At 42.8% G+C, this 72,089-nt stretch overlaps 1 long non-coding RNA gene across 2 annotated transcripts; it reads left to right on the top strand.

Annotated features, from left to right (window-relative positions):
- The first annotated feature begins 20,295 nt into the window (after positions 1–20,295).
- LOC311596138 lies at positions 20,296–44,088 on the top strand. 2 transcript variants are annotated; one of them, XR_014778728.1, is made up of 5 exons: positions 20,296–20,429; positions 23,596–23,642; positions 39,875–39,947; positions 42,999–43,109; positions 43,731–44,088. It is a non-coding gene; the product is annotated as an uncharacterized lncRNA (long non-coding RNA). The 2 variants fall into 2 exon arrangements; XR_014778727.1 differs by lacking the exon at positions 23,596–23,642.
- Positions 44,089–72,089: the final 28,001 nt, after the last annotated feature.

Genomic DNA, 72,089 nt, shown 5'->3' with positions numbered 1-72,089 from the left:
TATTCATAGAACAGTCTTGAAACTTAAAACAATTAAATATGCAATGTACTACGTGATTTCTTCAAAAACTACTAAGCCAATTTTCTTTTTGGCACAGGATACCCTACTATAGCAGTTAAGATTAAACGTCCAATTGCTTTGGGTTTTCTGCTCAGCTGCAATTAACAATGAGACTCATTCTCACAGGAGATGTTTTTCTCAAATCCTTCAGACACCGACTAAGCACAGAAGCAGCATTATCCATTTCTGAGGTCATCTAAGACACTAGCTTTCTTTGTGAGAATTAAATACATTCATTAGCAGACATCACCTTTAAAATATGGGGGAGACTTTGGTTGTGGTGGCACACATCTTGAATTCAGCACTCAGGGAGGCAGAAACAAGAAGATCTCTGTGAGTTTGAGGCTAGTCTGGTCTACAAAATGAGTCCAGGACAACCAAGGCTACACAGAAACACCTTCTCTCAAAAAACAAAAACAACAGCAACAACAAAAAGAATATGGGGGAGAAAGATAAGACAGGAAACACCCAACATTCATTTCCAAGTTCTTCTATTGTATTTAGGAGAAAATACCCAACTCACTTTCTTTTAAAAGATGACGCCAGCAACTCGTAAAACATATCAGTAAACAACACTGCAGGAAATAAGCTGTGTCTTTATCTAAGGAACTTGCACTGTGTGACTGAGATACTCAGCTATTGCTGAAGGTGATTTTCAAAGTCAGGCTCTAAGCATCCACAAGGTACCAATACGTCCAGAGGAATCCTAGGAGCCAGGCTCCTAAGAAAATGCAACTGCAAGCTGTCTGCCTTTACTAAAACATGGTAGCTCAGCAATCACACAGACTTAACCCCTGTTAAAAGTACACACACCTAAAGGATGAGAAGCATGCAAGCTTTATGCAAGGGGTCCCTAGAACCAAACAACTACTATGTGGTTACCATCTTTCTCTTTGGGTCTCACAGAGCCATTGGTGGAAATATGGTACCTATTTAAAGGACAAGAAAAAGATAAACCAGGTGTGGTGGATGCACACCTTTAATCCCAGCACTCAGGAGGCAGAGACTGGAGGATCTCTGTGAGTTCAAGACCAGCCTGTTCTACAGAGTGAGTTCCAGGACAGTCAGGGCTACACAGAGAAACCTTGTCTTGAAAAAACAAAGAAGAGGAAGAGGAAGAAGAAGGAAGAGGAGGAAGGGAGGGGGGCGAGGGAGAGGAAGAGAGGAGGGAGGAGGGGGAGGAGGGGAAAGGGAGGGGGAGGGGAAGGGGAGGGAAAGGAGAGAGGGAGGAGGGAGGGGGTTGGGAGAAAAGAAAAGAAAAAAAGATGACCTGTACCTGGGCTACTCAGGGGAGTCTTTCAGTTTGAGGTCCATCTTATTTTGTTCCTGCTGCTACAACATAATACTCTGAGCGATAGGAATTTGCTACCCATAGGTCCTGAGGCTAGAGACTCCAGACTCAAGACACCAGGAGATTTTTGTATCTGGTGAGAGCCTGTTTTCTGCTTCAAAGCTGGCACCTTATTTCTGTGGCTTTATATTGTCAAAGAGACAAATAATTTCCCTTGAAGGATTTTTTGTTTTTGTTTTTGTTTTGTTTTGTTTTGTTTTTCTTATATGAGTACCAATCCCATTCGTGAGCTCATGACCCAGTCATCTCCTCATAGCCAGCCTCCTATCTTAAGTGTACTGCACTAGGGGTTGGATTTCAACATCCGAGTTTGGGAACACCAAGATTACAGCCATAGAAACCTCCCAGGATTACAGGTGGAAATGATGCTGTAATCATGGATTGGAAGGTAGGTTATTTTTGGTGGACAAGGACGAATTATCCACAGTAGCGGCAATGAGAGGAACTAAAAGGTAAATAGAGAAAAATCATTAGTATATAGAAGACTTGAAGGCCAACTCCAAAGTAAACAACAGGATTACATAAAAAAGAAAGAATATGATCAAAAATGGCATTGCATACAAAAGAGCTGTACCAAAATAAAAAAAATGATGCCTTGTTTCTCAGATGTCTTTTTTATCTTGTGTTTCCATCCATGAATAATAACGATACATTTTCTTTCTTTCTTTCTTTCTTTCTTTCTTTTTTTTTTTTTTTTTTTTTTTTTTTTTTTTTTTGTATACTTTGGAACCCAAAGCTAAATCATCTTAGTTCCTTATTTTAAGTCCTGCTCCACCTTTAAACCCTCATTGTCAGCATTTTCGCACCGTGTTCAACATAATTTCTTAGCGTCTGTTGAATGAGTAAGAGGGTGGGTGGTCTCTCTCATCTCCTTCTCCTCCTTTGCTTGTCCCTTCTGCTCGCCCTGTTCTGCCCTTCTATTTTATCTTCTGTACTATTTTCTCTTCCCTCCAACCCATCCTTCAGAAGGCAACCAGCGCCACTGTCCTCAAGCACAGTGCCAATCACGCCATCACTTGGCAAATTAAAACTCAGAAGTCCATGAGTTCTTACAGAAACATGTGGGCGACCAGCTAGAGAGATGGCTCAGTAGCTACAAGGGCGTACAGCTCTTACAGAGGGCTCGGTTCCCAGCACCCACATCAGGGGGCTTACCATTACCTGTAACTCCAGCTCCAGAGGACCCAACACCCTCTTCTGGCTTCTGCTGGCACCTGCATGCACGCATACAGATTTTTTTTTTTTATTATATAAAAGTCTTATTTAGCAGAACTTTTCTGGGATGTGGCTCTAGTTCACCTTTGCACCTTGACTTCTTCAAGCTTCCTTCTACCTCTGTTGACATGCCCAATCTAACTAGCATCCTCTCTCGTTACATTTGAAGTTTTGCCATTTATTAAGAAAATCAAATACATGGAAGCATACATAGTTATATTAGCCCCTATTGAATGACATTTTCCATTTTCCTATCTGCATTTTCCTTTCTTTCTTTTCTTTTCTTCCTTCCGTCCTTTCTTTCTTTCCTTCTTTCTAGACAATATGTTAATAGGTTGCTCAAGCCTGCCTAAAGCTCACCATGTAGCCAGGCTGGGCTCAAATTCATGATCCCCCTGCCTCTGTTCCTAAGTGTGCAACTCTGTCTGCTTTTCTAGGAGCCCTTACCCCCCTCCCATTCCTTATCCCCTTATCTCCATCTGACAAAATTCCCCACCTTTGGTAAGGCCCATTCCAAAGCCCCCCTTAAAGCCTAAGGTCAGAGTTTCTCTAGTCTCCATCTGCGCATACTTCTGTGTGTCTCGTATAGCATAGTAAATGGTTTATTGGACAGTGTCAGGATGGACACACACACACACACACACACACACACACACACACACACACACACACACCATCACATGCAAAATGTCTATGGGGCACTGTTGGGGATCATGAGATATGTTTGTGGATAAAACCACCATTTCTAGCCACAGAGACCAGCTTTATAATGCGAACAGTGAAGAATAAGACCTGCAGAAGCCTATGAGAAAGGGAAAACCTGTGTGCAGCCTCGTATGGAAGGAGGTGCTCACTTCCAAGGAGGTGGGCTGACTCCCCTGGAGTTCCCCCCAGTCAGGCACACCTAAGGGAAAGGTGTACCTTCCCCCCCCCCCTCACTAAGTCTCTGGTCACCACCAATTTCTGAAGTTGACAGAAGCTAGTTAGAGCCAACTAGCCCAAACCTGAAGTCTGAAGTTATGTAAAAACAAAAGAAAGGACACATTTGTCCCTGGCGATTAAAGAGAAAGAAGAGAAGGAACAAGGGAAGTGTTAGATGAAATCTCCATTTCAAGTTCCGATCTGCACCCTGTAAAGTGAAGTTTCCAGAAAAAGGGGGCCGGGCACATATATGTTATAGATTCCACAAAGCCAATTAGCTGATTAAAACCTCCGTGGCTGTGAATGGAGAGTTGGAATATTGCAGATGCAGAGTCGAATTATCTTAGGCTCTTTTTAGCTCCCCTTGTAGCCATCCCTTGGCCCGCTCTGTGTTTGATTTCGCATCCCTGCAATTAACAGGCAAATCCTGGAATATATTAAAAGACCATTAGCTTCCATCCACCCAAAGGCCAACTAAAAACACCCGCAGGAAACATCTGAAACCGCTAGCAGATGTGCCTCTGCTTTGCCTCGATCCACCTACTGATATTTCCACCACAGTATTTGAAAAGCACCTTGATTCATAACGTTTTCATTCCATAGCTATGAGAACTTCGTGCAACCATCACCACGTTGGAACGCGATATTTGGGTAACCCGAACCTGTATCCCTGGACCCTGGCATTTGACTCCAGCATGAACTCCCTCGGGTGCGAGAGCTGGTTTGGGGTCTGCAGTTTGCTCCGTGAGGCTTTCTCATCCTAAAGTAAATGAACCACACACAGTTCCCTTCAGTACGCTTAGTGTGTGGTCCACAGCCCCCAAGCCCTGACTAGGCCACAGGTCACCTGTACAAGTGGACCCAGGCAGCCCACACGACCCGCCCAGTTATGAACGTCCAGGAGGATCCAAGTGCCACGGAAAAGGCCCACAGAACAGCTAGGATGAGGTGCCTCCTTTTCGGGGGGTGGGGGCTTCCCTGGAAGGGATGGCAGAAAACCCTAATGAAAGAAGGAAATCTTTTTTATCTTTGTATGATATTGGGTCTCAAGGCCTTTCCCTGTGTCTTTGTCCCTAAACTAACTTAAAAGAGGCCCCTAGGAGACAGAGTGACAGAGAGGTGGGTGTGGTGGCTTTGAGCTTGCCATGCACCCGACCCTCAGGATTTGTGGCATATTTGAGGCCACAGAGCTACTGTTAGGAGTCAGCAGCGCTTGCTTGTTAAGGGGAAAAAAAGGAAAAAAAAAAAAAAAGCACCGCCTTGAGCTTTGCAAGTGGCTTGTCTCCACTCTCCAGTTCACCTTCAAACTTCAACAGGGAAAGGAATGTCTTTGCGGATTTCCTGCAAGATGTATAGCAACGCCACATTCCTCTGCAGTCTCCTCACTTTCTTGACTTGGGGGAAATGGAACCGTCACCTAAAGAAACAGAATCAACTGCCATCAACTAAAAACTGCTCTGAAGGGGTGCCAACTCCCCCTTAGAATTCACTTCCAGGCTTTCTCTTTTGTGGCCAAGGGCGAGCCTGAAATGGAAGCAGACAGGGAAGTCCTCCTGGTCCTTTATCAGTGTGAGCATCCCTTGAAGACCAGATCGAGTTTCCTCCTGTGCCAGGAAGTCTGTGTGCTTAACAAATGCTGACCGCTTAGTTGGCTGCTGAGAGGTTCTAAGACATTTGTCAGGCACAGATGGCCTTTCATGCAGTCAGGTACTTACTTGCTGATGTCATCTGACTTCAAAGGCCAGAGGAGGTGAGGCAGGAAAGGTTTGATAATTATCAGTTGGTAAGTATGAGACTCTTTTAGCTCCCGAATTACCTCCCCTTGATCTCTCACAGCTTCAGTGCAAACATTGTTCATGCCATTGTGCTCTGTGTGTGTGTGTGTGTGTGTGTGTGTGTGTGTGTGTGTGTGTGTGTGACAGCAGTGCTGGGCCTTGGGCTGGAGCATGGCAGGCCAGCACTGTACTGCTGAGCTACATCGATAGACTTTTTCCTGTTTGTGTAAAAGGTTTGCCCTGGAAAGTTGAGACTTCCCTCACAGATAGTGACTGAACTCAATGTCATTAATAAGAATGTATGTATCTCCTAGGTGAAAAGCACATGAAAGGTCTTGGGGGTAAGAGCATCTCCTACATGCCTTGAGTTGATAACCTAAGAGCCCAAGACTTGGTGGTCTGTATCCTGGCCCTGCAGCTTCCCAGCTGTGTGACTTAAGGCAGGTTAGTGAACTTCTCTGGGTTTGTCACCCCACAAGCAAAACAAAGAAAACTACCACTCCTGAGACTCCCATGTGAACTAATTGAATCCTACCTGAATTTTGCACAGACTTTCACACACACTCAAGCCACCACCACCGTCATCATCATCATCATTATTACTACTGTTTTCACTTTTCTGGTTTTTGCTTATGTTATTGTTACTATAATGACCTTTGAAAAAGATTTCCTGAGATATTAGTAATGGCTGACCCCCTGGGTTAAATTGCTTTCACAGAATAGCTGATCCATCATCTATCTGGGCTCTGAGGGACAAAAGACAGAATTTTGTTTTGCACTTGATGGAAAATTCTGGTGAAGGATCATGGGACCTGAGCATTAGGAAGGTTCTGAGGGCAAAGGCTGAGTAGAAGGTACCGGATGGAGGCCACAGGCAGAGCTAATAGCTGCAAACCTTTGCTTACATCCACAAAGTATGTTATAAACCAGTGTTGCCATGAGCAGGCAACCCGCCTTCTGAGTCCCTGATGTTAGCTGAGGAGTGGAGTGAGCAGCCTGGTATCCTTTCTGCTGCCGTCTCCTTCCCTTTTTCTTATTTAGAAGCAGCTGTGTAGAAGTATAGTTTGAGGCCAATACACGCGCGCATTTAAGACGTTGCTTTTCTGCAAATCCTTAAACAAATATTAACTTGTCCATCATCTCCCTACATCTGAGAGTCAGGAGGCCCAGCCTGAATAGAGGTTGGAATGCCATAATCCCATCTGTAAATTGCAGCGCCACCTTCCTTTAGGAGCAGACAGGCTAAGACTTCAGGAAGCTAAACACTCAATCTCCACCACAGGATTTACTCCAAAGGTGTTTGCAAAGAATGGGGAAACTACCGTTAGTGCTGCACTGCTGCGAGCCAGATGGCCATTTCATGCATGAAAAGATAATTGCAAGGAGGAAGAGAGAGGGAGGAAGCTGGGGAGGGGGGGTGCAGGGGGGAGGAGGAGGGAGCAGAGAGAAGGAAGAAGAGAGGAGAAAAAACGAGGAAGGCAGGAGAATGAGGAGAATTCCCTTTTCGGATTTATTAGGAGCTACTGCTTACACATTTTAAGTGGAGGAAATGCTCGTCAGCCACAAACATTTGAAAGCAAAATTCCAAAGATGTCTACTGTGTCTGGTTGAATCAAAGCGTGCACAGAAAGTTGTGCAACTGAAAATCCTCCTGAACCAAGTGGAAACAGAAGGTTGGCTAACCCCTGTGCAGGACGGCCTGCCCGCCTGAGACCACATTTACAACTTGCTGCGAAAAGGATCCTCTGCCAACATGAGAAAGAAAAGCCAAATATCTGAGAAAATCTTTGGTTCCTTAGCCAGGAAGCCATAGATAGGTCCTCTGCCCCAAGCAGGTGTCCTTCTCTTTCCATGAAGCACATAGGCCCCCCCCCCCCGCTCTGCCCCCCTCCGTGACCTCCTGCCCTTTAGACCTTTACTTCATGATTTTCCTGTTGTCCTAGACTGGTTGGAAATAAATGAGGCTCCCCAAACTCCTCCTTTGTTTCTGTCCATTCTGTCCCTCTTTCCTCAAGCCCGAGCCTCTGTGCCTTTTAGGATAATTACTGAGTTAACTGGAGAAAAATAGTCTCACAAACATGAGGGATACGTACTTAAGATAAAGCCTAAAGTCACGTGTTCCCTCGCTGCTTCTGAGAAGGAGTCTTCTACTAGTTGCAAGGTCAGGGATAAGCTTTCTGTTTCTGCTGGAATCCGATAAGTTACCTTTCACCCTGTCCTGGGTAGATCTGAGTCTGGAAATTTCTCCTCTTCTTTGGGTGTGGAAGTGTGCATGTGCTTGTGCGTATAAGTGCATGTGTATGTGTATGTAATTCTCTTCTTTTTTGGGTGTGTGTGTGCCTGTGCACATGTGCTTGTATGTACATATATGTGTTCATCCTTTTGTGTGTGCGTGTGTGTGTGCATGTGTGTGTGTGTGTGTGTGTGTATTAATGTTGGGTTTGTTTTTGTTTTTGTTTTTTTGTTTGTTGAGAAAGAGTCTTGCCATCTAGCATTTGCTGCCCTTAAGTTTGAGTTTTTCCTGCCTTAGACTCTGGAGTGCGGTAGTCACAGATACAAGCTACCATGTCTGGCTAGTAACAGGAAACTCTGCTGTCCCTAATCATAATTGCCTATAATAGCCTTACTTTTTTTTAAAAAAAGATTCTTTTTTATTTTACTTTGTGTGTATGTGTATGAGTGCATATCTGTGTATCACACATTTACAGGTTCCAACAGAGACCAGAAGAGGGTATAGATCCCCTGAAACTGGACTTTCAGGAAAATGTCAGCTGTCCAATGTGGGTGCTCAGACTGAACTTGGGTGTTCTGCAAAAGCAGCCACATACTGCTGGGCCATCGCTCTAACCCCTGACCATAATTTTCTGATCAAAAGAAACCAGACAGATGATTCAAATTACTATGGCCCTTTGACTACTAGGAAAGTCACCTTAGTCTAGAAATGATGTTGATGTTGATGAGATGATGATGATGATGATGATGATGATGATGATGTTGTTGTTCTTGTTGATGATGATGGTGATGATGATGGTGATGAATTCTAAATAAGTGTCTTCCCTCTTGAGCTCTTCTCTCTCCACGGGAGTATCAGCAGGCTGTTTGCTTTGCTCTCTTTTTCCAGTAGATTTCATGCTGTTCTTTGCCTCACAAAGGTAATACTTTCCAATTTCATTTTATGGGTGGGAATAAGTCTCCCAAAACCATCTGTGGCTAGCCCTTTCATGCTGCCCTCTAACAGATGCACCAGAATCTGACCAGGTTTCTAACAGTCAAGAAATGATTCCTTTGATGGTTGATCTTCATTGTCAGCTTGGCTGGATTTAGAGTCACCTGGAAGACATATCTCAGAGCGAGTCTTCTGAGGGTGTTTCTACAGAGGTTTATCTGAGGAGAGGAGACTCACCTGAACATGGGTGGCACCATCCCATGGGTGGTAGGCTCCTGGGTTGAATGAAAAGACAAAAGATGAAAGCTGATCAACAACATCCGTTTCTCTCTTTCCTATGGACACAATGTCATCAGCTGCCTCGTGTTTCTGCCTTGGTGCCTTCCAGACATGATGGACTATATCCCTTCTCAAACTAGGAGCCAAGATAAACCCTTCCTCCATTAGGATGTTTCTGTCAGATATTCTATCATAGCAATTAAAAAGTAATTGATGTAATTCCGAAACCATCAAGGACAAGAGAGGTGACACTCCTGTCAATTAAAAAAAAAAAAAGAGTCCCCACACAGTTCCCAAGTCCTCTACATCCATCCTCTCTTCCCATATCATCTTAACCTCTCCACGGTGTTTAGTGTTTCTGATTTTATCCGTCTTCCTCTGCCTGTCCACTTGATACCTATTTTCATCCTTACTGCAAATCCTGGAGGCTCTGACTGAAAGCTAATAGCTTTCAAGTCTGTTCCCACACAGAGGAAGGAGATGGGATTGGAATTTTCCCACTATACTTAAAACCATTCAGTTTTCAACCATCATTTCCTGTTGAAGACGGTCCCATCAAATCCATCAGAAAATGCATAGCCCCAGCAGCATGACATTGAACATGCTGTAAAGAAGTGTCATTCTGAACTTACTCGTGGCTTGAGTTTTCTAATAAGGTTTCTTAACAATCATGAAAAAACAAATAATGTTAGCCTAAGCCACATTTCTTTCATTCAAAGGCTCCCTCATTTGACACTAATTATTCCCATTGGTTAGCCACAATTATAAGAATGAGAGAAAATATGTCTAGCTATGGCCCATTCCTCACAAACACTTCCCAAGGATGACATCCTCATTTCTGGAGAAGAACACTGAACTCAGAGAAATTAACTCACTTGTTCAAAATTTCCCTACCTTCTAGATTGGACCTGGTTAGATTCTATACCCATTTAATTATGTTCCAGGGCAATGTGGAAACACTACTCGGTCATGTCCCATGGCATGTCCCAAACACTACTCATCCCGTCATGCCTGAAAGATGCACTGACAGTTGCTAATGACACCTCTGTGGAGCTAATGTTACTTCACCTCCCAATTCCTTCCCAGCAGCTACTGTCATGGCATGTCCCAAACACTACTCATCCCGTCATGCCTGAAAGATGCACTGACAGTTGCTAATGACACCTCTGTGGAGCTAATGCTACTTCACCTCCCGATTCCTTCCCAGCAGCTACTGTGAGTCAGTCAGAGCCATCACTCTGAGTTGTTTGCCACCTTTATCTCAGGCCAGTCCTTAAGCACATCAGCCCAGTCTCTATAGCACATCTTATCTCCCAATAAAGATACATTATTACAGAGAAGCCGTCACATGTATCAGAGAGAATAGATGGGTACCACCATGGAAGCTGAAAAGAGCACTTGCCGGTGTCATAGAGCAAGCCTTGGCTCCCTCCTTCAGGAACAGCAACAAGGCATTTCTCCCAAAGAGATAGAAATTGTCATTTGTAGGAGTTCAATTGTTTTTGGTCACATAAGTGTCTGTCTCTCTGTCTCTCTGTCTCTCTGTCTCTCTGTCTCTCTGTCTCTGTCTCTCTCTGTCTCTGTCTCTGTCTCTCTCTCTCTCTCTCTCTCTCTCTGTGTGTGTGTGTGTGTGTGTGTGTGTCTCTCTCTCTCTCTCTCTCTCTCTGTCTGTCTGTCTTTCTCTGTCTCTGTTTCTCTGTGTGTGTGTGTGTTTCGTTCTGTCTTATTCCTGCTTCTATTCAAACTTTGCACATGATGTTCAAAGTGTGAGAAAGTCACACCACTCTTTTTAAAAATCTACTGCATGCTGAGCATCATTACATCTACGGTGGCCTTGGTGAAGACAGCGAATGTCAGGCCCCATTAGTCTGCCCTTCAGAGCCACCACTGGAAGTCATGACAGAGTTCACAGTAAAATTTAAGATTGCGACCACTGAGTCTCTTTCTTCTTACGTGAAACTCTCCCACCCTGGACGTTGAGAAGAAGTAATAATTTACCTATTTTTTTCCCAGAAAATATGAGTACTCAATATTCTTGTTGGTAAGACAATGTTAGGCAGGGTTTCTCTTCTTCTGAATTGGAAACTACCATAGGAGAAACAAGTCAAATATCCAGGACTTTGTGGTCTTGGACACAGAGGCAGGGATCTTCTAATAAATTCCATATAGTTCTAATTCATGTATTTTTCAATTTTCACGAAAATGCTGTTAGATAATTATTTTGATTTTTGAGGGAAGTTTGAGATTTTTTTAAAAAATCACTTACTGAGTTACCTGGCGTAGTAGCACACACGTTTAATCATAGCAGTCAGGAGGCAGAGGCAGGTGGATCTTTGTGAACTTGAGGCCAACCTGGTCTACATAGTGAGTTCCAGGACAGCCAGGGCTATGTAGAGAGGCTCTGTCTCAAAATGAATAAATAAATAAGTTACTGAGGACTTTTCTCTTGAAAATAGGAAGGAGATTAGAGAGATGGCTCCGCAGTGGAGAACACTGGTTGCTCTTCTAGAGGATCTGAGTTCAAGTCACAGCACCTGCATGGTGCCTCATAACTATAACTCCAATCCCAGGTGATCTGACACCTTCTTCTGGCCTCTGTGGACACAGCAAACATGTAGTGCATCAACATACTGAAACATTCATACACATAAAAATAATTAATTAATTAATTAAAATCTCAAAAATAAAAAATAAATAGAAAGAAAGAAAGAAGGCCAGTTTGGCTAGGAGTAAGTGTCCTTGGATACCAAAAGCCTGAGTAGCCTCATGCCTGTGGCAAATAAGGTTGCAGTATGGCCCAAATGACTGTTTCCACTGTGTTCCAGCTGCCGCAGTACACTACTTCATCTCTGCCCACCCACCCCCACTTCTTCAGGGTGGTGAGGATGGGAAGACGCTGATGTCATGCATCCACTAAGCGTGTTACTTACTCATGAGTGTCCTCTCAGTTCCCACACGCTCTCATACTTTCTGTGAAATAATACATTATGTGTACTATTTTAGCCAACACCCAAATGCTGCTAGTAATACTAAGCAATGGCTTCCCAGGGGCCAAAGGACCCACGGAATGCTCTCAGAAGACCAAGACGTTAGACACAAAGAGAAAAATAAAAATGATCTCCAAAGCAGATGACACTACAACCATTTCATATGCAGAGTCCTTCCTTAGCCTTGGAAAACATCCTCGGCACTGACTTGGGAAGGAGCCCCTTCCTTGGGTAAGAATAAAGCCTACAAATACAACATTTTTGATACCCTTGCTGATGGGACATCAGCCCAGATCTCAATCAGAACCTGACCCCAGAGCTGCCAAATCTATTCTAAAGCTTGCACTCATTTCACTTCTGGGGTAGATAAGGTTGCATTGAGAGATAATTTGGCCCATTTAAAAATAACAATTTTATGGTGCTTTCGTATAAGTCTAGACTAGCAAATTGACCAGTTCTCCAAGAAAAAAGAAAGATTTTTATGCCTTAAGAGATATTTTATCTATATTAAATATACACAGTTTCCTTGTTTGGCATCATGACTATTTTTAAAGATAATCATATGTGCCCACTGCCAGATGGCTGCCCAGTTCTGTTCCCTCTGTATTTTTTAAAAGAACTTGATTTTAAAAAGAAAGCTAAGAGGTCCGGGGAGAGACAGAGTAGCTCATGACTTCTCTCCCACTCCTCTGCTGGCTGTGAGAAAACTGTGGGCCTGGGAACTTCCACTTTGTTTTCTGTAATTCCATCAAGTTTGAAACCAAAAAAGGCTGTATTTCAGGGGAACAGACCACAACATGAAAGGGAAAGTGGCTGAGGGGGTGAGGGCTTGAAAAATCCAGTAGGTCAGCATTTGGCTCCAAAGGAGCTGAAGGAATGGAGGAGCCTACTTCATGGCTCTTCTCTTTCAAGTCTTACTTTTGTTCCCTGGCATCAGGAAACACAGTAGACATTTGTCACCAGCAGTTGTTTGGAGCCTCTAATGCTCCTTCCTCCCAGGGTCTGAAAGGGGACTTTGAACATATAAGAATCAGATTTTTTTTCCAAACTGCAGAATTTTTGTGCAGTGTTTATCAGTCAGGCAAGAAGTTGTGAAGGCAGACTTTGGGAAACAGTTCCAACAGTTCATAAATCAGACCTAAAAAAATAGATGGGCTCCTCTTTCTGACAGCCCCCCAAACCTCTCCTTTATAATCTCTTGACTGGGTCAGAATGTTATGTGCACAAGAACTGGGGGGGGGGCCCTAATGGAGTCAGGATGCTTTTGGGTCACTCAGTGTAATTTGTTTTTTTCTGGCCACATCATGAAAAGAAAATTGCATTCTGCTCTCTGTTACATTTATACGATACCATCTCTTTTGATATTGTCAAGGGTTTTATGCCAGGCTGCATAGCATTGCTGATAACAAAATTCTTTGGGGGAAAAAAATCTAGTTTTTTTTTTAAAACCATTTTTCACACATCAAATAACAGCAGCTGAAATCAGCTGGAGTTTGTTCTTGACTGGCCAGAACATAAAATGTGCTTTTCATATGCAATTTCTAGGAAGCCTCAGAAACATAATACAAAGCACTCCAGCCCCTTTTTGCTTTGAAACTGACAGAATCAACATGACTCTTTCTAAAAGTTATGTTTGCCACACTAACCAGAGAACGGTGTCACACAAAGACTCCACGGGGTGAACTAAGGTTTTGCTTTTGACTTAAGATACTATCAGTTCCCAGAGAACAGTGAGTGGGTCTCAGGGAAGGAAAGGGGCTGGTTGATTGGCTTGTTTGTTTTTGTTGTTTGGTTTGCCTTGGCTTTGATTTTTCAAGACAGGATTTCTCTGTGTAGCCCTGGCTGTCCTAGAACTCACTCTGTAAACCAGGCTGACCTGGAACTCACAGAGATCCTCCTGCCTCTGCTTCCTGAGCGCTGGGGTTAAGGGCCTGCGCCAGTGTTCTTAAACCTAGGGAGGACATAAAATTAGAAGCTTAGAAGGACCTAGCACAATCTCGAGTTACAATCAGGCAAACACCACAGAAGCATTCACAGCCACGTTCTGAAATGCAACCATCTCCCCTGTGCCAACTAGGAGAATTGGTCTTTCTTGGCTGCACCAGCACAGAAAAGTCACACCAAAGCCCAGATCTTAGGGTCCTGATCTAAGCTCTTAACTAACGTTGGTCAGTGTTAACTTGTCATTGAGCTTGCAGTCACATCACTCCCTTAAGAAACAAGCAGCAGAGCATCCCCCACTACACAGTGAGCCCTGCTATCCCAGGACAACGGACAATGAACTATCTGGTATTATAAGGAAGATCTGAACTGACGTCGCCATGCTATAGGTGCTTACTAAGAAGAGATGGCTGCAGCCGGGCGTGGTGGCGCACACCTTTAATCCCAGCACTCAGGAGGCAGAGGCGGGCGGATCGCTGTGAGTTCAAGGCCAGCCTGGTCTACAAAGTGAGACTAGGACAGCCAAGGCTAACACAGACAAATCTTATCTCGGAAAAAAAAAAAAAAAAAAAAAAAAACAGAAAAAAAAAAAAAGAGATGGCTGCACCATAGACTCTCCAGGTTGCCACGTCACCACTCTTTATATAATCTGGATTTACTATAGACCAAGATGTTTTGTGTTGGTCTATGTTGTCAAGAGATTCAAGCCCAATTTAGCTACATGTTGTACCAGTGACCAAGACCCGTGCTTCCTGGCAGAGAAAACCCTGCTTCTCCTAATGACTCCAGGTATATTTTTCTGGAATCTTACTCCCACAGACTTCATCTCCTCTCATCTGAGGAAGCTTCACAATGCTCTTGGCCCATGGGGTTATAAAACAGAATCATCTGTTCGCATTATATTTTAAGGCAAATTCAGTGTCTTGGAGCCTTGTTGTGTGATTTATTTGGCCCTTAGGGGGCTTCTCCTAAAAGTGCTGAAATGCCACACTGACATTTCACTTCAGACTTAGAGCCGGTGCCACTTCCAGTAGGATTTATTTATGACTGGAGGGTTTCTCTCATTACAACTCAGTGTGTGACGCCTCCACCTACTGTGGACTCTATCTGCTAAGAGGGAGAGGAGAGCTACAGAGAAGGGAGGACAGGAAGGAACAGCCGAGCCATGTCACACACTGGAGGAGGCAAATCAGACGAGTGAAGACTTTCAGATGAAGTCATCTACTTTAGCTTGTCTACTAGGAATCGTCCTCAGAAGAGAAATTCAAACAGGAGAACCACACATGCGGGTTCACAGAAGAGGTCTGTAAAGAAATAGCTGGAAACATTTCGTAACAGTTCAAGGGCTACCCTTACAGGTGCAAGGTGGCTACTCTTGCTTCCAATTGTCACTATCAAATAACACAATGTCTGAAGGCTTTCAAAGCTCTCCAATGGAAGAACAAAGAACAAGTAAGGCTCAAGACTATCTTTTATTCCATCCACAAATGTGATAAAATGGGAGATGTTGATATATTCATAGTGCCATTAGTATGCAATTGGATTGGTGGTGGTGATGGTGGTGGTGTTTTCCCTACATGTACATCATGGCTAACATGATGTGAGCACTCATTCACAACAAAGCCGTTCAGTTCTGCAGGTCCTTGTCCTAACAAGATGCCAGACTCCAAAGGTATATGGTGACTGCTTCTGAAGTTGCCACTAAGTAGACAAAGGGCTTCTATCTCCTCTTCTTCCTTTTCCTTCCTCCTTCCTCTTTTTCTACTTCTTTTCTTCCACTACTTCATATCCCAAAGACCAGGCCTCTGGAGACTCAGCCTGCATCCCAGACCTGTCCTAGCTCTGACAAAGCAAAATTGCAGCAAAGCAAGATGGAGACTCTGCCTTGCTGATCTATGAGTTAGCAGGGCACAGGGCCCACATTGCGGAGGAAAGTGGGGCCCAGTCAGGAAAGGTCAATCACAAGGACAAGGTGGACAAAGAGTCACTGGGCACAAGGTTGCCCTGAAGATAGATTTCTGCAGTGCTAAGCATCCAGCTTTGGTCACAGCTGACGGAATTCTTACCAGGAACACAGTAGTTCTTGGCTCCTTCGTTCTTATCAATACATACATAAAATTAAGCAGAAAGCATCCATGATTAAGAAACAGTGACAGGCATTCTCTATTTACAATTTTTATTACTAAGGCAAATGATTTAGCAATTTAAAAACCAAAAATGTACTCAGTAAATTAGACACTGGAGTAGACTCCAGCGAGTAAGAGCGATGATCATTATGAGAGCCAAGCTGCTAGCATGGTAAATAACACTTCCTGTTGGGACTCCAAACACTCCATCAGAAGACACCGTGACTGTTGACTTAGAGTAAGGTTTTTAAAACACCCATAATATCTGAGTGGGTTTCCCTTAAAACCTGAAACTTTATCAGTACTGGTGCAATGTCTCGCATGCTCTTGCAGGGGACCCATTTTGAGACTCCTGAAGTCCTCCTCAGCCTTACATGGTACGCTGAGTCAGCAGAGGAGGAAGAGGAAAACTGCCTGTAACTTCTCAAGGCAGCATTTTAAACCATCTGCCAAACCCCCGGGGTTGCCAGCTGGCAAGGAGCAGTCCTCTTCCATCCAGCAAAGAATCGCGTACGTGTTGCTGAAGATAGACATAAGTTGTTCCGTTTTTAACCTGAATCATCCGCCTGAATAAACAGAGTGTATTCCCCCGGTAAGGTGGCTGGCGTGTGGTATGAGCCACAAGGTAAATTATGAAGGATTAACTTCCCACTTTGTCCTCCTACCAAGGACACAGTGTCCAGCGCGCTGTTCCCAAAGCTTCTTAGACGCTGACCACCACCCCCCTCTTGTCCCTGTTGTTACCCCAATACACACCCTATTCCCCTAGGGCCTGGACTGACCTCCTTCTTTTGAAAATAAGCATGTGCTTCAAACAAATGATTCGTACACTTGACTCATTTAACTTCGATGTTCACAACTTTTGCCCATAACACATCTCCTAAGGCTTCTCAAGCTTCCTAGCACTGTGTATGGTAATAAAAGTCCAATAAAACTTCTCACAACTAGACAGTGTATATAAATCTACTAAAAGTGATGTCTTGCCACCTAGCTGGGGCTTCTTGTATGCTCCAAAGGACTGAAAGAGAATGGCAAGGGACATCTCTTATCTTGTGTGAATTAATCTTATGTAATAGCAGCTCATCTGCAGTTAACGCCTCTCAGGAGCATGCAGTGTACTAGGTACAGCTGTTCTGTAAAGCCTGCTCTGTGGGAAACAGGATTTAGCAGGGTTTCTCACAGTGTGGTTCTGGACAGTCTCTGTGTCTAACACATTCCCAGGCTCTGCTCCCAGTTATCTCAGAAAGGGCTTAGGGATCTGCTCTTTTCTTTTCTTGACACAAGGTCTTGCTTATAGCCCAGGCTGGCCTCAAATTTGTGATCCCTCTTTGTCAGCTTCCCAAGTCTTGAGATACTACCACACTCAACTAGAATCTTCTTCTTCTTCTTCTTCTTCTTCTTCTTCTTCTTCTTCTCCTTCTTCTTCTTCTTCTTTTCTTCTCCTCCTCCTCTTCTTTATCTTCCTCTTCTTCCTTTTCTTCCTCCTCCTCCTTCTCTTCTTCTTCATTTTCTCCTCCTCCCCTTTCCCCTACCTCTTCCTCCCATCCTTCCTTTCTCTTTCCTCCTCCTCATTGCCATTGTTGTTGCTGCCGTTGGCAGGGTTTCTCTGTCTAACAGCCCTGGCTGTCCTGGAACTTGCTTTGCAGATCAAGTTGGCCTTGAACTCACAGAGATATGCCTTCCTCTGACTTCTTAGTGCTGGGGTTAAATGCATGCTCTGCCCACTTTTCTGGGTGTTTATGGTTTGTTGTTGCTGCTTTTGTTCTTTATGTATTTCTATACTTTAATCCTCTGTCAGATGTACAGCTGCCAGATTCTCCCCCCCCCCCCCAATTCTGTGGGCTGCCTCTTCAGTTTATTAACTGTTTCCTTGACAACACAGAACTGCTTTAATTTCATGAAGGTCCACCTGTTGGTTAGTTGCCTTACTTCCTGAATGACGTCACAGAGTCCTTACCTGAGCCTGTATCTTGAGGTACACTCCCCCTCCTTTCTTCTAGGGGTTTCTCATTTTCAGGTAAAAGATTTTTTGATCCAATTGATGTGTGTTCTGGGTGAGAGAAGAATCCAGTTTCATTCTTCTCCCTACAGACACCCAGTTTCCCAAGCACTATTTATTAAAAATGGTTTTTCTCCAACATGAATGTCTGACATCTTTATCAAGACTCAGTTGGATGTAAGTATGTGGACTTAGGTCTGGACCCTCAAGGAATCTTTATTCTAAAAAAAAAAGCTTTGCCCATGATACATACAAAAGAAGTTGAAAATCACTTATCTAGATTTGTTTTATTATTTATTTATTTATTTACTTTTGCCAAGGCATCAACAAATCAACATATACAGCAGCTAAGAATAAGCTTTTCATGGAGGAAAAGCTCATGAGGCTCCACCCCTGCCTAGCGGAGGAACTATTGGCAGCTGAAGGCTGATGAGGGAGGCAGCTGTCTTCAGAAGTGTGTGGCCCATAGTGAGTTACCCATGTTTCAGAGGATGGCTCTGAACCCATGTATTTAGGGGCTATAGCTTGCCCTCACCTCATCCTCTCTATCTGCTCCGGGTCACCGTGAGGCAAGTAGCCATGCTCTACCACACACTCTGCTAAGGTGTTCTACAGTTAAGAGCAATAGCGCCTGCTAAGAATAGATTAAAACCTTGTACCCAAAATAAGTATTTCCTATTAGGGTGGGAGTTTTTGTGTGAGTCCTTTGTCACTGCAATGGAACACCAGCTAACAGCTCTGTTCTGGACATAGTTAAAAGTATTTCCTCCTTTAGTGAAATGCTTTACTCCTTATGAATCCATTAGGCAGAAAGAAGCTGAAGTTCAGGGGGTGATTTATGCATAGCTCTAGAATAAGTCAGTAGTGAAAGTTGCCCAACATTGTAAATGTGCTTGGTGCTACTGAATTACATGCTTTTAAGCAGGATGGTATGCTTGATATTGTATTTTTATTGAGTTGGAAAAAAGATTTATTCACAAAAATATTCATGTCATCATTATTTATGGAAATGGAAGCTTTAAAATGCTGAAGCTCATCATGAGAGACACTGCCACAGTACAGTGCCATGGGAAATGCTCTGAAAGACGCAGAAGAGAAAAACAAAAAGAAGGAGGAAATCTGTGTGGTTGGCTCGTTGTGCATAGGGTTCAGAGCTGTGATTCCAAACAACTTCAGATTGAAAATACAATTCCGGCCAGTGGCACACGCCTTTAATGCCAGCACTCAGGAGGCAGAGGCAGGCAGATCTCTGAGTTCAAGGCCTGCCTTGTCTACAAAAGAAGTTCCAGGACACCCAGGGCTATGCAGAGAAACCCTATCTTGAAACAAAATTAGAGAGAGAGAGAGAGAGAGAGAGAGAGAGAGAGAGAGAGAGAGAGAAAACAGTTCTGCTTACTGCATAATTCAACTTGTGCTATGGTACTTATCCCTGTAGTAGATTTGAACAAAATTGTTTCTTGGCCTTATCCCCAAACACTACAGAATAGCAGCAACTTAAATCACAGTTATATTGTCACAGGTGTGATAAATAACCTGTAGATTATTTAAAGAAGTGGTTCTCAACCTGTGGGGCACATCCCCTTTGGGTTGAAAGACCCTTTCACAGGAGCTGGAGAGATGGCTCAGGGGTTAAGAGCACTGGCTGCTCTTCCAGAGGTTCTGAGTTCAGTTCCCAGCAACCACAATGGTGGCTCACAATCACCTATAACGAGATCTGGTGCCCTCCTCTGTCATGAAGGTGTACATGCAGACACAACATTGTATACATAATAAATAAATAAATCTAAAAAAGAAAGGAAGAAAGACAGACCCTTTCACAGAGGTTGCATGTCAGATATTTACATTACAATTCATAACCGTAGCAAAATCACAGTTATGAAGTAGCAATGAAAATAATTTTATGACTGGGAGTCACCACAATGTGAGGAACTGTATTAAAGGGCTGCAGCATTAAGAAGGTTGAGAGCCTCTGCTCTAGAGTACAGAGAAGGGTATGTGTAGGTACCATGTAAACATTGCACCATTTAATAGGAGGGACTTGAGCATCTAAAGACTATGAACTGGCTATGAACTGAAGCCAGCTTGAGCTATGTAATAAGCTCCAAGCCAGGATGATCTGTATAATGAGACTATGTTTTCAAACACACAAACAAATAACAAAGACCCACCGTGTTGTCTTTCAATTCTAGTTCTCAGAAATCTGAAATTACCTACAGGGCCATGTTCCCTCTTTTTGAAGATTCTAGGATACGGCCCTTCCCTGTGGCTTTCCAAACATATAAAAGCTACACGGCATGTTTGTTAACTTGCATCCTCCTCCACCTTCAGTCCACATGTCTTCTCTCCCCAATCCCCTGCTTCTGTCCTCCTTCACTCTATTTCCTGACCTCCCAGCCTCCTCGCGTCACAGTCATGTGACTCCGTCAGCCAATCTAGCAGTCTGGAACAGTCGGGCTACATCCTCAGCATCCCCACCCCAACACCGTGGAAAAGCATTAGGGCATGGACATCGTTGGGAACGGTAACTCGGTTTACCACAAGTAGGATATAAAACTTCAGCCAGTAGAGCGAATAATGAAATCCGTCTAAACTGGAAATGTGGCGAGCAGGTAGGGAAGTTTTCTTTAGTAGCTGTTGAATACCCAGAGAATATACTAATGTTCGCTGGATAATTACTTTTAAATCCTTCTGGCTTAAAACCTTATAAATCCCTTCTTAAACATGTATTTTCTTAAAGAGTTTTTTAAAATGACTTTTCAGTACCCAAATCTATGGAAGTAACCACTAAGATAAACAATACAAAAGATTCGATGGCTCATGACTTCATTCTTTCATGTTTCTGCGCCTTGTATCTTAAGCATGTGCTAAAGATCTGTGTGCTAAAGCCTTGGACTTTCCCCACCACACCACACCTCTTCTCTTTGCCAGATCTAATATTCCTCCATTTCCCTTAAAAGAAAGAAAGAAAGAAAGAATGAGAGAAAGAAAGAAAGAAAGAAAGAAAGAAAGAAAGAAAAGAAAAGCAGGCATCCCAAGGTTATCAACCAAACATGGCATAATGAATTACAATAAGACTAGGCACATATCATCACTTCGAGGCAGGACAAGGCAACCCAGTAGAAGGAAAAGGGTTCTAAAAGCAGATGAAAGTGTCAGAGACAACCTTCATTCCCACTATGATGGGTCCCATAATAACACCAACCTATACAACCATAACATACATGTAGAGGACCTAGGTCAGACCCATACAGGCTCCATGATGGTTCCTCCAGTCTCTGTGAGCCTCTATGAGCCAATGTTAGTTGATTCTGTGGGTTTTCTTGTGGTATCCTTGACCCCTCTGGCTCCTATGATCTTTCCTCCCCATCTTCGGAAGGATTTCCCCCAGAGTTCCGCCTAACCTTTGGTCTCTGCTTCTGTTTCCACCAGTTACTAGATGAAGCCTCTCTAATAACAATAGTGCTGGGCTTTTGTCTATGAGTATAGCAGAACACCATGAGGAATCATTTCATTGTCTTCCACCCCCAGAACCCCGGGTCATGTTTGATTCTATTCTAAGACTCTGGGCTACCCAGGCTCTGGTCCTTGGCCCTCCAGGCAGTGTCAGAGGTGGGCTCCCTCTTATGGCATGGGTCTCACATTGGCCACTCCCACAAGTTCTGCTCCACCCTTACCCCAGTACATCTTGCTGGCAGGGCAGATTGTCGGTCAAAGGTTTTGTGGCTGGGCTGGTGTCCCAGTCAGAGTAGGTCACGAGAGGAAAAGCCTTCAAGGACAGCATGGGGCTCTGGACCCCAAGGTGACTGGTTTTGCTGTGCTTCATGCCTCTACCATGATGTGCTTCCTCTTGACAGATCCAAGAGAAACAGGACCAGCCAACCACAAAGTGCAACCTATGAACTCATGTGCCGACATAAATCTTTTCTCATTGTAACTGATTGCATCATATGTTAGCTACATACATAGAATACTTATCCTGGCTTCGGTATGAAACACTTTAAGATATGCCAAATAAAATCACAAACCCAGACCTCTCATTCAGAAGCAATGTTACTAAGTTAGAGCAACTGTTTGGCCTCAGCAGATCTAAAGTAGAGGCCATGGTTGATTCTTCATCTTAGTAGAATTCATAGGCTGTCTTGTTTTTCCAATATCATATTTATCTTAATAAGGACATATGTTGTATGTTTATCAATCTGTGTCTTTCTTCTCACTCTCAGAGCATTCAGACTTTTTATTTCTCATAAGAATCACTATTATATACCATGTGAGCATATCGATGAATGTTTTCTAAGATTGAATTTCAGGAAACACATGTAAGAATTAAATAAATCTTACTCCCATTCATGTCATCCTTGAAGTCTATGCTTGATAACAATAATACAATAATACTAAAAATAATGGAGTAGATATATGCACATGGGCAAATTCACTGGACCAATTAATATTTGCTACTACTTTGAAGAAAAAAAAAATAGTTTGCGGGAGACACAGACATACTGATGCACGGGAGCAGGTTCACACTAGCTTCCAAGGGCCAGGTACTTTGCAACACTTCTCTGATTCTATTTCAGGAATGGATGTGCATCATCCTTGAGTTCAGTCATGGTGAGAGAATTTACACCCTAGAAACTGGCCAGCACCACACATCTGAGATTTCATTAAGCTTTTACTGGTGTATCACTGTCACATATCAGCATGGCCAGCAATGTGCTAAATGCTGAAGAGGCTCTTAAGAGGTGACGAAAGCGTAAGGAAAAGGTTGAACCTAATGATCACCATTGAAGGTTCTTTTGTGGACGAAACTCAAGAGCGAACAGCTCTGAGAGACCCTCCACTATTACCTGAAGAAATCCTGCTGTCATTCACAGGTGTACTGCTTTAGCTCTTTCAGAAAGTTTGCTTCAGTGAATAATTATCTTTTTTCCCCCTGTCTGTCTGTATGGTTTCCCCTTACTGAAATGTAAATTTTTCAATGACAAAATTTTTTGTTTTGTTTTTTAAGATTTATTTATTATGTATATAGTGTTTTATCTACATGTAGGCCTGCATACCAAAAGAAGGCACCAGATCTCATTATAGATGGTTATGTGCCACCATGTGGTTGCTGGGAATTGAACTTAGGACCTTTGGAAGAACAGCCAGTGCTCTTAACCCCTGAGCCATCTCTCCAGCCCCAATGACTAAGTTCTTAATCCATTATATATCTCTGGATAGTAATAGTCATTCAGAAAATGGCAGGTAGCTCTTGAAGGATTAGCAGGATTTGGCCAAGTGGAAAATTAAAAGGAGAACATCATCTCCCAAGCAGAGGAAACCAGAATAGAAAGTGCACAGTGACCAAAGAAAGATAGAACACAAAATGTGAAGTCAGGCCAGGGTTGGGGTTGGCAGGATGAAGATTGAAGCACTGGGGCCTGATGATTTCCTCACTGAGCATGGCTAATTCAAAACACCAAGAAAATCTTATATAACCAATATATATCTATAAATACATAGAGATATATAGACATATATCTAAACACATACACACACACTCACACACACATATATATCCAATAAACTAAAATTCTTTCGTCTGGCAAAATGGGGCAGGGGGACACACCTTAAAAAGTGGCATTAATATCATTCAAACATGAAACATTTGGAAACATTTAAGGCAAAGGGAATATGCATTGTTAACATCCTTCCCAGGGTAACTGTGGTCCCTTGCCATGAATGCATGTTTCAGATATTCTGAGAGCTGTCTAAAAGGGATTTTTCTCTTAAATAAAGGTGACCCCAGTCCTGAGGAGGTAACCTACTGTGGAGAGACACACTGAGTAAGTTGCTCTGTTGACAGCACACAGCATTTCCCCCATTCGTAACTTGCTACAGGGGTATACATGAGGAGACAGGCTCTCTAATGGGATGAAGAGAGAACTCAGGAACCCAGATGTGGCCTGACCAGGTGAAACTGAGGAAGGTTCAGGAGAAGGTTACATTTGGTTTAGCCTTGGGAGATGAGTAGTACTTCAGCAGTCAAATAACAGGGAAGGGGCACTTGAGTCGGGAAGATCCCCGACCCTGGCCACAGAAGCCTGAAATTGGGGTGCAGCTATATTTAAAGGTTCAGGGGACTGCCACACACAGAACAACTTACACAACCCTGAACGGAGCAACCACCAGCATTCCTTTGCAAAATGACACCCTAATTTTACTCTTGATTTCATAGTGACAAAGTGATTCACTGGTTCCTATTACACATTGCAATTTCAAAACAATACACTGCCAAGAGCCCTTTCTTAATTAGGAAAGGTCACACAGAGGGCAACTAAATCAAGTCTACTTTTTCTACCCAGCAAATCAGCAGCCAAACAAGGGACATGACAGCCCTGCTCACACAATTTCCCATCCATTTTGTTCATGCATGATGAGTAAGAAGAATATCTCTGCTTTTTAATGTCTGGGTGCTCATACGTGCTCCATACGTCAGCATGGAGATGCAGGTAGATCCCAAATCAAGCTATGCTTGCCAGAGCAGAATTATCCACATTGGGCAAAAACATACTTCAGGTAAAACAGTTGGAGAAAATTCAAAATACAAAATACAACTGCTTTCTAGTGCAGAGAAATTCTGATGCAATTGCTTTTTAATTTTTTTTTTTAATTTTAAGATCATTTATCTGGGGGACTGGAGAGATGGCTCAGAGGTTAAGAGCACTAGCTGTTCTTCCAGAAGTCCTGAGCTCAATTCCCAGCAACTACATGGTGGCTCACAACCATCTATAATGAGATCTGGTGCCCTCTTTTGGCCCAAAGGCAGAATACTGTAAACATAATAAATAAGTCTGTTTTAAAAATCATTTATTTTTATGGATGTGAGAATTTTGCCTACCTAGAAGCTAGATGTGTATTACATGTGAGCCTGGGGACAGCAGAGGTCAGAAGAGGGAGTCAGATCCCCTAGAACTAGACTTACAGATGGTAGTAGGCAGCCACGTGTATGCTAGAAATCAAAGCCAGGTCCCCTGGAAGAGCAGTCACTGTCCCCACCTTTGGAATCATGACTCCAGCCCACTGAGCCAATTGTCTTAACTTTGCCACGATTTCACCGAAATATGAAGTTTTCAAGTGGAGCTGAATTTATTAAAGCCAAAGTCCATGCACAAATACACGTCATGGCTATAAAGCAAAGTATCCAAAGGATTTGGTGACCATCAGTGGAGACCAATTCTGGCCGACTGGAGTTGAGAAGGAAATTCTTATGAGGATATTTCACAGACCAGATCAGCATATGTGGAGAGTTCCAAATCTGTAAGAGACCCTACCAAAAAAAAAAAAAAAAGAAAGAAAAGAAAAGAAAAAGAAAAAGAAAGAAAGAAGGTTTGACAGCACCTAAGGATTAACACCTGAGGTTACCCACCAGCCTCTGCATCCACATATATACATGCACATGTGCACAATACACACATGAACACACCAAACAGGTGAGCACATGTGTTTATGCACACATGAACTCATGTACATGTAAATTGGACAGGTAAATAAGTTTCGAAAGTCTCTTCCTTCCCCCAACAAGCACATACAAGAAAAGATGTCTGCTCCAGGTAGAAGGGTCTCTCTGGATCTGTCTGTCTGTCTGTCTGTCTGTCTATTTATCTAACTATCTATCCATACACCCTTCTCTTTTTTCATTCAGCTTGAGTATTCAGTCCCAAGACAGAAGGACCAGTTCGGAACTACTGCCTCCAAAACAGAGTTGTCTTAAATTATAGTCCCATAGGGCTACAGATCCCCCTTGACACACACCTTGGTTTTTTAAGACAGGGTCTCTCTGTGTAGCCTTGGCTGTCTTGGACTCACTTTGTAGACCAGGCTGGCCTTGAGCTCATAGAGATCCACCTGCCTCTGCCTCCCAGAGTGCTGGGATTACAGGCGTGTGCCACTGTGCCCAGCTGGACTACAGAGTCTTGAAGAGTAGTTTCACAAAGGAGTTGGAGCAGACTGGGACCCGCATGGCAGATGGCAAGGAATGTCCATTCTCACCTCTGAGGATATGCTAGCTGTGATTAGCCCTGACTTACTATATCAATCTGCTACTTAATTCAAAAATTTATCTCAGCCTTTCTTCATGCTTTCCTGCTTTGGTTCAGAAGGAGTCTATAGCAGCTTGGAACAAAGCGTGTTTGTTAGTCCATGTTTCTGTGTGGTGCATTTTATATATTGAGCAGTTTATCTGTCTTGCGAGGCAAAACAATATGCCTAGAATCAGACCACAAAACATAAATAAATAAATAAGCAGAAATTATAATTGTTTCTTTTTTCTGTCAACAGTCACATTATGCTTGTTATATAAGTTAAATATGTACGTAGAGCACAGCATTTTCTTTTAAATTTTTTTATTACTTGATTATTTTTAATTATGTGTCTCTGTGTGTGAATATTAGTGCTAGTACCAGCAGATGTACAGGCAGCTGTGAGCAGCCTGATGTGGGTGCTGGGAACCAAATTTAGGTCCTTTGTAAGAGCAATACACATTCCTAATTGCTGAGCCATCTCTCTGGTCCTGCACAATGTTTCTTTAAAAAAAAATTTTTTTTGAAAGTTTGTGGGAGGTGTTATCTAAAAAATGATTCAGGGGGCTAAAGAGATGGCTCGGCAGTTAAGACTACTTCCTGCTCTTTTAGGAAAATATAGGCAGTAAACTTCGAACCCCTACCCAGACCTAGCCGATGGACAGGACATTCTCCGCCGTTGAGTGGAGAGTGAGGTCTGACTTTCATACAAACTCTGGTGCCTCATATTTGACCACGTCCCCTTGATGGGGAGACCTGGTGGCACTCAGAGGAAGGATAGCAGGCTACCAAGAAGAGACTCGATACCCTATGAGCAGACATAGGGGAGGGGAGTAGGGGGAAATGGGAGGGAGGGAGGAATGGGAAGATACAAGAGATGGGCTAACAATTGAGATGTAATATGAATAAATTAATAAAATAACCCCCCCCCAAAAAACCTGAGGTGAATTCCCAGCACTGATATTATGCAGCTCCAACCACCTGGAACTCCAGCTCTGAGAGACCTGACATCCTCTTCTAGCCTCCAAGGGCACCTCACACTCGTGGCATGAAAATCAAATCAAATCTTTTTTTGTTTTGTTGTTGTTGTTTGTTTGTTTGGCTTTTGGGTTTTTGTTTTCAAGACAAGGTTTCTCTGTGTAGCCCTGGCTTTCCTGAAACTCTGTAGACCAGGCTGTCCTCAAATTCATAGAGATCCACCTGCCTCTGCCTCCCCAGTGTTGGGATTAAAGGCAAGTGCCACCACTATCTGGCTTAAAATAAAGTCTTTTAAAGAGAGATTTTGAAAAAAAAAATAGGTCTTTGGAGCCAAGCATCCCATTGAACAGATTGTGTGTGTGTGTGTGTGTGTGTGTGTGTGTGTGTGTGTATAAACTACTCAATTTCACAGTTGAGTACTGCATAATTTCACCTCAACTCTATAAAGGTATTAATCATTTTTATAAAGAAGCTGTAGGACATAACATGTTGTATTTTCCATAAAAAAAAAATAAGCTCTTTCAACAAGTACATCTGAGCTGCAGAAAAAAGTCTTCAACTATAAATATCTAGAGATGCTAAATAAACCATAGTAATTCTTTTTCAATGCACAGCTGAACTCATAACTAAAGATGGTCCAGGAAGAGCGTTAGCTGAAGCGGCCATGGTCCTGAGTTGACAGGTGCAGAGCCCAGATCAGACCTGAAGATAGACCTATGGTTTACACAGACCGGACCAGGTGCTGGTCCTGCACAGGGACGATCACAGTTGAGATTGCGACAAGATGAAATTCAAAGAAGCTGCAGCCTCACTTTAAAGGAACAGGCCAGGGTTACCTGCCAGTGCAGAGAAACAGCTGCTGAGCTCATCTCAGCCCCCGAGAGAAGGATGAGAAAGGGGAAGTTTCCCATAGGAAAAAAAGCCCCGTGTCGCTGCCAAGCCTGGGCTGAAATCAGAATGAACACTTTCTTGTGATATAGGATCTCTTCGCTTTGAAACTGGGCTAGTTGCCTATGGCTCCTTGAAGGATGTGAAAGCTCACAGTTTACTTAAAATATATAATATATTATATGTATTATATGTGTATACATTACATGTATTTATATATTAAATATATTTGTATTAATCTGTAAAATGTATGTGTTTGTATATATAAATTTAAATTTTTACACATATATATTATATGTACGACATATATGTATATGACATAAATTTTTACATAGAAGATGGTGCACAATGAACCACTGGGCTAAAATGCAAATAAATCTATAGATACATACATTGATCAAAACTGTAAAGCACCATGCTTCATCCAGATGACTCCACAGGTAAAATCACCAAATCCAAGTACTTGAGCCATTCCTGGGACTTGTGTGGTTGTGGGAGAAAACTCTGACCTCTACATACATGTATCACCCCCAGTCCCTCCACACACAAATAAACATAATACCTACAAATTAAAACCAAAGTAGAAAATATATGCCAAAAAAACCCCCACTTTTCCTAAAAAGGAACACTGAACTCAATACACATCTTATTAGCAACCAGAAAGGCCAGAAAAGAAAAAGAAAGAATATTTTCAAAGTTTTGGGGAAAATTTTTTTTCAAGCCAGAATTCTTAAGGATATAGAAAAATAGCCAGTGATTAGGAACACTTGCTGCCCTCCCACAGGACCAGAGTTCAAATCCCAGCACCCATGTTGGATGCACCACTTGTCATTCCAGCCCAGGACACTCGATACCCTATTCTGGCCTTTATGGGTACTGCGCACATAGGGCAAGGCATTCACACACACACTCAGATGAAAATAAAAGTAAACCTTAAAAATATTGCATGAGAAACAAAGCAATTCCCAAGAAATATCGAGGGGCTGGAGAGATGATTCAGCAGTGAAGAGCACTGGCTGCTCTTACCAACAGCCCAGGTTCGGTGTCTAGCACTCACATGGCACCACACAACTGTTTGTGCCTCCAGTTCCAGCAGATCTGACATCCTCTTTTGGTTGTCTCAGGCACCGGGCACACATGTACTATATAGACATATGTGCAGCCAAGACACCCATACACATAAATAAGAAGAAGAAACAATTATTAAAGAAATACTAATGATTTTTACAAACGGACTATATAAGAATGTACCCAAAAGATAACCAATAACTGTCAGGCATTCAGATTGTCTAAAATTTCTAAAATAACTCTTGAGTTAAATGCAAATTTTAGCTGGAAATTTACATGCAAAGAAAGACTCAGAATGAATATTAAAGTTATAGTAGTTATATCTGTAGCACATTAATCTAGGAAAGATTGGGTGAGATCTGAAAATAACATAACAAAATAACTAGCAGTCTTTGGAACCAGTTGCTAGACACACCAATGCCTGTTGTATTGCTTTATATATTCATTCAGTGGAGAAACTGGTAAAGATTTTGTGTGTTTCTTTTCTGTATGTGACAGACAAGAATCTAGAAGGAAGGCTTTTATGATGAACAAAAGGCATCGTGCAGTCTGGGGTCACGTTGTTTTTGATCTGCACATCTCAAGTTACTAGAGGCTGAAGCTAGCTGTTCCCAGCCTGCCCTGGGGGTGGGGATGGGGGTGGGGGTGGGGGCAGTGGCCACCTTTACATCTATCAGAAATTGTTCCTGCTGATGAGCAGAAAAGGCTGTAATGATCTGAAAAGAGCACACTGTAAAAACTCACCCACATAGGAAGTCAACGCTGGGAGCAAGTGAGTGTTTGACTAAACCTACGTTGACCTTATTTTTAAGCATTTTATTAAACATTGCTGATATAAATATATAATCTTTGTACACATTATAGTGAGTCGTCATCCTCCTTTTTTCCATATAATCTAAAGTAGTCATCTTAAAAAATTCAGAAGCTCTTACAACCTTAGGTAATCCTCGGACTCTCTCAGTTCCCTCAGTCAAAACCTTGGTTAACCTTGATATTAAAATTCTTTATCTTCATTATCAAATGTGAATCATATATACCCTTTTTGGGGGGTGGGAAACACATTCTCATGAGCTCTTAATGTTGACAAATTGCTTAAACATAGGCGCACACATAAAACAATAAGAATATCAAAACAAAATTTAAAATTAGAAGTAAAACCACCAAGCCAACAGAGTTAACAAGGTCAGTGTAACAATTCGCCTGTCAGTTAGAAACAGCTGGCCTCAGATAATGGAAGGCACTAGCCCTGCTGGAGAGCTAGAGGGAGGAAGAAGTCAAAGTGTGTTTCCCCCTCATTTTCTGGTTTTGGCCAAGCAAAACAGTTCCTCCCTCTTTGTTCCAAGCGCCTGCTGACGGCCCCCACTTCTTTTTATCCGTGCAGTTTCCTGCCTATGCTAACACTATCCACTCTCCTGGTCCCTCCTAGTGGGGCTTGCGGTGCCACTAACCACTGGGTTGCCTCCCCACCCTTTGTTTGGGTTTTGTATCTTTTTATATTTTTTTCCTTTTATTTTTTTTCCCAACATGCTAAATTCCTTTTATTAAAATACCTGGCACAGCCTCCTCGTTCCTGGCTGTTTTGTGGATAAAAATAGGTCATATATAAGGGTGGAGAAAGGTGGGAAGTAACCACTAGGGAAAAAAAACAGAATTCTTTCCTCATGCACCTATTTTTATGGTGGTTATTTGTTGTATTCCATGTTCCCCTCTTCTTGTGCATAAATTAAACAAAGAGAATGAATTTCTCACCCCCCCCCCCCAAGGTTTATGGCATGACTATTGTGTATAGAAGCCATCTTTGTTTCTGAAATTTCCTGTGTCTCCCTACATCATCAGAAGGGATTCGACTGGATGGTTTTTATCCTTCAGAAGAGATGCACCAACAGCTTGACTGTAGATACCATGTTGGGGAGAGTGGTAGAGCAACCTAGATATCTTGTCGCCACCAGCCCCAAATTAATCAGCTCAAAAGAGAGATGTAGACAATCATTTCCGTTGAAAACTGATGAGTGAGCCGGGTGTGGTGGCGCACGCCTTTAGTGGCAGTGCTCGTGAGATACAGGCAGGCAGATCTCTGTGAGTTTGAGGCCATCCTGGTCTACAAAGTGAGTCCAAGAAAGCCAAAGCTACACAGAGAAACCCTGTCTTGAAAAAACAAAAACACAAACACAAAAGAAAGAAAGAAAGAAAGAAAGAAAGAAAGAAAGAAAGAAAGAAAGAAAAGAACTTCCAAAACTCCTGTGAGTCTGTTTACTCCTGAGTCCTGTAAGTTTCCTTTATCTACTGAAGCTTCTGAGCCTCCCATTGCCCAGTAGAAGCAAATATGAAGAAAATAATTACACAACAACTGTAAGGACTTGTCTGAGAAGAACTAACAGTGAGGATTCTTCTGTGTGCAGGACCTGCTGAGTGTAGTGACCTCTGCCAGAATCCTGGACGTCTGAGGTTTGTCTCACAGTGGCTTTTCAAGGTGCCTGCATCCAACACAACTATCCTCCGAGCTTTGGTTTTTGTTGTTGTTGTTGTTGTTGTTGTTGTTTGGTTTTTTTGTTTTTTGTTTGTTTGTTTTTTTTTTTGGCAACTCCCCCTTTCAGTATCTTCTCGCTGCTCCCACATGGTATCCAACACACATCGATCTTTGCCACATCAGGAATGTCCAGTGCATGTTATCTTCCATAGCCCAAGACTCTTTCACAGTGGACACCACTCTCTATAGCCTAAAACAGTGTATGAATATATCTCCTAAGAAAGCCAAGAACAGACAGTAGCTCATCCCAGGGCTCCTTGAAACACTCTTGCTAGTTAGTATATGCAATAGAAGCCTAATTGGGAGTTTACTATCCCCACCACCACCATGGCCCAGTGGATAATCTTGCACCTCAAACCTTACTCCAAAGAATGCCGGTCTAGTCTTCTGTGTAATGCTGCCTGACAACAAGTTAATACTTTTGTGAAGTGATACTACCCTATAAATATACTGCCTGATGCTCTACAATGCACTCAAGGCAAACTGCTGATTCTTCACCACTATCCATGGGTTACTTCCTGACACATTCTAATGCGATTAGGGTTTGTACCAAATGTTCCTTCTCACAATCAACGGGGCTTTGGGGGAGCCAGTGTGATACTCTGAAAGGTTTTATTCAAATCACCCTTTGACCTAGCTTTTCATAGTCAATCTCACAACTGCTTTAGGGGCCACTCTGAAGCAAAATATCTGTCTCCAGGTTACCTTGCTGGAGTGACGCTACCTCAAAACAACAGTAAAATGATCCAGTAAGATGACTCAGTGAATAAAACATGGCACAAGCCCTACCTAGTAACATGAGTTTTATCCCTGAAACCCAGGTAAAAATGAAAAAGAGAACTCCACAAAATTGTCCTGTGACCACCATCCATAGACCATGGCATGAACACACACACACATACACACACGTGTACACAAAAAAATTATACATATATATCACTATGAACATCTTTGTTCATAATTTAAGGCAATTTTTTTCTCTACAATAGGATGGTACAATAATAAATATTCATTCTTTTGTTATTGCTGCTGCTGTTTGTGGTACTGGAGAGTGATTGTAGGGCTCAGAAACACTAGCTGAACATTCTATCCTTAAGCTATATCTTTAGTTCTGTTTTATACTTTTTATTTTGAGATAGAGTCTCACTAACTTGTCTAGACTGGCCTTGAACTCACTCTACAGCCCAGGCAGACCACAAATTTACAATCCTCCTGCCTCGGACCCTTGATTACAGGCCTGCGCTATAATACCCAGAAAATTAATACTCATATTAAGATGTAATTTGTGGAAAAGATAGAGTATTTTCAACTCCTTTGGGAAATGAACTAATTCCAAGAAAGAAACAAAGAGTTGGGGTGGGGAGGTGGGGGATGGAGATTCCATCAGGCTCAGCCAAAGGGGGAAATGAGCTGAAACCAGCAAGCCAGAGCCCGAATCACACAGTCTAAAAAATCACACAGCTTCATGCTGGTTCTGCAACCAAAGAAACCCACCCACCCAAGATCATGATGCAGTCACATGGCAAAGCTGAAAAACGTTTATTTCTGCAACACCCCCACGTTCATATCTTATTCTTTTAAAAACTATAACTATTTCTCTGTGTATTGCCTATCGTATTTTCTATTCGCCTAACACAAAAAGCTCAAGATAGTGTTGAGGTTGTCCTGTGAGTCACCCTCACTTCACATAGACCCGCGCCTCCTCCTAGTGGGTCTTTTTCCTGCCTCCCCGTGCTCTTCCCACAGGAGACAGCTCTGTATCCCCAACTGCAGGGTTCCTGTCTCAATGGAGAGTCCTTTTATCATTGTAATGTATGGGCTGCAATGTCTCTAAAAATAAAATTCCATTTATCTGTTTGGTACAAGGAAAATCGATTATGATGTAATTTTTACTGTAGACATATTCTCATACAATATTTTAACTGACTTCTAAGTTTTATTTTAAAAAGTGTCCTATCTACAGAGGCAAAGAATTCTGCAGATTTCATCCACTGTGGGCCTTTACCATTTCGTAGTCATGAAATTCTGAAAATATAATAGCAGCTATCAAAACTGTCTCCAGGAAAACGATATACGACAACACATATGGTGGCACACATATACAAAAGTCATACAGAAATCTGCATGTAGCAGTGCTCCCTGGCCAGGAGACAAGATCTTGGATCCCTGGATTTGATCTCCTTTACTTCCCTGAAAAGGAAACTAAGTGCTGAGAGTTAAAGAGTCATTTTCTAAGTATAAAGTTAATTAACGGAAGAAGTGGTACCAGAATATGAGGCTCGCCTTCCAGACCCAGAGGTCTACTCTAGGATGGCGAGGGTGACCCAGAACACACTTTAAATGAAAATGTAGGTTATTGGTAATTAAGCTGAGGATATATATATACACACACACACACACACACACACACACACACACACACACACACACACATAAAAGCTGGAGCCGTTTGGGGACAAACCTGGACTAAGGCCATTCCCGTAATATCATGAACAGAACGGCTCTTGAGTCTGCCGTGCTTTGTACCACAAAGACCAAAACTTCCCAAGGAAAAATAAACTGTGTCTTTGCAATTCGGCCTCTGAATCTTTATCTAGTAGCAGCTTTAAAAAAAAAAAAAAGAAAGAAAGCCACTCGTCCCTTATCTGAATGCTCATTAAATGCAGATTACATATCTCATGAGTAAGACACACAAAGGAAATTATTATAACACTTCACAGCAACAAGACCTAAGTTTGCTTCTGTCTTCCCAAGGGGCGTCTCAATCAATTTATGGTTTTATCAGCAACACAATAGTGGAAATCAGAACTTTCTCTTTGCTTCTATTTGTAATGTCAGTTCTTCTCCTGAGGTTTGACCGTTGCAGTCTGACTGTGCAGGGAAAGGATAAGGAAAATTGATTTCACTGCAAAGAACCTCCCACAAGGACTAAATCACTCATACCGGGCTTGACTTTTAGACACCATCGCCAGCAACACATGTTCCAGAAGATTACAAACTCTATTCCTTTCCTTTTATCAAACAGGGAGTGGAGGACACCATCGTGCCCTCATTCACTGCCTGGCCTTTTTTCTTTAGGGTCTGCTCAACTCCTTGCTCTTAGAATGGTAATTTGGGGGCTGTCTCTCAGCCAGTCTCTACCCATTACAAAGCCTCCAGTTCTGAATCACAGTACAACTTTAGTCTGTCTGCTACCCAAACCAGTGGCTCTCATTGGCTGTCAAAATAACAGAGAAATAGCTGGGTACAATGGTGCACACCTATAATCCCAGCACTCAGGAAAGCAGAGGCAGGCGGATCTCTGTGAGTTGGAGGCCAGCCTGGTCTACAAAGTGAGCCCAGGACAGCCAAGGCTACACAGAGAAACCCTATCTAAAGCTAAAACAAAAACAAACAAAACAATACAAAAACAGAGAGATTTCAAAATCTCCCTTGTTTAGAGTCCAGCCTCTTACGATTCTGTTTGCCAGGTTGGGAGTTGGGCCTGGATACAGAGACTTTCAAGTCCTCCTGGGTTCTTATTTTCAGCCAGAGGTAGGGGCTAACCTTAGAGAAAAAAGAGAGAGGACACCACAGGCAGTGCCTCTGGCACCCTCCTTCTTCCTCGGGACTCAGGAACCACACTGGGAGGTGGCATTGTCTTAAAACAGAGATGAACTTGCAAAGAAAAGGAAGATGGCTAACAAAAGGTCCTGAGAGCCTAGAAGGCTAATTAGGCACACCCTGTGCTCAAATCTCTTGAGTCAACCCAAGAGTATTTGAGGTACATATACAAAGCAAATATCCTTGGAACTTCTCCTTTGGCACTACAGGCACAAAACCACCATCAGAGTCCTTCATTTTTAAGTCAACAACACAGGAGGCTCACTGTACATTTGAGTGTTGGAAGAAAATCCAGTTTCGGTTAGCCTTCTCCCAGCATGCTTCCCTACTTCTCCATGCATTATACCTCAGCCATATCCTAGCAACATAAACCCCCAGGACATTGTAGAAAACCAGGAAAGGATCTCTCCTTGCCCCTATTCCCCATGTAGTCACTAGTACCCTGATGACCATACACAAAAGTAGCAGGCACGGTCCTCCCTAATGTCCTTTTGGAATCTCCTGAAAGAATACAGAGTCATCATCATCATCATCATCATCATCATCATCATATTATTATTATTATTATTATTATTATTATTATTTACATGCTGAGACTCTGCAAACCCTAGGACCGTGCCTCAGAAAAGATTCCTAGTTCCTGCTCCCTAAAACTTCCTTCTCATCTTCCTTTTCCAATAAATACTTGGCCCCAAAGGGCTACAAGCTCCTCTCCTTTCCCTCCCCACTCTCACCCCCAAATCTGGAGAGATTAAGCTTGACACCTTTTTACTGGACACTCCTGAATTTCTTAAACCATGCCTCATTTTAAGTAGATATCATGATAGCTAATCCACCCATACACAGAAGGGCAAAACCAGCTTAGAAAATCCAGGTGCTGAGAAGACAATTTAGCAGTGCGCCTCCAGCTGGATCCAGAACCCCAGACTGTAAATCGAGGCACTGGGGTGTGCTTGCTGCTCAAAGGGTCTGTTCAACTGAGGAGGAGGGGGTCCTTCCTAGTCTCCATATGGGCTGGATGAAAGATACAACGGTTCAGTACTTAGTTATCAGCTTCCCAGGTATCCTGATGGATAAACAAAAGCAATGATGGTTGTTGAAAAATGCACCAAGGGCTGAGATTAGAATAATCTGCTCAGGTTTAAAAACACTCCAAGAGTATTAGTTTGTGATAATGACACCAATAGGAAATGACTCCAAACAAAATATTTAGCATTAAATCTGGCCCTGGGCTTTGTGAGTTAAACAGATTGGGGCTTACACCTAACAGAAAAGAAGTTTCTCTTGAAAGCAACGCTTGACTCTCCGGGCAGGGAATGGTCCAAGTGGAATCAAAACCACTAAGTCCGTATACAGAGAACTGCTTAAACCTTGCAGGACTGTGGCTTCTAGGTCTAGCCCAGTTCATGCCTGGCTGACACATTCCATCTACCCCTTCCGGCTCTCCACCTCTGACTTCACTCCAATAAACAATGCAACCATGCCACTCCAGGCAAGCCAGAGGCTTTGACCATCCCACAGGGGTCTTGGGGATGAACTCCCAAGGATCCTCCAGCTGTGCTGGAGGGAACCAAGACACAGGTTCCCCCTGCCCCACCCCCAAACAGACGAGGAAAACTCCTCATGCTTCTGTGCCAGGAAGAGCAATCACACACCTAGAGGAGGAAAGAATGCTTTTTCCACTGTCACAAGACATTTCACTATACATTTGCTCACTCATATGCACACTTCTAATGTATTTTTCCCATATGACCTTGAGCTCAGTGAGAACTCACCATGCCAACCTATAGATGAAAAACAAGTTTTATCCATTTGAGAACTTGGAGAGCTCGTCATGGAGAAGCCCCAAATGCAAAAATGTTTCTGTTTGGTGTGTTCTGTCCAAGTTTCTCCTTCATACGACCGTATAAGATATTAGTGTATGGAGTGAATATTTCTATCAGAAGAAAAGCTCCACTTATTTCATGTACTAGAGCTCTGCAAGACAGAAGCAGGCCGGCTGGCTGCCTTTACACTTCCCACCGTGGACCGCACAATGGTTGCATCAACTCTGACAGGATAGGACAGGATGGAGAACCCGGAAGTAGATGGCAGGGACAGTATGTAGAAGGGAAGGAAACATTGCAAGATGCGAAATGTTTAGAAAGGGTATATTTCTGTTTTTCTTTGGGTTTTGTCTTATTCTTTTTATTAAGCATTTGTCCCTAAACTTCCCTGTCCCAATGTCACAGAATATGTTCATCCAGCTATATGGACACTCTTCCTAGGAAAAGGTTGGAGATGGATATTAAAACAAACAAACAAACAAAAACAAAACCCTAACTCTCTTCAACAAAGAACCTTGAAAGTCAGCTGCCCTCACCCTAATTATCCTAAAGAAAGGTCTAGATCCGCCTGAAAGTAAGTTCGCCTACTTTAACCCTTCTGTAGCTGTAAACTCATCTTCATTGCGAATAAATGTTTTCCACCTTTAGCTAGACAAATTCTGTCTTTTCTCCCTAGATCTAATCAATGTTTTTGGTTTTTGGTTTTGGGTTTTTTTTTTTAGGTAGTGTCTGAGGTAGCCCAGGCTGACCTCAAACTTGTATACAGTGGAAGATGCTCTTGAACTTCTGATCCTCCTGTTTCTACCTCTCAAGTGGTGAAATCAATGGCATATACCACCACACTATAATTTATGCAGCTCTGGAACTCAAACATAGGGCTTCCTGGATGAGAGGCGATCGAGCACTCTACCAACTGAGATGCGGTCAGCAGCGAACAGTCTTGTTTAGAGGGGCTCTCTCAAGATGCAAGTAAATGGTAGTATTTTTTATTTCATTCCAGTTGTGCTGTGATGAAATCCTTTGACCAAAAGCAACTTAGGTGAGGAAAGGGTTTACTTCATCTTTCACTTCCAGGTCACAGGCCACCGTTGAAGAATGTCAGAGCAGGAACTCAAGGCAGGAACCTAAAGCCGAAACCATGAAGGAATGAGGCTTGCCAGCTCACGCACTGGCTTATACTCGTGTAGGTTTCTTCTACATTCTAGGATCACCTGCCTAGAGGTGGCATCTCCCACAGTCGGCTGAGCCCTCGGTATCAATTACAAATCAAAACAATGCCCCACAGAGTGGCCACAGACCAAGCCAATAAAGGCAAATCCTCAAGGAAGATTTCTTCTTCCCAGGTAACTTGAGGCTATATCAGGTTGACAATAAATACTAAGCAGGACGGATAGAATATAAAAACTAGTGGGATTGAGGATTCTCCCTGGATAAAGCTCTAGCTTTACCCCGTAGTAGTAATATTGGAGAATCATGGGGTTTGGTTGGGGTACGGGGAGCTGTTTTGTTTTGTTTTGTTTTTTGTTTTTGTTTTTGGTTTTTTTGTTGGTTTGGATTTTTGAGACAGGATTTTCTCTAACAGCCCTTGCTGTCCTGGAACTTCTTTTTTTTTTTTTTTTTTTTTTTATAATATGATTATACCATGCACACTGGTATAATCCCTTGAACCTAAGTAGTGATTTTCTCCAAGACTAATCTTTACTATTATTATTAATTATATGCGTTTGGGTATTTTGCCTGCATGTGTGTCTGTGCACCATGTATGGACAATGTGCAATGCCTAAAAAGTGCATCAGCTCCTCTGGGAATGGAGTTTAAAATGGTTGAGGGTTACCATATGGATACTGGGAACAGAACCTGGGTCCTCTGGAAGATCAGCCATTCCTCTTAACCATTGAGCCATCCCTTCTACCGCTGGAACTTGCTTTGTAGACCAGGCTGGACTCAAGCTCACAGAGAGCCACCTGGACTTCTAAATGCAGGGATTAAAGGTGCCACCAACCACCTTGCTTTTCTTTTCTTTCTTTTTTTTTTTTTAATATTAAAGAATATTAAGTGGAACTAGGGTATACTTGCTAAATGACTGGATAGCTCCCATAGGTCAGTCTAGGGACACTTATCCTCTGGGAAGCAGGACTCATGATGGACAGAGAGACAAACACCACGAAGGCAAAGCACAGTGTTGAAGAGGTAGCCAACTAATGATCAAAATAGAGGACTTTTGTAGATTCGACCAGCCTAGCTAAAGGGGTAAAGTTCAGAGAAATGACCCAAGTCTAAACCAAGTGAAAGTCAGGGCAGGGACAGAACTCCAGGGTAACAAGACAATCATCAGGCTGGTTTCCAGGTCAGAGCAGAAACACAGTTCTAAAAGCACATTGTCAGAGGTATGCACCGGCCCATCACTATACAGCCTGCATTGCTGAACTTCTTAACTCCTAACAGGTCTGGGCTGGTCTCACTCTCCTGAGCCTGCAAGCAGGAGCCCAACAAGTACCCAGACATCCAAGCACAAGAATCCAGGGTTCACGATGCCACCTCCCAGGTTTCTTTTTCATGATGACACAGCACTGAGGTCCCAGTCAGCATGACTGCCAAGCTATGTGGGCAGCAGAGAGGAAGTCAGGGGAAAGGGTCAGGGTCATTGGCCTGGCCCGATGGTCCTTCAGGGAGTGGTGTGTGGGTGAGTGGAAAAGAGAGAGGGCTGCATTTGTTTGTTTACTTCCTCATGGTAACTCTCAAACTTAGCCAAACACCGATAAAATGAAGTACATGAAAACTCCCCTAACATTCTGACTCAGAAATGTTACTAAATATGTGGGTCAGATGTAGGCGGACATAAGCAAAGTACTAAACCCCACCTAATGGTCCTTAAACTGTTTTCCCTCTACATTCCATATGGAAAGTACTGTGTTACAGAGCTCAGTTTTCTCAATTGTTCTAAAATGACACAAAAGGAAACCCAATATTCATCTTCTTTATGTCGCCTAAACTCAAAGGATTGAAGCACACATGTAAACACTTGGCCACAGTTTGTGATTGCTTATTTTTTCCCATTTTTGTATTCTCTCTTATTTCTCTTTGCTTCTCCACTGTTCCTATGACAGGGCATGACAAGGGTTTCCCGAGACTAAATATAATGTCTCCAGTGGGCTAAGATCAAGGATCACCAAAGAAGATGTGAGTAGGACAATAACGTTGACTATAGCTTCTTACATTATCTGCTTTTAGTATGTATCGCCTGGCATGGCAGGTTTACTAGCAGTTGAGGAAAAAAATTATTTTCAATAAATATTGGGTCAAGAGTTTAGTTGATCAACATGCCCATTTCTAGATTTTATCTGTGCTGTAAACAAACTAGTTGGGGCAGGTAGACGGATGGGGCCATTGTAAAATCAAGGGAATGTATATTGGACCACACCACAAAGCTCAGTGTGAAGCTCAAAACTGCTTGTCACATGGAACTAGGAGAAGACTCAGTTAGTGAATTACATGATGTGCTATTGTGCCATTTAGTGTCTGGTGGGTGGCCTGGGCTCCATGTCCAGTAGGTCAGCTTAGGCACTGCTTGTTTCTGAAAAACAACAGATGGGCCTTGAGATCAAAGGTCCCAAGGTCCCGTTTCTCACTCAGAGGCAGCTTAGAGCACTCAGGATAAGGGCTGAGGCCCGGGCTTCAGGCCAGGTTCTGGTGTAGTGGCCAGTGGGGGGGGGGGGGGGGGGCTTAAGGGAGGGTAGGGAGTTGAAAATGAGTTTCTGCCAGATGTTATGGTTTATCTCTTTTAGAGTGAGATTGCCAGTATCAGATGACAGTGGAGACCTGGGAGCTCCACTAGTCCATGATGATACCAAAAGTGCTACAGCCCTCTGTAATGTGCTAAGCATGGCAGAGGAAGCAGGCAGAACCCCAAAACCAGCTCAGCTAGAAGGCAGGTCCAGTGAGATGCAGACCAGGTACACACACACACACACACACACACACATACTGGGCCTTGGTGCTCAGAATCTTCTCTTTCCCCTATTCCTATTTGCTGAAGGTTGGTCTGATGTATTTTGATGCTAATTACCAGCTCCCAATGTTTGATTGCTGCCTTGACAAGCACATTCTCACATACCCTAAAATGATGTTTGTAACCTTGCCTAAAAATGTATTCCTGTTTGACCAATAAAAAGCAGATACCTAGACAGTGCTGGAAGGTATGCAGGCATGGCCAAGGTTCAAGGGCATGGGGAGTGAAGGATCTTGGGAAGGAGATGAGACAGGAGAGGAAGAAGAGAAGGAAGGTGGCCACCACCATGGATGAAATGGAGTAGGAAGCACATTGCCAGTATGAATGGAGGATTTGGCCCAGATGAAGAACATTACCAAGTATTTAGGATTATGGGTGGGAGACAGCTTGATAGAAATTACTATAAGCAGATGGCATGGGATAGGGAAGGTAATTTAGCGCATTATCTGCCCTACCCCACGTGAAGCAAGGCTATTCTGAAATATAACATGTGTCTGGTCTTATAATGATTGATAGTGGGAAAATACTGCCATAATAATTATAGGGCTAATAATAAACATTATTAGACCGTACCTTTAATTTAACACCATCACCTATTATTCTTAGGTTTTTGTCTTTGCACAGTATCCCTGATTTCTTGGATGGTTTATGTCAGGCATTTTTTAGATTTAACATTTTGACAGATGTATCTATATCTTTGATTGTATCTTCCACACCTGAGATTCTTTCCTCCGTCTCTTGTATTCTGTTGGTGATGCTAATCTCTATAGTTCCTGTTTTCTTCTCTAAGTTTTCCATCTCCAGGATTTCCTCAATTTATGTTTTCTTCATTGTTTCTATTTCCATTTTCAGGTCTTGAGCCGTTTTATTCATTTCCTTCACCCGTATTTTCCTGTATTTATTTAATTGATTAATTCATTTTCTCTTTAAAAGCCTCTGATTGTATTTTCTTGTGTTTCTTTAAGGGATTTATTTGTTTCCTCTTTACCAAGCATAGATTTAAGGTTATTTTCTTGTGTTTCAGGTGGGTTAGGGTATGTAAGGCTGCTTGCAGTGGGGTAACTGGTTTCTGGTGGTGCCATATTGCCCTGGAATTTGTTGATTGTGTTCTTATGCTGGCTTTTAGTCATCTGGTTGTCTCTGAAGTTGGCTGGTTGTCCCTGGTACCCACTGGCTTTCTCGGAAGTATGGGAAGAGCCCTGAGCAGGAGGCTGGATGTTTCTGGAGCAGCACTTCTCAGGATGGTGGACATGGTTGTGGACTGGATGCTGACTCTCAGGGAAAAGGTGGCCATTTTCCTCAGGTGGCTGTGTCCCAGTTAGACCCACAGGCAGGGAATTTGAGTGGGGGTGTCTAGCCCATATGATCCTGAGGGATAGCAGGTCTCTTCAGGAACCCAGGGGCCCTCTTCTCTATGGGGAACTCCTGGAGTCATCAGCCCTGCCAATTGCCTGATAGCTCCATGGTCTCTGAGCTCAAGCTTCCAAGATACCATGAGGTCTGGGCATTGCCAACTTGGAGTAAGATCCTGTATACTTCATAAGCCTGACCAGTCTCCTCAGGGAACTCTCTTCTCACCTAGGAAACACAGATGCTGGCATTTTGGAGTCTACAGCATGGCCTCACCATAGCTCCACAATCACTGTGGTCCTGCTACCCAGATACCATGTGTGCTGAGGACCACCATCTTGGATCTCCCCTGTTTGTCTCAGTATAGATTTCATAAACTGCTTTTTTTTCCTAATTTAATCTGAGCTAGATTCAGTGACACATGCTTGTAGTCCCAACTATTCAAGAGACTGAAGCTAGAAAGCCATTTAGGCCCAAAAATTCAAGGCCTACTTGGTAAGTATAGCAATGTCCACTCTAAATTTATCCACCCATCCACCCATCAATCTAGCAATCAATATCTATTCTTGATAAAGTTGAGAATTACAAGAAACAAGAAATAAGGTAAAAATAAGTAACAACCTCTCTCTTCATCCTCTGCCTAATTGAATTTTTATGCTGAGGGGAGGGCTAAGACCTTTGAACTATGGGGAGAGTGAGTCTGTGACCTTGACACAAGGTTTCCTCATGAAGGCCCATAGAGCAGTAGCTAGCACCCAGCAATTCTGCATAGGCATTTGCTACTGGGGCAACATTCCCACTTGCATTTCTCTTTTAAAAAAAGAGACTCTCTTGTCTATATTCCAGCTAACTGCAGCCTTCTCTCCCCCTAGGCTCCTCCCTATCCAGAGGCTTGGCACCTACAGCAATCTATCCCAAAACTCTTCCCAGCATGAGGATGTATCAAGGATTCTTTTTTTAATGTGCATGCCATGTTGCTATGTGTGAGTATGTGTGTTGCACTTCACCTTGGGAGGAGGGGGTTGTTTGTTTTGAGACAAAGTCTCTCACCTGACCCAAAATTCACCAAATAGACTAAAGCTGACTGGCCAGTGAAACCCAGGATCTACCTATCTCTGCCTCCACAACACTGGGATCACTCACACACATGCCCTGCCAACATACTCAACTTTGATTACATGGGTTCTGCAGGGTTGAACTCAGGCCCTCTGCAAATCAAGTACTTTACTATAAGAGGCCATTGCCTCAGCCCAAGATTTTCTTCTTTATGTGGCTCTTGGAGGGGGAACTTGCAGATTAAGCTACTCTCAATTATTAATACTCAGAAAAGAAAAATGTGCACTCAGGCCTTGGCATAGTCCCTTCTTGAATTCCATCCATCAGCTGCCTGGATCGTGCTGACAAAACCCTCTAGTTCACTTTTCACTTTATAGATTCGTTCATTCAGTAATTTCCCTGCTGATTCATTGGTCTCAAGTCAACCTGTCAACATTCTGCCTTGCAGATTCAGGAACATGACTGGGTAGAAAGGGAAGGTAAATGTTGGCTATCCTCTGGCAGAAGACAAGAAAATGATTCATTCCTTTACATTTTTCTGCTTTAAGGCATTTCCAGGAATGTCATGAAGCAAGAATGGAGACAGGAGCCAGTGTGCAGTCAAAAACATTTTTGTGCTTCATTGATTCATAAGACCATTGGTCGCTACTACTGGAGAGGTCCTATCCCATTCAGGATGGTCAATAATCACCAGCTAATTGCAAATGCCAGTCAACACAGCAACTCCCAAACACACAAAGGTGCTGCTCTGCAGTAATGTACAGCCAGAACTCTCAAACCTGACTCATTCCCCGTAAGTCCAGGTTTCCCCAGGCTGTAAACATAAATAAAAAAGTCATTTTTTCTATTATTTATGGCCATTCAAGACTCCATTTATCAAACAAGCTGGGCCTCAGCCTCCTTCCCTGGGAATCCTCCAAGGTGGTGGTGCTTTATGTACTTTCCTGTGTTGGTTGATCTCTGCTTCCTAAGTTTGCGTCATCAATCTCTGCCCTGTCCACAGGCCACTTAGGCCAACTGCCAGTTGCCATTTACTCCTTTAGAATGATGCTGGCCCATTTGTGGCAAATGTTGCTACTTCTGTGCTGTTCTTGGTGAGGGAATGAAGGAAAAGAGGAAGACGGCCCTCCTTTAGATATGCACGAAATACTGCCTTACACAGTACAACCTAGGCTTCCACCACGAACAAGTCTTCAGTCCAAAGAAAGGAGCTGTAGCTTTGCCATCCAGCAGCATCCCTCAGGACCTGATGCAATTCAGCACCTTGAGTCCCACCCTATCATCCAAAGATAAAACCTGAACACCAATAAGACTCCCAGGTCATACTGATGCTTAATGAAGTTCAAGAAACACACATTTTAACACAGAAGTCAGGCATCTTCCATTGCCTTGCCAGACCCATTCCCTGCCCTTCTTCATCTTGTGCTCTGCTCAAGATGCTGACCTGGTTGGGCCACACCAACAGGACTTCCTTTGCCAATCAAAGAAGAAAAATGAACAAATGAGACCCTGATGATGAAAGATACTTTGTACTTTACCAAAGAATTAACTGGTGTGTGTGTGTGTGTGTGTGTGTGTGTGTGTGTGTGTGTGTGTATGTGCTGAAATACTTTCCATACAATATTCACTTGTGATTTGCTAAATGTGTCTGAGAAGGATATATTGCAATCATTTTTGGAATGGGAAGTAAGAGAAACAGATGACAAATAATATTGCCAACACCAAGTGCAATCATCTAAAATAGCTACAAATAAAAATGCCAAGTCTGTACTGAGAAACTGACATTCTATATTGAGAAACCGATATTCCTCATGAAGAGACAGGCTAAGACAACAAAACCCATGGGGTACAGTGCAGAGTCCGTGAGCTGTTGGGTGCTGTCTGATGCTTCTTAGGAACGCTACTCTGATAATCAACCTGTTTCCATTCTTCAGCTTGATTATAACTCTAATGGTTGTGCTTGTTCCATCTGAAATTACTTAGTCCAGCTGATCTAGGCAAAAGGAACATTTTAGAGTTTTTGTACAATGAACACTACCTCTTAGGCAGTGAGTTGGCCCATCCATGTGGTCTCTAAGCCAAAAATCCTTCCTCCTCTTAGCAATAGAATCACATAAAAGGTCCCCAGAAAATCTACTCAAATGCACCCAGAGGAGAGGGCTGAAGAAGAGTCTTTCCTTGGCAGCATAGCACGAGTCAGCTGACTCTGTGGGTCTCCTGATCTTTCGAATTGCTGGACCACCTCCTGTGCTTTTAGATTTCATCATTTTCTCCTAATTTGAAGAGTGGCCTTGTCAAATCTATGAGAAGCTCTTAGAAGAAACTGAAAAGGTAAAAGAAAGAATTACATTAGCTCTGTCTATTGTATTCATAAACCAGGTTTGTCGGGGGTTTGTCGGGATTATATAAATATATATAATCTTTCTCATGGAAAGAAAATTGATAAACCTAAGCACTAATATAGACAGAAAAAAAGACAATATTGATGAGAGTCAAAATTATTTATGAGGGTATGTATGATCTTACAATGTATATAAAGTATGTTTTTAATTAAATAATGTAGTTATTATAAAACAAATATTACAACCTATCAGTCACAAAACGACCAAAGACCAAAAGCTAATTGAAATTATTGAAACTAAGAAAGAAAGAAAGAAAGAAAGAAAGAAAGAAAGAAAGAAAGGAGGAGGTGGAGGGGAGGAGGAAGAAGAGAAAGAGGAAGAAGAGGAAGAAGAGGAAGAGAAAGAGGAGGAGGAAAAACAAGAACAAGAGGAAATGGAGAAGCTGCTGCTGCTCCTGCCGTGGCTGCTGCTATACCTCCAGTCACTGTCAAGGCCTTGGGGAACCTACTGGGACTGGAATGTATGGAGCTTTGAGGCTTCTGTGGGGAGTGCAAGCCTTTACCTGGATTTGGATTCGGGCTCTTGGGCAGAGCAAAGAATCCAGGTTCTCAGGCCTCTCATCAGGAAGAGGCCCTGCTGCTTCTCGAAGGCAGGAGGGAGGTCCAGGAGGCAGTTGCCAGAATCAAGAGCCAAAGAGAGACAGCCGAAAAATCCAGGAACTAAACCTTATTGTGCATTTGGTGTAGAAGGGGGAGTCAAAGCTGAGCCAAAAGCCTTTGATTAAAGGGGAGCAAAAGGCAGGCGAGAAGGAAGGACAGGGCACAAAAGAAAAGGAGCAAGAGGGAAGGACCACAAAATGCTGGACTAGAAAGGACAGAAAAGCCAAAAAAAAAAACCAACAAAAACAAAAACAAAAAAACAAAACGGGGACTCCTACTTGGTAGCCTGGGGTTTTTAAGCAAGCCCTGGGGGTTGTAAAAGAGAGGAGATCTCAGGATACGGGGGTTTGTTTATAGGAAATATCTAGAGAGCCCTATCTCAGGGAAGGAGTAAACAGCCCTTGGTAATCCGGAGGTGGCTTTAAAGTTCACATCAGACCAGGTCTGTGGCACCACTTACCAGATGGGATCTAAGAGCCCGCTGGTGGGGGAGGGGGGGAGAGGAGGGGGAGGGGGGAGAGGAGGGGGAGGGGGGGGGAGGGGGAGTCACCTCCTTTTCCAAGCATGCTCGGAATGGCTACCCGAAGGTAGGACTTGGACCTTTGTCCAGCAATGCCTCACACACTCGTCCTTCTTTGCCTTCAAGCCCTGAAGCTCTCTCTGCCTTTCTCATGATCCATTCCGTTGCTGAGGCTTTCCACCTAGCTTTTTAATGTGACCATCTGAAATTTTAATTACCAGCTTCATTTCATTCTGGGTTCTCTTTCCTAGTTTTATCTTTTTATTGAATTCTTTTTTATACCCTGCATTGTCTCCTTAGTTCCTTCAGCTAGTTGTGGTTTGGGGTTTTTGTTTTGTTTTGTTTGGTTTGGTTTGGTTTGGTTTTGGTTTTGGTTTTGGTTTTGGTTTTGGTTTTTGTTTGGACTTCTATCAGTTTGTTACTATCCTCTCTAAGTTCATTCGGCTGCCTATTTGCATCCGCTTTGAATTCTTTAAACATATTCATAATTGTTCTTTTGCATTCCTTATCTTGAAATTTGTCTTAAGTTGTTCTCCATGGAAGCCATTACTATTGGACTGATGACTTGGGATGAAGATTACCTTGTTGTTTCTGTATTACTTATGTTTTTGCCATGAGGCCTGGTCACCTGGTGTTAGGTTATTGGCTATGTCTTTTACTATGCGTCTGTAGGCCACAGAGACCTGAGATAGGGTGGTGGACTGGACAGGTTAGAGACGGACCTCAAGGAGGTGGGGCCAAGGGAATAGTGTCAGAGTCATGTGAAGTAGCTGGCCCAGTAGGCCCAGAAAGGCTTGGGAAGATGTATTCTAAGGTTTAAAAAAGCACAACTGCCAACTCATAATCTTTATACCTTTTACAACTGAAGAATAAGTAAAAGATTTTTATAATAAAAATAAGTAAGGGAAGTAATGGCCACTGCTACAGAATAGTAGTTTTCACTCAAGAGAACCGTAAGTGCACCCAAATCGTAGCAGTGAAAAAATAAACAATACTAAAAGAATTAGTAAATTACTAAAAAAAAAAAAAAATCTAAGAAAATATCACATCAACAAAATGACTGGAATTAACACATTTCTTTCAATAATAACTTGAATATTAAAGTTTTCAAATCCCCAATAAAAAGACACAGTCTAGAAGATTGGATTAGGAAGCAAGATACACCTATATGCTGCCTCCAAAAAACACATCTGACTATCAAAGATAGACTCCACCTTAAGCCAAAAGGACAGAAAACGGAATTTCAAGCAAATCAAAGCAAGAAGCAAACAGGAGAGACTATTCTAATATCTGACAATAGCGTTCAAGGCAAAGTTAGTCAGAATAGATAATGGTCATTTTAAACTCATTTTTAAAAACTATACTAGGATATTAAAATGTTAAGTACATACACACTAAACACAGGTAAACTAGTAATACAAATACTACTAGATGTAAAGCCACAGATTAACCCCAACACAGAATAATGGGAGACTTTAACACCCTACTTTCACTGTTAGACTGTTCACCCAATAAAAAAAAAACAGGGTCCTAAGTCAAATGGTCCTAACAGACACCTATAGAACACTACACCCAAACATTTTTCTCAGCAGCTCATGAACCTTTCTCCAAAATAGATTATAACTTAAGACATAAAACGTAGTAGTAGGTTTCTAGGTCCCTCTGGATCCTTCTATTTTGCCATTCTCCCATGCTTCTCTCATCTAGAATCCCAATAAAATGTCCTAGAAACCTACAAGTAGAACATTATGATAGGCAAATTTGGGCCCAGGGGTCCCGCTCAAACTAAGGCACCAGCCAAGGACAATACAGGCGGTAAACCTTAAATCCCTACCCAGATCTAGCCAATGGACAGAACATTCTCCATAGTAGAGTGGAGAGTGGGATATGACTTTCACACGTACTCTGGTGCCTCACATTTGACCATGTCCCCTGGAGGGGGAGACCTGGTGGCACTCAGAGAAAGGACAGCAGGTTACCAAGAAGAGACTTGATACCCTATGAACATATACAGGGGGAGGTAATCTCCCTCAGGAACAGTCATAGGGGAGGGGAATAAGGGGAAAAGAGGAGGGAGGGAAGAATGGGAGGATACAAGGGATGGGATAACCATTGAGACGTAACAAGAATAAATTAATAAAGAAAAAAACATAGTAGTAGTAGTAGTAATTTTAAAAAGTAAACTTGCTAGGGATTATTTGTGGTATATATGGCAAACGTATTACTAGATATTTTTCCAAGTAGACAGATATGACCATAGAAATAAAATATAATGAACTTAGGGCAAAGTTTCCCCAAATCTCTCTAAAGTACAATTCCTTAAGCTTAATGAAGAAAAACAAAGACAAGATAATGGAAGACTCGAGCCCTCCGCAAACTCTGACCTCCCATCTAGCTGAAGAAATGTTTGCAGAGGACACCGCATTGATGAGGGAAGTGGGAGCTATAGTGTAAAGGGAATATGAGAAACTAAGCTACAACAGGAGGGGAATGCTTAGCCTTGGTGGATCAGAATCGATCAAGCTTTGAGAGAGAACGAGGATGGTTTAATCAGGGACAAGTCAAGGGAGTGAGGATTCAGGGCTGGCCTACTCTAACATCTGACTATGTGACTATAGCTCAGTGACAGAGCATATGATAGTGTGTATAAAGTCCTGAGTTCAGGCCAAACCACCTTCTAAATAATTGCGTTTGTGTCCGTATGGCAGTGCTTTTTTACAGCTTGGGCCACAGAAACATTTTGCTCTGAGCAGCAGTAACTGCAGAGACTCATGAGTGGTCTAAGAGCAGAGAATAAGTGATTGCCGAATGCCCATTCATAAACGGGACATCTGTATCACCCCCTCGAAGGCTCAAGGAGCTCCATAGAAGAAGAGGGTGGAAGAATCTAAGAACTTGTGATGGGGCAGCGTGTTATGGAATGCCGCTGGTTCAGGCGTAACATGGGCTTGTACTCTTGGACCCACAGCACCTGCGTGTACCTGTGTGAGGCTCACACAAGGGTGGGTCCATCAGGGTTCTTTCACGGAGGAAGAAGGGCTCACAGAGCCCCACCCTTCACAGAGGATCTAGAAACAGTTCAGTTAACAAAAACTGAACAAAACAGAGTTCTTTCAATGGTGCAGACACTGACATGCTGACGTGCCTTTAAATAACCCCTCACCCACGCTCCTAGGTGCATGCACAGTGAAACTCACTGGGCCACCAAAAAAGGCCCAAAAGAATGTATAAGGGAGACTACATTGAGAAGATAGGAGGAGATCAGCAGAAATGGGTAGGGGAGAAGACAGGGTAACAGGGGTGAATAGGAGCAAAATAAATTATATACATGTATGAGGGAGGCATAAGGAAAAACATCATTATATATAACTAATAATAAAAACTAAAAAGAATAAATATAAAACTAATTTTAACATAAAAATGATAGTGAGAGGTAAATAGACTATAATAATAATAATAAATAATAGTAATAATAATAATAGTAATAATAATAATAGTAATAATAATAATAATAATAATAATAATAATAATAATAATAAAGTCCTGGGTTCAATATCAAGCATCACATAAAGAGGAGGAGAAGGAGCCAATGGAAAGAGTTCAACACCGTGAGGGAAGGGTGTTCTAGTTTGTATGTAGTTTGCTCCCACATTCATGTAGGATAGTGTTGGGAAGTGGTGGGGGCCCTCAGGAGGAGTTTGCCTGCTGCAAGGTCTTGAGGCCACTGAGAGTGCTGCCTTTTTAAGGAAGTATGATTAGTTCTCCAGAGAGGATTACTGTAAGAGGGGTGAGCCTGGCTCTCCCCTTTCCTGTCTCCTGGGTTATGACCTCTCCCACCCACATGTGCTCCCAGCATCATGCCATCTGATGTTGGATCATCCCCAAAGGAGGAACACAAGGGCTGCCTCTTAGAGACATCTGATCAGATCCAGAGGAGGCTCAAGAATGCACAGCTTTTGTTGTAACTTATATAGATACAGCAATTTTAAAAGCCTGTTAATTATTTTCTTTCCTTCCTACTAAACTTATAACTCAATCAGGAAAAAAATACCTATAATTTAAAATTTAATAAATGAATACTTTTTTAAAGCTCTTAATCAGAGCCTGGGGATAGCTCAGTCGATAAAATACTTGTTGTCCAAGCACAAGAACCTAAGCACGGCCCCCAGACCCACTCTAAAACCCATATATGGTGTGGTTTTGCACACCTGTAGTCCAGCGCTGAGAAGGTAAGCACAGGAGGATGCATAGGGCTCAGTGGCCAAACATCTTAGCATCCCTGGTGAGTACTAAGACAGTGAGAGAGCCTGCCTCCGAAATAAAGGAGAGAGTATGGAATATAGCTAAGCAGTAGAGTATTTGCCTAGCGAGTGTGAGTCCCAGCACTACAAGAAAGAAAGAAGGGTGGAGCCAGCGGTCGTCAATGAGTTAAGTCACTTGCTGCCTAAGCTTTACAATTGAGTTAAGAGTTTGATCTCCAGAACCCATATGAACCCACATGGTAGAAGAAGAGTGTCCTGAGAGTTGTCTTCTGGCCTCCACATGCTCACTGTGGTGTGTGTGCCTACTTCTACACGTGCAACGCACACATAAATGAATAAATAAATAGACGTAAAAAATTTAAGAGGTCTACAAAGCCTGAGGAGTAACACACGAAGCTATCTTCAGCCTTCTAGAAGTACATACACACACACACAAACATGCACTATATATATATATATATATATATATATATATATACACACACACACATATATATACATACACACACACACATACACACACACACACACACACACACACACACACACACATGCAAAAGTCTCAACCAGTTTCTTACCCATTATTTTCTTCCCAGCACCTAATGTATTAATTTAAATGAGTCGTATCAGCCACACACAATCTCACAATAACTGGACACTAGACCAATACCCGGACACTGATGAGACATTGGGATACAGTCCATTTGCTTTGTGGAAACCACTTGGTTCTGTTCCAGACCACCTGATAGATAATTTGACAGCTGCAAAGGAAAATGAGGGGCTGTTGATATGGAAAGCTACTTCTGAACCCAAAAGGAAACTGTAAAAGAAATAGAAGAGAGACTAAAATAAACTATCCAGTGGATTCAGTCTAGTCACTACAGCAAAGTGCTTGGAAGACTGGGTGCTGCTGGGGCCTGGGAAAAGGCAGCCCATCCCGTTGATTCAGAATGCCAAACTTAGTAATAAAAATGCTACAAAGAATTTTCTGGAAACAGAAAGATGGAACAGTTGGTAAACTGCTTATTATGCAAATATGAGGACCCAGGTTTTATCCACGAAGCCAGGGTGTGGCTACACACACACTTGTTATTCCAGTTCTGGGAAGACTAGAGAGGAGGGGATCCCTGGGGCTTGCTGGCCAGTCAGCATAGGCAGGTCAGTGAGCCCTGGGTCCCACTGAGAAGCCCTTTCTCCAAACACACACACACACACACACACACACACACACACACACACACACACACACACCACTCACATGCATGCACATACATTTTTTGGACTTTTTTTTATTAATTTAATCGTATTACATCTCAATGGTTATCCCATCCCTTGCATCCTCCCATTCCTCCCTCCCTCCCATTTTCCCCTTACTCCCCTCCCCTATGACTGTGACTGAGGGGGACCTCCTCCCCCTGTATATGCTCATAGGGTAGCAAGTCTCTTCTTGGTAGCCTGCTGTCCTTCCTCTAAGTGCCACCAGGACTCCCCATCCAGGGGACATGGTCAAATATGAGGCATATAAAAAAACTTCTCTCTTCTTACTTAAAACAGACAAACTTAATAACATGTATGAAAGTTCTCTCGTTACCTAGTGGAGCTGTTTTGCCTTCTCCGACAGTCTCACGTCTCCCCTCCTCTTCACTGTGGGCATCCTCTTAAGTGGGACTCTGATTACAGGGCTTTTCTCTGCATCCCCTGGGGACAGCGTGGATGGCTTCACACTGATCCTATCCTGGATGCACCCCATCCTGCCGTGTGATGAATCCTGCAAGTATTTTTAGCTATAATTCTGTGCTGGGGTTCAGTTCTCATCTACACCCCTGGACTTAGCATCAGACTCCGGGGTTGAGAACACTATCCCTAGCAACTCTGCCCTCCCTTCAGATGCCAGTCCCAATGCAGGATCCTCGGGCCTTGGCAACTCTCACCAACTAGTGCTATGGACCGAAGCAGTATACAGAACTCACAGAAGCAACATAATTACAATTGATATTCTACTGTAAAGATTATCAATTAGAACCAATCAAAGAGACATAAAGAGAAGTCTGGGAGGGACTCAGAGATCTGTGTGTTGTCCCTGGAGAATCCAGTGTGTCAACCCTCCCAGAAGACCAGCAAGATCTTTGGAAATTCCAAAGGCTTAGACGCTCTCCCCCTGGATGCGGAGAAAGACCAGACAAATTCTTTGGCTTAGAGGTTCCTTCCCTGAACTGAGGAGAAAGACCAGACACATTCTTTAGCATGCTGTAGACAGGCACCCACAACTGAAGCCACGGCTTTATAGTCTAGACCCTCAGGAGGCAGAGGCCCAGCCCCCTGGTTCTTGCAGTACATCTCTATCAGCTGAGGAGATGAAATCTATGGCTGCAGCTCTGAAATGATTTCGCTGTACCCAAACTCCTCCAAGCGCCATTGAAGCACTTCCCCCAATTTTAAATGAAAATTGGATAAAGAAAAAGAATGCAGAAGGTTAGAAATTGGCCCATAGAAAATAATAATATCTTTAGTACCCTCACAGGTTAAAGAGGACCACTTAGAGAAAACTGTGGCCTGGGTTTGGTATGGAGAAGAAAATTACATGAAATCAGTAGCAAAAGACTTAGAAATAGAGAAGAGGAAAGTAGGCTATTAAAATTTTCTTACATAAAGTGATATAGCATTATTTTATATAGGAGAGTTAAGGATGCATGCTATCAATCATAGGGATGGTAGATACTGCAGGCTTTGATGTGAGAGACAAAGATTCTCAGGATGGGAGTAGGTATCTTAGTTCAAACTGTTCACAAAGCATCATGAGACTGGTCCTCACAAATAGCATAAACTTGTGCTTCACAATTCTGAATCCTTCAGGTCTGAGACTGGTGGGTCAGCATTGTTGAGTTCTGGTGAGGGTGACCCACTGCTGCCTTCTTGCTATATGCCCACAGGGCAGAAAGAGAATGAGAGAGCTTTCTGGCGTCTTTTTTTTTTTTAATAAGCTACCAGTCCTGGGGATGCTGAGATGGCTCAGCAGTTAAGAGGATAGGCTGTTCTTCCAGAGGACCTGGGTTCCATTCCTAGCTCCCCATGGTACCTCAGCACTGTAACTCCAGTTCCAGGGGATCCCATTCCCTTTTCTGGACTCTGAGGGTACCAGGCAATCAAGTGGATTATAGACATACCATACAGGCAAAGTACCCCCACACTTTATATCTAAATTTTCAAAAGAGAACATTGATCTCACTCATGAGGGCGTCATTCCCTTCCCCTAACTATCTCACAAAGACCCTATGGCTTAATAGCATCACTTGGGGGTTAGGATTTTAAAAGAGGGATTTAAGGATAAAATAATCAAGCATATAATTTCGGCTGGATGTACTTGAACTTATGAAGGAAGCAGAGAGCAAAACATAGTCAGCTGGGACATATGAGCCAACACACCCTCATACCATAGCGGCACATAGGGGGAAAAGCCAGGCTTTGATGCCAACAAAAGGCTGAAGGGCTGACATTCCCATAGCACCTACCTCTTTCCCAGACTCCCAGACTCCCAGCCTGAATGCAATTCCACTGAGTGGTCTCAGCCTATCCTGTTCTACTGCACAATTTAGAAGTTGCTCTCACATCCCTAGCGTAGGTTTCAAGAGTTCATCTCGGTTGGTTTTAGTTTGGCTTCCAAACACATATATTCCCATAGACATTGTATTATTACATTATGGCTAAATCCTCAAAACTGCCCACAGAAGGCTCTTTAAGTTATTATGTTTGAAATATGTACTAAAACAGTACCATATCAACTATGCTAAGCCAGCACTTCTAAGTTCATGTAGGAAGAGAGGGGGAGGCAATCCATTGTGTAACCGGAGAAGTCAGGATTGCCTAGGAGGAAGGCAATGAGGATGAGGCAAGGATGCTTGGGAAACCTTCTAGCAGTCTGGGTGTCAGAAGAAGCACCCAAGGAAGGCATCTGTTGTCCATCACCCACTTGCTCCATCTGGAAGTGATATTTTGATTTCACACTGGGGAAACCCACTACCTCCTCCTTTCTCAGTGTGTGGTTGTGTTGGACTTCGCCTGGCCTCATACCCACACTCCAGGGTGACAGCATGACAGAGGCAGGGCTGGCCACAGGGCTGGCTCAGAGAAGGCCATGGCCCGCCTTTCCAGTTAGAGCTCAGGCCACATATAGGCAGGTAGCATGCCCAAAACTGACTTTTATCCCCCAGACAATCCAGCAGAGTGTGGGGCACACGGGACATTGCTGTGCCCAAATTTAAGGAGGAAATGATACAAGTTGAGCAACTGCCATTAGCTTTTTGTATCACTTTAAGGTTTTTCACATAGCATTGGGTGCTGACTGCCTTTCTCACAAATGCATGCTGTAGAATGAGTGCTATTTTTACAGAGACAGAATGCTCTGAAAATAAAATGCTAACATTATTGATCTTAAAGCATTTTGCTTTGTGACATATAATAAGTCCATTATTTAATTTTGTTAACTGCTCTCATTTGGTGGTGCGTGTCTTGTAGGCTTAGGGTTAAGTTTAGGGTAATAATATAAAATCATAAGAAAAATATGCATCCACAGATAACATTAAAGCAATAAGAAATAACAATGAAGATGTTCCCAGAGACGAGAGGCCAAAGATCCTCCTCTCAATGTTTTAAAAAGTCAGTGAGCTTTGCAGAGCACTGTGCAAATATTATTCCTACTGTCATTTCTGTTACTATGATTGTTTTCCTCTTCTCTTTTTCACTCAAGAGAATATAGCATCTAAAAATCAAATCAAGACAATTTGAAACCATTTGCATCTAAGCTGTTTCTTTGTAATGTGCAATAAATGAATAAATTAAACCATATCACATGCCCCCACACATATACTACCCACAAAACAAATCATAAATGTGATTTTTCTCTATATTAAAAAAAAGCATTCATTTCCCCCCTGGAGAAGTATGTGCTCTACAATAGAACTCTATAATAAGAATTTACACTTACTTTATTGGCTAATAGCTTTATGCTAACCCAAGAACTCACTTACCTCTATCCTCAATATTTTTTTTACTAAAATAATCTTTCTATATGCTCAAAAGTATCCATTTTCAGAAAGGGCTGTGATTAGCTCAGCCTTGAGTTTGTTGGGCAGGCGCCTCAGAGGCCAGTCATGGAAAACTTTACTTCCTTGGTAGAAGTCTGTTTCTCATTATCTCAAACACATCCTTACTTAGAAACTTCAGCCTGCAGTCTTTCAAACAGTATCCAGGCTGAGGACCCAGTGAGAGCCAGGGGCAGAAGAGAGAAGATAATTCAGTGTTCACTGCTGTCTCTGGCTGTGGGGCATTCTGCCTTATTATCTGGGAAAGAGCGCAAGAGGCTACCGTCTTCCTATGGCATACAAATAGGCAGATAACAAACTGATATCCTGAGCCTTGCTTTGGTAGAAGCTGTGTCTCTAAGAAGGTGGCCTGTGTGGTTTTTAAGCACCTGACATGCAAGTGTGGCACAAATGTTGCTTCTATTTTCATTTACATGCAAAGTGAAGGATGGGTGGATGGGTGGGTAGATGATGGATGGATGGATGGATGGATGGATGGATGGATGGATGGAAGGATGGATGGATGGAAGGATGGATGGATGGATGAAAGGATGGAAGGATGGATGATACAAACGTTTCTAGCTGGGCAGTGGTGGTACACGCTTTTAATCTCAGCATTCAAAAGTCAGAGGAAGGTGGACTGCTGTGAGTTTGAGGCCAGCCTGGTCTACAAAGCAAGCCCAGGACAGCCAAGACTACACAGAGAAACCCTGTCTCGAAAAAAACAAACAAAATAGTTTCTAGTCCAGGGTTCTAGTGCAGGAATTTTCTAGAACAGTTCATGAAATTGAAATGTCATATTTCAATAGAGAAGTAGGGCAATCACCAACAAAAGACAATGGCACTGGTGCTGAACTTGGGGTGTTGGGGGCAGTCTGATGACTGAGCAAGAGATAAACTGCTGTAGGAAATTCAGTACCAACTCTGCCTGGGTCTAATAATCTTCAGCTTTTAGTGGGGGCAGGCAAAGCCTTATAAAGTATCCCCCCTCCGCCTGGGGTCAGCTTACTGTCCTAACTCCAGACCCACCCCGCTAACCCAGGAGATCTTGAACAGAGCTCCTCACCAAGGCCTAGAGACAATATCCAGTGCACAGTAGACACTTGAGCGACACGGGCTAAGGTGACATCCTCCACTCTATTCCCAGGATTTCTCATCTGAAATATTAATTAAGCAGTTTCCACACCTACGGTATAGATCATTACAGGCTTCGGGGTTTAAAAATTCTTTTCATAGCTGGTGAGATGGCTCAGTAGGTGAAGGTGCCTGTCATTTGTCTGATGACATGAGCCTGATGCCCGGAAGCCATGTGGTTCCACAAGTTGTCCTCTAAGCAACCCCACATGAGTGCTGTGGCATGAGCAACACACACACACACACACACACACACACACACACACATACACACATACACACATATACACACACACACATACACACACACACATATATACACACACACACACATATACACACACACACATACACACACACACATACACACACACACTAATAATGATAATAATAAATGTAAAATTATTATTCTTATAATCATTCTTTTGTATCCTTCACGATAACTGCTGGGTAACAGTGGACTCATTGTTGCTATTGTTACTGATGAAGTTGTTTTGGGCATGGTAATTAGGAAATCATGAAGCTAGTGAGTTAAATAGCTGCCTCAGTCTTCATAGACTTGTTAGCCAACTTAACACAAACATGAATAATAATTTTATGGGCAGGCAGTAGAGCACTGTAATTAAGTCACACACTTCAGGTTCAGTATCTGGGCTCCATCACTTACTTGGATGGCTAATTTTATGCGTGAACTTGACTGGCTCACAGAGTATCTATATATTTTGATTAAATATTACTTCTGAGTGTGTGTGTGTAAGGGATGCTTCCAGAAAAGACTAATATTGGAATTGGCAGAAGGTTCCCAATATGGGTGGGCTTTATCTGATTTATTGAAGATCTAAATAGATTCTTCCCTCCAATACAGGTAAAAGCAGAAAGAATTCTTCCTTTCTGTCCGATGACTTTTAAACTAGCCTAGACTGCAATGATACCACTGGCTCAGTTTTCAGCTTAATCTCATAGCTCTCCTTATTGTATTAAACCTCCTTCCTCTCCCCCTGTCCCCCTCCCTTCCCCGCCCTCTATGTATATACACGTGTATGTCTTTCTCTGTGTATATGTGTGTGTATGTCTCTGTGTGTGTGTACCTCTCCCTCCCTTTGCACTGACCCCAACACACACATACATCACAAGTCTGTTCTGAGAGTTCTGGAGAACTCAGAGGAACGCAAACGTTATTACTAAGAAGTAGAATGCTATTACAACAGCACCAAAAAATGTGGAAGTATTTTAGGGTCACATACAAAGGAGGCTTAAAGGGTTCTGAGTGACACAATAGAAAAAGCTGACATTGTTATAAAAGCTGTTACAGGCAATGCTGGTAAAGGCACAGAAAGAAGAATAAGAACTATAAAGAAATGCTGCATTTTTTTGTTGTTGTTGTTGTTTTTTATTTTTGAAACAGGGTCTCATGTAGCCCAGGTCAACCTTGACCTTGAATTTATGAGTCTCCAGCATCTACGCCCCAAGTAGTAGGCATACAAGCATGAATCCTCACACCCAGCTGAAATCTTGCATTTTCTTGGGGAATACATAAGTAATATGAACAGAATATTGATAGAAATACAGACAGTAAAGGTCACTCTAGTGAGGTCTCATAAATAAGCATATGGGGCCTGGAGGGATGGCTCAGCAGTTGAGAATGTGGACTGTGGTCACGGAGAACTGCCATGCCCATACACACACCAAATGGCTCACAATGGATTGTTTGTAATTCCAGCGCTACGAGACCCAGCGCCCTCTTTTGGCCTCCACAGCATCTGCACTCAAAAGCACATTCCAACATACAGATACAGTATACACATAATGAAACAGTAAAATAAATTAAAATAAATAAGCAAATACATTACTGGATCATGGAGAATGTGTCGTGAAGTGTTTTTACTTTACTGTTGCAAAGCGGCACAAAAAAATTTGGCTGAACTGTTTTTCTTTGTGTGTGTGTGTGATATGAAAGGTGCAGATTATAAGTATCAAAATTGGTCATTCACCCCTGGAGGTTTATATAATCATTTGCTCACGTTGTTGGTTGTGTTTGTTTGGCACAGGGTCTCATACAGCCCAGGTGAACCTCAAACTTGCCATATAGCCAAAGAAGCCCTCGAGTTCCTGTGTTCACCTTACAAGTGTGGCGATTGTAAGCATGTTCTACGATGTCCAGTCCCGTGGGGATTGCTAACCAAAGTTTTGGAGTATCTTGGTTCCTGTAAACCACTTCTAGTAAACTGTGAGCTGAGCAAGATGCATTTAAAATGAGACTGTTAATCAAAAAGGCTTAAAAACTTGGAAAATCCTCAACTTGTATATATATTGCAAAAAGAAAAAGGAAAGGAAAGGACCGTTGCCCTGAAAAAGAACCTTCAGCATGTGGCTGGACAGTCATTTGATGAGGAAGTAAATCTAGGTAGGAAGGTAACCAGCCACCCCAGCAGAACTGCTACTTTTAACTGGAGGAGAGATGGAGGCCAAGATAAGATGAAGGAAAGATGCTGGAGTGCTTTGCTCCTTTAGGCTTTTTGTATTAGCACACACTATTTATACAGAGTAATGTTTTTCCTTGTTATTTTCACACATGTGTACAACGTATCTCCATCATATCTAACCCCTGTTGTCCCCCTCCCCACTCACCATGCTGATAATTCTTCTCCTCTCCCCATCTAGTGCCCCCCTCTACTTTCATGTCCTTTCCTGTCTCCAATGAAACTATAAGTGCGGCTTACAGGAGCATGGGTGGGAGGCTATTAGCAGGAATGGGAGCAACTTGCCTGTGGCTACACCACTAAAAAAAAAAAAAGTCTCTTCCACCCTTGGCAACCATTCTCTGCCTATAAATCCTCAGGAAGGAGTGGGACCCCAAACCTCATGAGAGAATGTTGACAGGCCCCAGTCTTGTTTCTGTGTGTGCGCAGGTGTCAGCGGACACCAGAGGACAGTTTTGTATGTCATTCCTTCGTCCGCCGTTCTTTTTTAAAATTTTTTTTAAATTTTTGTTTTATGCATATGGGTGCTTTGCCTGCATGCATGTCTGTGTCCCATCAACGTGTCTGGTGCCTGTGGAGACCTGAAGAGGGTAGTGGATTCTTGGACCTGGAGTTACAGATGGTTGTGAGCCACGGGGAGTGCTGCTGGGAACTGAACCTAGGTCCTCTGGAAGAGCAGCCGCTGCTCTTTTACATGATCACTGGATTAACTGCTGAGCCACCTCTCCAATGCCCTCTTCCTTTTTGTTAAGGCAATCTCACAGTTCTGAAACCCAGCGAGTAGACTGGGCTGGCTGAACAGCAAGCAACACGAGGTGTGTCAGTCAAGGTTCCCTAGAGCAACAGATCGTATAGAATGAAGCTCCCTGTTATGTACAAAAGGGGGGGGGGTATTAGAATGGCTTATAGGCTGCGGTCCAGCTAATGCAGCAATGGCTGGCAATGGTTTGTCATCCGCAAGGCTGGATGTCTCAGCTGCTCCTTGTTATATCCTGAAGTCCTGAAGAAGCGGGCTTAGTGCTAGTGACGGAATGGACTTGCTAGAGAGGGCGATCAGGCAACGAGCAGGGCTTCCTCCCATGTCCCTCACACAGGCTGCCAGCAGAAGGTGTGGTCCCAGTGAAAGGTGTGGCTTCCCACCTCAGAGATCCAAATTAAGAGTGGCTCTTCCCACTTCTGATAATTTAATTAAGGAAGAAAAAAAATCTCACAGGTGCACCCAGCCATTTGGGGGAACTTAGTTAATTCCAGATGTTGTCAAGTTGCCAACCAAACCAGCCATCACAACAGGTATCTGCTGTCTCCACCTCCCCAGTGCTAGGATTGCAGGTACGCACTGACACGCTCGGATGTGCATCACCTGATATAATTGTTTTCCCTAGAATTCCTTTTTTTTTTTTTTTTTTTTTTAAAACTGACAGGCCCTGTTGTTTTTCCTACTACAATTACAGCACTTCTTAGTGTGGTAGGGGCTGGGCAAGTTGGAATAACAAACGAATCTTGAGTTCAGAGTGCAAATGGAGTTTATGTGGAACATTTGTTTAAAAAAAAAAGTGGATATGGGGGGCTGAGGAGACGCTGGCCAGCCCAAGCATGGTGAGCAGGGCTCTGGCAGGCTTTGTCCTTCTCCCCCATTGCCTCTGCCTTGCTAAAAAAAAAAAAAAAACTAGATTATATTCCTCAAGCTAGCCTCCAAGGTCTATTCACTTATGTGGCCACTTCTTCCTGCTGAGGCTGACTACAAAGGTTCAATGCCAAAGCATTGAAGTCCCATAATCAAATGCCCCCCCATTGGCTTACCTAATACACATGCCCAGTTAAAAATTAAACACCTCATCCTAACACGGGGTTTCCCCTTTTACCTTTATGAACCGCCATTTTCCTATGTGCCACATCTGTCTCCTCTCTATCCAGAGGCAACCCTTTGTCCCCCAGGACAATTACTCCTTTCCCGCTTCCCTCGATCCCCCTTTTCCTCTTTCCTTGTTCCCTCCCCCACTTCTCCCTCTTCTTCTCGCTCCTGTCTTTGTCCTTTATGATTTGCCCAGAAGCAGGCCCTCTGTCCTTCTGGGCAAATCAATCTCTTTTGTGCTGAAACCTTGGTCTTGGGGGTCCTGAGCTGACTTCCAAGTTTCAATACAGAGGCACCAAAAAAGAAAACTCACCTGCAGATGTGAGGTAGATATTTAAAGTAACAACAAAGCTCATATCAAACTGAATTTAAAAAACAAATAGTATGAGAGAAATGTTCTCCAATGAACGCTTATGTTCCTTAGGACATAGCAAGACATTTAGTGGGAATATGCTTCACCAGATCTTGAGAATACTCTGGAAAGTGAGGCAAGGGCAAGTTTTTATTTTGGTCCTTCCCTTCCACCATGTGGGTCCCAGAACTAGAACTCTGGGACTTGAAGGCAAGTCCTTTACCCACTGAGCCATCTTACCTGTACACATCAGCTATGTCAAAATTGTCCTTTTTAGCCTGACACCAGCTCAAGGTTGAAAAGCCAGTTGCTGGGCAGGTCATCCCATGGAAGCACTTGTTTTTTTTTTCTTAAATAAGCGTTAGTGTCCATTGAACTTGTGACTCATGCAGTCTTAGTCATGCATAAGACCTTTCCCTTCATAATTCCCTGGCTTTTGACTTGTTTTGCTGGGGTTGACACAAGCAACTTCATCTTTATATTGACAACTTTTCACATATCTTTCCCAAGAGCCAGCACCATGACCTCAGCTTCTTCCCCGAAGAATAAAGTTGCTGATTGGGATGTCTCCATGCCTCTCTGAACCTACCTAGTGGAACAAGACTGCCTATCGGGATCAACCCCTCACAAAACCCATCCAGTATTTCAAATGATGAGTAGCCTCTGATGGTAAGCCATATAAATATATGCATTGCATAGATCAGAGAAATCCCAAGATTAAATAATTGGCAGATACATATTCATGGTATGACAGAGAATAGGGCAGATGGCCTGCGAACTTCTTAATTACCGTAAGATTCCTCTACGCCAAGCATTCCCGACTCTCCTGGCTTCCAGTTGCTCAATTTCTTTTACAAACAAGAGCCCTGAGTGCACCAGAAGATCCCCTATTTCCATGTGTACTTTCCCAAGCACCTGGGTCTGTTCCTCATGAAGAGAACAGTCACTTTTCATAGATGTTTCTTGTCAGGAAAACTTGGCCATTTCAACGTGCAACTAATGCTCCAGGGCATGAAACTCTGTGCCCGTTTCCAGTACTCACCACCAAGACACTGGCATCAGCCTTGGATGAGTTGTTTTAAAGAATTATCCATCCGGACTTGTATATCAACATCAGGAAGATTTGATGGTTGGCCAGGGAGTAGCTCTATCCTAAGAAAGTGACCCAGGCAGAAAACAAAGGCTTAAGACAGCATGAGGGGGGTAGTAGGGGACAGAAGGGTGGGGCTTGGTATTACTTTCCCTTGCATGAGAGATAAAGGCCAGTAAAGATCTCCCTCACAATGACCCTGCAAGCCTCCAGGGCTTCCTAGCATCCAATGCAACAAGCGAATCTTTTTAGACTTTTACAGAGCAAACACTTAACCTTAAGTTTACCACTTGTCTTTAATATTTCCTGATCAAACCATCCCTCATACCCATGGGAGGGTGGTACCCTCTCTGAGGTTCATGCTTGGATGACTTACCAACCGCAATGAAGCCCTCATCCCTCAACTAGTCTGCTGTAGATATTTCTAGTAACAATGTTCTTTCCTAAAAAACAATGTTTTTGCAGAAGTTGAATATGCAAACAAATAATATTAACCTTAAAAGTATTACTAGGTTTAGGAAAAAGCAGACCACCAAAAGACCTGCATTCATTTCTTTCTTTCTTTCTTTCTTTTTTTTAAAGAAACTATTCTGGTCATCTAATAAAATGCTCTACTACAGTTAATATTAAGAATGAATTGAATATCAAAGAGACTAAGCCCTGACAAAAGGAGATGTCACTGTACAGAGATAGATGCGTCATTACTCTGAGTTTTGTACTAGAATGTTTATCTGCTGTGACTTAGACTTAGTGGTGGGGCAGTCTGTCATAAGCTCATAATGTTCTTCTGCCCTGTGTTGCCTAATTCCTTACTTGTGGCATGCTGCATGCTTGATGGGAGTCTACACTCAACTCAGAGAAGTGCCGTAGAAAGGGTCTGAGCTCCTCTGATCATCCCTAAGTCCTGCCATAGCCACTAGGGTGGTCCAAGAACACAACGACCTTTTGATGTACTTAATTCCTCTGCAATTATCCTCATTCTTCTCTCACTTTAATTCCTTTGCTTCACCACCCCGATCTCCGCATCCCAACCTCCATCTCCATATTCCCATCGATAAAAACAATTCTACTTGCATCCTTTTCAGTCAGGATCTGTGCATTTCTTGTATTTTCAATCTCCTGATGTTCAGTGTGCCAAATGCAGCTGATCTCATAAAAAACATGAGCCACAAGTCAGAATGTTTTGACACAGTGTCAGCTCCTGACCTGAGACTGACTCTGGCACTGTCAACCTAACCACAATGCCAAAAGTCACATGTGATGTAGAAGTAATTGCTGAACTGTTTAGATGTCCCTGACACCACCTAAACCTATTACTTCACTGAGATCTTTTGCTCAACATCTTCTTCCTTCTATGGATGAATGAACTGTGTCCAACACTGACTATCCTAACTCTGGAGCTCAGGCCAGCGGTGATGACCCAGTCAACAGCTCCCTAGGAAACCCTCCTCCTTCCTGATTTATAGCTGGAGAGTCAGGCAATCTGTACCAGCAGGATAACAAGGGTGAACTAGAGAAAAGGGAGGCACGGGTTTTGTTCTTCACTGAAGCCAGATTGAACCCTATGACACTGCTGGTTTTGTAAGTTCGAAGTTGTCAAATGTCAGCAATTATCTATAGGAAGCAATGTACTCACAGTCCAACAAAGTTACAGATACCATTACACAATTATGGAAGTGAAAGACTTGAAAGATCAGTTCACTGCCAGTTGTGTATTGAACACATGAATAGAAACATTCCTTAAGGGTGCATATGCTGCAAGGCTTACCCTCTTGATAGGTTCTATTTTAAAATATTGAGGGAGAGTGTTTGAGGCCCTGCTCCTTGTCTGAGGAAGTGAAGGTACCACACCCAGGCAAGCAAGACTGATGGGAAAACATGTGAATGAAGGATGCTTTTCTTACTTGGATCCACAAGCCAGAGGGCTGATTCAAGCGACTGCTTCATTGCGGTTGGTAAGTCATCCAAGCATGAACCTCAGAGAGGGTACCACCCTCCCATGGGTATGAGATGAGGTACTGGCCCAGAGAGGCATGACTAATTCAAGGTCATCCCAGGGTCTACAGGATGAACAAGGGGCGAACCTCAACTCAACCAATGTCTGGCTGTAGCTTCACCAGGAGCTACATTTCCTCTTTAAACAAGGCAAGATTGTGGATACAAAACTAAAATCTCCCTTGTCCTAGGTCTCAGACGACACAGGCACTCCTTTGAACACACATAAATGCACTATTTTCTTTTAAAGATCAGCATGTGGTGAGAGTTGTGTGTCTGTTCATCATTGGTGCCCATCCCCCACCCTTCCCCAACTCCTCCATCTTTGCCCCCCTCTCTCTAGAGCCTATGTTCCTTTTCTCTCTGAATTTGAAATTAAGATACTTCCTGAATTATACCACACACATATATACACAGCACTGAAGCTGCATCTCAACTATGTGAATCAAGAAAAAAACATATGGTTCAAATGTCTGTCGTGAACTAAGAGTGCAATTTTTAAAGTCATTGCAATAAATCAACCTTTACCTAGCTCACTTAAGGAAAACATCCCTAGAAGATAGTAACCTGACGACTTCATATCAATTTTAGCCTAACTACGTCTAGATTTCTCTCCCCTCATATGATTTTTAAATCAAAGTATTATTCAAGCCCCTTTTTAAAAGAAATTCAATGGGCCAGGGAGCCAGCTCAGTAGGTACAAGAGCTTACTGGCAGGCCTGACGATCTGAGTTCAATCCCTGGAACCCACATAAAAGTGAAAAGAAAATAACTGACTTTCATAAGTTGATCTCTAACCTCTGTACATACAGATCCAGAGTAAGTAAACAAATAAATATAAGAAAAAATGTAAAGAAATCCAATTTTAAACTTTTATGTGAGTAGTCAGGATATAATGTATGAGAGACGGATATTAAAAAAAAACAACAAACAAACAAAAGAAAGAAAAACTCTTACTTCAAGTCCATTTAAAAAGAAAAAAAATTGGGACTGTACAGGGGTTACAACAGAATCTCTTGCCTTTAAATAAGTACAGCAAAAGGATGTCAGATACAATCAAATGGGATCCCAGATCTCAATTTAAATACTTATTTTCACTTTTCTTTGGCCAGGGACCTTTAAAAACTTCTTTCTCTCCATGCTCTAAACTTCATTTCATGTACCAAATATTGAGCCCCTAGAAGATACATAGAAAAGGGTTAAATTCTGAAGGAAAAAAAACTGTAAGTGCCTTCATCGATTTCCCATGGTCGGGACGGGATGGGGAGGGGGTGGGGGTGGACAAAGCCCTGTCAGCTTACTACCGGGGAACATATACCTTTTGATTTAATAGTTTTTATATGAAAAAAAAAACCACTCCCACAGCCATGTGGCTTTAAAAACTGCAAGGTTGAATAAGGGTAACTGCTTTCTGGTTTTGTAGGTTTTTCCCAAGACGTTGATTAGCTGATACAAATTGTGAGTCTGCGTGGAAATATAAAATGCAGTACTTCTGTGCCTCTTGATCATGAGCCCTGCTCTAGTGCCCCATTCCCTACAATTGCACAGGGAGAAACGTTCAGTTAAGTAAATAATGAATGGCTTGTTGTCTGTTCTACTCACTCAGGAAGTCTAGAGAGCACAGCAGAGTGTTGGAGAAAGATTTCCAGAGATTAAATTTAAGCAGAATCCATAGATATATAAACAAACAAATAATTTCTGTCAGAACTGAAATATAAGGCTGTATACTCTAATAAGACTAGAATTTGCATAGGGCCAATGGGAGAGAGGCATTTCTTATGAAATAGGACATGAATGCATCAAAATTTAGAGTCATTTACAAGTCAGGGAAGGAAGCCATCTCACTTGGGGACTGAGTCACGTTGGAGAAAGGCAGCATAAAATTTACAAGGCTGAAAATACTGGCCTTGATACATCTAACTCTTCCAATACATCTGGAAGGCAGACATTTATGTGATTTTAAAAACAAGCAAACTGTGACATGCAGGGACTAGGAAGTTTTCCTAAAGTCGTTAGAAGCAGTAGCCAAAGCTCAGGCTTGCCTAGTTACAAAGCTCAGGCTTGCCTAGTTACAAAGCTCAGGCTTGCCTAGTTACAAAGCTCAGGCTTGCCTAGTTACAAAGCTCAGGCTTGCCTAGTTACAAAGGCCGTGCTGCTTTCATTCCAACAGGTCTACTGTGAAATCAGATTTACAAATACAGAATCAGACAAAGTTAGAATGAAACAGTATAATGCTTCTAAGAATGAAAATCAACTGATTAGGGCTCGAAAGCCAACTTGGGGAACTTCTAACTTTTATTTTTATATCATGACAGCACTAGTTTGCAGGATAGGAGATTTCCCAGGAAGAGGTTAATGTGCAATCAGGGTTGTAGGAGGATAAGTTCAGCCGCGGTGCCCATGACAGGTTACAGGAAGAAGGAAAGTAAATCTCAGATGCCATTTGGAGATTGCTTCAACTCAGAGACGTGACGGGCAAACAGAATAAGTACTACATGACAATGCTGTGCCACGCAGGAGGAGTTCCTGACATGAGCGTTGAGCCCAACAGGCCAAAGGGAGAACTCTAAGTGGTCTCTTCACTCCGTTCTTGCCTCTTTACCCCAGAACACAGCCCTTGAAAAGAGCAGGAAAGAGGCATCAGATCCCTGCCTGCAACAGGGTCCCATGATGCTTGGAGGGCTAATTACCACAAAAGATGCACACACCCATGTGCACATATGTGTTAAGTGGTGTGTGTGTGTGCGCGCGCGCGCGCACACGCGCGCAGGCACACATGCGTGCACGCGTGGTGTCAGTGGGGTTGGGTGGGGGGTGACCAGGAGTTGTAACCCTAAACTGAACAACTTTGAGTCAATTCCCTCAACATCTTCATCCAATCTCTCATCTTCAGAATGGAAAAGATGACCTAAGAAGTTCATTCGAGGTAGTAATTCTATAATTTATATAATCAGCACCAAATGACAGGTCTTTGGCTAGAGTTAAATGTCTCAATGTCTTTGGACTAATCTGTTCTCTGGCCTTTCTTCCCTCTCATTTCAGACAAGAAACACACATGTGTGAAAACTCTCATTGGCCTCAGGATCAGACCCAGTCTTTTTCCAAGTTCCCAGACCCCTAGTCAGGTCTCAGCAGCCAGGCCACACAGAGTGAACAGGGACAGCCTGTGGTTAACCTGGACTTATTCTTCTAGCACAAAAGGTGCTCTCTGTAGTAGGATGGGCATTTCCTGGATGAACCAGACTTCGCAGAGAAGTCACAACATTTTGCTTTCCCATAATTATGAGAGTGGTTGGAGACTCAACATACAGTTAAGTGTCTGGATTTCAGTTCCGTTCCATCCCTTGTTTAGTGATGGGAATCTGTCCACCAATGTGTAACGACTGCACCACAGGGGGTATCTGTTTCCCTTGGAATAGTCAAGCAAGCTTTAAAAGACTCTGGTCAACGCACTTTGTTTTGCTGCACTCACCCATTTTCTTCCCATGGCACACAAAAACAAAACAAAAACAAAAACAAAAAACATGCATTTTATTTGGCTACACATAAACTCTTTGGGAGTCCCACTTTGGAGCTAATTCTGCCAGCATTTTCAAATCTGCTCACGGACGTATGCTTTCCAACGCACCTCAAACAAAAGGCTTTTTCTGTAATCAACAAAGCTATTAAATGACTTCAAAGGGGCGGAGATGTACAGGGTACACATGGAGGGAGGACCACTAGAACATGGAGCTGGACCAATCACTCTCCTTTCCTCACATGGGCTCAGTTGTCTCCCATAAACAGGCCCTTAGATGATGACCTGTACGCACTTAAGTAAAAGGAGCTCCCAGAAAGTACCTGAGGGCAACACAAGTACCTGAATATCTTATCTAGTCAGACCCAGGCTCTCCAGGGACACCAAAGCTTTAGCCTTATTTATTATTTATTTATTCATTCCTACTAGTGACGTTCCTGTCATCTTTATAAGCAAGTTTTTAAGTCTTCATGAATGCATATTTTTTTTTCTCTTTCATTAGAAAATGCTGTTGTTACCTCCCTCCTTACAGACTAAAACTACGGCAAGCTTGAGAGGGCTTCTAAGCTACAAATCACTATAAATTTCCAGCTAGCCAGCATCATGCCATCCAAGCATACCTAGTTTCTGTCTTTGCTTTTAACATTTTCATTTTATCCAAATGAAGTAGTTGATGGCTCTCAGAGTGACCTTGTGCTTGGTAGAAAGCTTGCATCTGTCCAGGTCGTTCTTTTCTGAGATTGTATTCATGATTTCCTCAGAAACAAAACAGTCCAGTGGTTTTGGGGGCAGCAATGCATCTGGGTAAGCTACCAAGTTGAAGTCGCTGAAGCTCCTTCCACATCCAGTCCCTTGTCCCTTGTACATGATCAGCTAGGGCTGAGAATAAAGCGGAAGTTGCCCCGTGTCCCAGAGATCCACGCAGGTGCTGTTGTAGGAGGCGCCTGTTGCATTGTATTAAAAATACATTGCCAGCTAACTTGGTAATACTGAAAACCTTTTTGATTTTTCAGGTATTGGATATCATTTAAGGACAATATACAGTGTCTGCAAACACTGAAATGTAAGCCTAGCATGGTGGCACAAGCCTGAACTTCTAGCACTTGGGTGGCAGGGGAAAGGAGATCCTGAGATCAAGACCAGGTGGGGCCACATTGCAAGATGCAAGACTCTGTGGAAAGGAAGAGGGGGAAGTGCAGGAGAAGAAAAAAGAGAAGAAACTGTTGTTATTAGAAGTGTGTTAGGTCAATAAGTGGCCTTGGAATCTGAGTAAGAAGCCATTTTATTTTAGGCAAAAATAAAATTCATAATGATTTCTTCTCAATCTGTCAGGGACCCTATGTGTGATATTTCCTTCCTTTGCTTGGCTAATTGATTAACTAGAGATCTAAGGTATCTCCCAAGAAAAACAATAGTAACACTGGGCCCTGTAACCTAGAGAGGCGAGGAGGAGGTTGGAGAAGGAGAGTATCAGCATACATAACAGGACAGCATGTGGCCCAGAGCAAACATTAGTATGGTTTATTAAATCTAGGACAGCAAAGATTGGGGGAAAAAAAAAAACCAATGTGAGAAATTGAACTGAAAAGTTTTTAAAGTCTATTGAACACAAAAGAAACCTAACTCCTTGTTATGGCGGCTTCTAAAGTCTTTACCAAAAACAAAGTCCCAGCCAGGTGCCAAGGATGCCTAAAGCCCCTCCCATCAAACCACACTATAATCTCGTGGGCCACACGGAGAGCTGGTGCAAGTCAGAACAACAGAATGGTCACAGGAATCGCCACAGGAAATGAGAACAATGTAGGGCATGAAAAACTGTAGGGGAGACAAAGACCTTTTATTTCCATTTAAACCACTCTAGAATTCCTAATCTCATTTGGATAGGAGTATCTTGTTCTTAGAGAAAAGAGAAGGAAATAAAATAGACAAGCTCTCTTTCCCAGCATTCACTGGTTCTAAACCAGGCCTAAAGTGGGATCCAGCAAAGAGTAAGTGCAGTCTCCAATAAAGGCTGGGAATGAGCCAATCACTGGAGATCATACAGAAGTCTAGAGAGTCTCCAAACATAGGCTGAGTCCTTATTTATCTTGGTTAAAAACATAAATTAATTGATAACAGCAAGTACATCAGACATGTACTGTATGCCAGGTTCTGAATCTTCCCAACTACCCAGTGTTACAGATACTAGGGCTTTTGTTTCGTTTTTTGTTTGTTTATGTTTTTGTTTTTAGGTTTTATTGTGGTTGTTTTTGGGTCTTTGAGACAGGGTTTCTCTGTGTAGCCTTACCTGTCTTGGATTCGATTTATGTACCAGGCTGGTCTCAAACTTACGTCGATCTGCTTGCCTCTGCCTCCATGAGTGCTGGGATTACAGATGTGTACCACAGTACCCAGCTTGACCCTAGTTCTTGCTTTACATGTGAGATAAATAAGATTTAGAGAGCAGTTGGAAGAAGGTTACCTAGTTAGGACCTGATGAAACAAAGTTCCAGTACAAGCTTTGGCTATATTTTCAGAATATTCTTGTCACGGGAATATCCTTTTACGTTGCTTGTCGAGAGTGAGACTTTCATTTTGTTCTATTTGACCCTCATGTATCTACCTGGAATACCAAGAGTAACTAGACTCTTCTTTATATTTAGGAGTTGTAAGCCTCTTCCGAGCCCTGGCATGGGTGTAGGAAGGACTAGTATTTAGACTCAACTATTAACCGCGTTGACAGTATAAAGGAGCATCAATGCTTGTAGACCAGATGTGGTGTGGTAGGGTGCAGTTCAGTGTATGCCTAAGCTGTTCAAACAGTGCCTACCATAGCAGGCTGTCCTCAAGGACTGCAGCACCAACCTGGCAGCGCAGTCATTTTAAAACAATTCTTTAGAAGCCAGCTTCAAGCTTTGATGCCTTGCTTTCCTGCCAGTCCCCAGGGTTCCCTCCCTTGTGTTCCTTTTCTCTGAAGACCGAAACCTTGTCAGGATGCTTTAAAAAGAAGCTTAGGATCCCAGTAGTCTAGAGTCACACCACTGGCGACCCCCGCCAGGCAACTGTCACTTAGCACATGGGGAGAGCACAGAAGAGATGGCCCTTTGTTCCCAAAGCAGGGCTACAGGTGTTGAAGGGAAGGTAAAACAAACTGATCATCAAAAAACATAACCACCTTGTACCAAGACCTACAGGCACCTAAGAAATGCTGAGTGTGGGAGAAACAGTTTTCCCCAGGGAAGAACACACCAATTGGTCATCCCATACCAAATGGTCAGCCCTGAAAGCATACGTACAAGTATCACTGTACAGACGGAGAAGGTTATATAGAGGACTATGCGTGTATACATATAAATATATGTATGCAACAGTTAATGAAAAAAAAGAGACCTTGGATTTGAAAGCATAAGGAGGGATTTATGGGAGCGTTTGGGAGGAGGAAAGAGAAGGGGAAAATGACGTAATCGTATGATCTCAAAAATATACTTTTTAAACAGTCACCATTAGCTAGACCACCTTTGAGATTCGCTGGAATCAAGCTGAGACAGGAAAAGTGAGAGCAAAGCCACGCCTCCTCATGGTCTCCGTCATTCTTTCCACTCCCACGGCCTGCCTGACCACCTCCATCACGGTACCCACTCCCACAG

The sequence above is a fragment of the Acomys minous genome, assembly GCF_964271855.1.
Source record: "Acomys minous genome assembly, chromosome: 4".
In the NCBI taxonomy this organism is placed as follows: domain Eukaryota; kingdom Metazoa; phylum Chordata; class Mammalia; order Rodentia; family Muridae; genus Acomys; species Acomys minous.
This window is presented reverse-complemented; position numbering and strand designations above follow the sequence as displayed.